General features: G+C 34.7%; 3 protein-coding genes across 3 annotated transcripts; 1 reads left to right on the plus strand and 2 right to left on the minus strand.

Annotated features, from left to right (window-relative positions):
* Positions 1-8393: 8393 nt before the first annotated feature.
* On the plus strand, positions 8394-13338 carry LOC131652731 (uncharacterized). The gene is made up of 8 exons (XM_058922677.1): positions 8394-8742; positions 8837-8932; positions 10189-10299; positions 10386-10695; positions 10993-11083; positions 11307-11640; positions 12147-12295; positions 12517-13338. The coding sequence occupies exons 1-8, from the start codon at positions 8497-8499 to the stop codon at positions 13016-13018; spliced, it is 1839 nt and encodes a 612-aa protein (XP_058778660.1). The 5' UTR covers positions 8394-8496; the 3' UTR covers positions 13019-13338.
* A 914-nt stretch (positions 13339-14252) lies between these two features.
* On the minus strand, positions 14253-16078 carry LOC131647242 (uncharacterized). The gene is given in 5 exon segments (XM_058917151.1): positions 14253-14654; positions 14800-14868; positions 15061-15333; positions 15430-15546; positions 15737-16078. Coding segments are annotated over 5 exon segments (888 nt in total). The 5' UTR covers positions 15935-16078; the 3' UTR covers positions 14253-14423.
* A 4030-nt stretch (positions 16079-20108) lies between these two features.
* LOC131647243 (putative F-box/FBD/LRR-repeat protein At5g22670) lies at positions 20109-21807 on the minus strand. Its single transcript, XM_058917152.1, has 2 exons — positions 20970-21807; positions 20109-20874 (listed from the first exon to the last, which is right to left on the minus strand). Exons 1-2 carry the CDS (start codon positions 21684-21686, stop codon positions 20422-20424), a joined length of 1170 nt encoding a protein of 389 aa, XP_058773135.1. The 5' UTR covers positions 21687-21807; the 3' UTR covers positions 20109-20421.
* Between the last annotated feature and the right edge of the window lie 50282 nt (positions 21808-72089).

The following is a 72089-nucleotide window of genomic DNA, read 5'->3' on the forward strand; positions in this document are numbered from 1 at the left end:
AGGTGGCAAACATGGTATGGCTGATCTTCATGCAACTGAGAAAGATGCTTTTGATATTGATAAACCACCAGATTTAAGCTTTAATGGTTGCACCTCCGTACCTCTTGATATTGAGGTTGCTTCTACTGGTAATTATGACAAGATTACCGTAGAGGATAACATTACAACTGGGGCAGTGGGTAGTGATGGAGAAGACGAGATCATCAAGGAAACCCCTTGCTAATCTGTGTGATGTTGTTCTCTTTTTGATTTGGTTTTATGATGATCACAAATTTTAAAATTATGAGTTGGAATTGTAGAGGTGCTGCAGGAAAGGCCTTTTATAGATATTGTAAACAATATGTGGATAACCATAATCCTAGTGTGCTAGTGATCATGGAAACAAGATGTGATCCGCTTAAGTTAAAGAAGGTGATGCAGAAGTTGAGTTTTGATAAGATGGAATATTCAGAGAACTTGGGGTTTGCTGGTGGTATTATTATAGCTTGGAAGTCTAGTGTCATTAACATCCAGGTATGTGCAATGAGTAATCAGTTCATACATACTAAAGTTCAGATGGAGAATATAGAGGAGTGGTGGTTAACTGCTGTGTATGCTAGTCCCAATGATAACAGCAAGAAAGTTTTATGGGAGGAGTTGAAGTCTCTATCGAGCTCCATGCTTGGTGGGTGGATGGTTGTTGGGGATTTCAATGATATAGATGCTATCCATGATAAGAAGGGTGGGTTACCCGCTTCTACTCAAAGATGCCAAAGGATGAGGAGCAGAATGGATGATTGTAATCTTAATAACATGGAGGCTCGTGGTCCAAAATTTACGTGGAGAGGCCCGGTTTACCATGGTGGACAAAGAATCTATGAAAAGCTTGATAGAGCCCTGAGCAATGATGACTGGAAATTCCAATTCCCCGACGCTTTTGTACAGGTTTTGGTGCGTGTTGATTTCTCGGATCACCATCCCATTCTTGTTAATTTGCAAGATACTCCTCCTCGTGTCCAAAAGCGAAATTTTCGTTTTGAAAATGCGTGGCTCATGCACGAATCTTATCAAACTATGCTTTATGAGGTTTGGCAAAAGGATCAACCTTTGACTCAGAATCTTTGTAATGTGGTTAAAGGTATTGAGCACTGGAAATTTGAGACTTTTGACCAAATTAAGCGAATGAAGAAGCGCCTTATGAGACGCCTTGAAGGAGTTCAAATTAAACTCCAGGTCAAGGATAATTATGGTGGTATGAGGAGGCTGGAGAAACATTTACAGCGAGAATTAAATGAGATCCTGAGTAAAGAAGAATTGATGTGGTTCCAGCGGTCTAGAACAATGTGGTTGGCTGACGGTGATCGGAATACAAAATTTTATCACATGAAGACCTTAAATAGAAGAAGAAGGAATAAGATAGTGACTCTCAAAGATGAGAACAACAACTGGATCACTGACCCGGAGGATCTAAAAGCCCATGTCACTATGTTCTATAAGAATCTTTTCTCTTGCCCTCAAAGTTGGTGCAGCTGGAGGCAAACTCAAATCACTTTCCCAAAGCTTAGTGAAGAAATTCTAAATTCCTTGAATAATAATATTAGTGATGATGAAGTGAAGCAAGCTCTTTTCTCGATGAAGGCTTGGAAAGCTCCGGGGCCTGATGGATTTCCTCCGGGATTTTTTCAAAAAGCTTGGAAGACGGTTGGCTCCGATTTGATCAACTTTGTCCGTGATGTGTGGAAGAACCCTAGTAGGATGTCTGAATTTAATAAGACAGACATCTGTCTCATTCCGAAAGTTGAGCATCCCAGCTCAGTGAAGCAGTTTCGGCCCATATCGCTTTGTAACACTTTATATAAGGTTATTAGCAAGGTGGTTGTTGCTAGATTGAAGCCTCTTGTAGCTCAGCTTGTTTCTCCTCTCCAAACGGGCTTTGTCCCAGGTAGATCTATTCATGAGAACATCATCATTGCTAAGGAAGTTATGCATTCCATGCACAAAAAGAAAGGAAGGAAAGGATACTTTGCCATTAAAATTGACCTATCTAAAGCTTATGATAAGCTGAATTGGGAGTTTATTTGGCGTATTCTTGAGGAAATTGAGTTGCCCAAAGAGATAGTTAATGTCATTATGCATGGGGTATCAAGTGTGGAAACTAATGTTAACTGGAACAGGAATAAGAATGAGTATTTTCGTCCCCATCGAGGTATAAGACAAGGAGATCCTATATCTCCTTATCTTTTTGTCCTTTGCATGGATAAGTTAACTCATCTTATAGAGCAGGCTATTCAAATGAAGCAATGGAAACCGTTTCGGATTGGTAATGATGGAACTCTTATTTCGCATCTCATGTTTGCTGATGATTTGCTTATCTTTGGAGAAGCAAATGAGGCTCAAATGATTTGTGTTAAGCATACCCTTGATCAATTTTGTAGCATGTCTGGTCAGGAGATTAGCAAAGAGAAGTCGAGTATTTTGTTTTCTGAAAACGTGTCGCGGAGCATGAGGAATAAGCTGGTCTATCTTTCTGGCTTCCCTGAAACTCACAGTTTTGGAAAATATCTAGGCATACCCCTTAAAGGAACAGCCAATAACAAACATGATTTTCAGTATTTAGTGGATCAAGTGGCTAATAAACTCTCGGGTTGGAAGGCTAGGAATCTGTCTCTTGCTGGTCGAATAACTCTAACCAAGAGTGTCATTGAGGCCGTCCCTGTCTACCCAATGATGACTAATTCTCTCCCGAAATCGTGTATTAAGGATATTGAGAAATTACAAAGAGGTTTTGTTTGGGGAGATACTGAAGATAAGCGAAAATTTCATGCTGTTGGTTGGGAGAAGATCACTAGAGCCAAAAGTATAGGAGGTTTGGGAATTCGAGATCTTAATATTATGAACACTGCTTGTATTCTGAAGCTTGGTAGTAAGATCTTAAATGGTGAAGATGAATTGTGGTGCAAGGTAATGAGGAGCAAGTATTTACAAGGTAATAGCAGTGACAATATACATGCCAAGAATTCTGACTCCCCTCTGTGGAAGGAAATAGTTAGAACTTCTTCACATTTATATGATATGGGCATTTGGAGGATAGGGGATGGTGATAGGATCAATCCTTGGAAGCAGTGTTGGATTGACAAAGGCCTGATCATAGCTGATGCAGGGACTGCTATACCCGATAATTTGGCTCAGCATACTATTAAGGATCTCGTTGACAATTCGGGAGAGTGGAACTGGAGTGTGTTAGCCTGGCTTCCGTTTAATATTCAGCAGAAGATTGCAGCAATTCTCCCGCCTAGGGCTGCTAGTGGCTGTGATGAGTTTATTGTTGCTACGGATGAAGATGGCACGTTCAGCATTAGTTCTATGTACAGGGCCTTGGATGATGGGGGGTATGTGTCGACTGATGATATGTGGAAGGGTGTTTGGAAACTTAGTGTTCCTGAAAGAGTCAAAACTTTTGTTTGGATTCTGTGTCATGACCGTTTGTTAACCAATCATCGGATCCATGCTGCTGGCTTTGGGCAAGATGGGTGCCATTTGTGTGGAGGTGTTAGCGATACGGCTTTACATGCGATGCGTGACTGCAGTATCGTGAAGAGCTTTTGGGAGAGCATAATCCCTGTTTTTCTAACCTTTGATTTTTTCCATGCAGGTTGGCAAGAGTGGATCAAGCTTAACATTTTCAGTAACATTGTAGATCACCCTGATTGGTGCAATGTTTGGGCTATTTGTTGTCACACTCTTTGGACTTGGAGAAACAAAGAAATGCATGATAGTTCATATGCGCGTCCGGCGATGGCTAGAGAAGTGATAGAAGATAAGCTATTACAATACAAGCAGGCCATGATCTTAAGGAATAAAACCATGGGGAGAACTTATGAGCATCACCTTGTTCATTGGGATACTCCGTTAAATCCTTTTGTGAAGCTCAATGTTGATGGAGCCCATGATAGGGACGGAAGCTCTGGGTGTGGTGGTATTATTCGAAACAACCGTGGAGAGTGGATAGGCGGCTTTGCAAAAAAGATTGGCCTTTGTAGTGTTCGAAAGGCTGAGGTGTGGGGCATCTATGTTGGAACCAAAATGGCTTTAGAGCTTGGTGTGCAAAATTTAATTATTGAGTGTGATTCCAGCAAGGCCATTGAGTGTGTCCAAAAGGGCATGAATGGCAGCAAGGGTGGAGATAGGTTGATAGCTAACATTAGCAATATGTTACAGCTTTTTCATAAAGTGGTGATTCGGCATATATATCGTGAGGCTAATTCTTGTGCGAATCTTCTTGCGCAAGAGGGGAAGAAGTTGCAAGAAGAGAGTACTTTTTATAGTGATGCTCCTCCTTGGTTGTTACATCTCATGGATGAAGATATCAATGGTGTTTCTAGATCTAGAAGTGTTCCTTTGTAGTTTTCTTGTTTGCTGGGCTTAGGCCCTCCTTTGTACCAAAAAAAAAAAATGGGGTTTTTTGATTAAATATCCTAACCATAACGTGTATTTTTTTAATTAATGAATAAAAATTAATAATCAAGTAAATACCTTTAAACAAAAAAAAACAATTAATATATAATTAAAACAAAATATATTATCATTACTTATTATTATGTTTTTTAGAAAAAGGAATTAGAGAGAAAAAAATGAAAATAAATTTTATATACAAATAAAATATAAGTAAAATAAAAAAAAAATAAGTATAATAAGAAAATTGGAAAGCTCAGCTTTTATTCAGTATGATGTAGCCTGGGGGTGCATGGTAGGCGTGCGATTCTGATGTGCGTGAGATCTGATAGGGCACGCATATGATGGTCAGAGATTGGGGAACACCGTAGGCGCGCCTTAATTGCATGCATAGGATCTACATATGTGAGAAATCAGAGAAATTCAACAAAATAGTGTGGGGAACAAGGATCGAACCCCCGCCCTATTACACCAACGCGCCTTCTCTTCACCAACACCCCCGCCCTATTACACCAACGCGCCTTCTCTTCACCAACGAGCCAATGATCATTTGTTGTTAATGCTTTCTGCGTTAAACAAGATAAAATAAAAAAAACAGTTGCTGGAAAATTCAAAAACGCGCGCCATCCATGGGTTGTCTTCTTCGTGAAGACCTCTGCTTCTCGCTACGAATCAGATGTGATTTGGTAAGTTATTCAAGGCTGATTCCTGCAAACACAAACCCCACGAAAAACAAACAATACAACGCAAATAACAACCTGTTTCAATTGTAAATCGCGTTATGAACATGATAGAACCATCAATTTGGGCTAATTCGGCCTCTAACTAAAATCCCCAACTTGGAGCTTTGTGAACCCTAACAATGGCAACACGCAAAAACTGCATCCAAACTTTATCAAACTATCCAGAAATCACATAGACACTCATGTAAACATGAATACATAATCAAAATACGATGAACATGCCCAAATTTCCGGAATCGAAACCAAAAATAAAATTGCAAACCGTGACTGAAGGGGCCGAGTTTCTGCGTGTTGTGTTGATCTGTGAGGATTGGTTTACGATTAGAAAGCTTTGAGGAACGTGTTATGATGCTTTGTTTGCCTTGAATCGACCTCTATCTTGGAAACCGATTTTGACTTGTTCTTGAGTTTTTTGAAGTTTGTATAGATTCCTCTTGACTGCAATCCTCGTTCTTTGTATTTGGAGAAGCTGCATACTTATAATAGAATGATTTAGGGTAATAATCTTGAAAGAAATCATATTGAATCACCTATTCTCATGATAAATCTTTGATTGGAAAATTTGTATGGAAACTTCTAATTTTGCATCAAATCTCAATCTTTTTCAACCAAACCATGTGAGAACGAATTTTGCTTACAAATATGGCCCTTAGATGATTATAATTGATTGAGAATCAAAGGCAAATCAAATCTTTTGAATTTTCTTTCAATTATTTGATTTAAATTTCATTTTAAATGAATAAAAATTCAAATAAAAAATGAAATAAAATCAAATGGGCGTGGGAATGGATTTGGAGATTATTAGTAACCCTAGAAACAAGTTTGGATCAAAAAGATTGGGCCTATTTGCAATGAAATCCATTTTTAGCCATTTTTGTTTCACATTTTTCGCCCAAAATTGTCCAACTTTGACAAGGCATATCTCCCTCAATTTTTAAGATATGGAGGATTTCTAGGACTTTTTGGAAACCTCAAGATGTCTTCTACAAGCCACTTTGGAAACTTTTTTCCGTTTGAAGAAATTATCTTGATGATATGGCTCCTAACAAAAATTTGCTTTTTGCGAGCTTCTAGAAGGACCTGTAATGTTTTGAGTCATATCTCTTAAATGAAGCATTTTTAGACTTGGCATGTGAGAGACAAAGTTGTATAGAATTCAATTTCCTTCAAATTGAGATTTGGATGGGAAATTTCTGATGTTCCATGTGAGAGTTATGGCTGGTCAAAGTTCAGTTGACTTTCTCCTATACAAACCCTAATTTAGAAACTTTTGAATTGTTGATTTTTTATCTTTCCCTAATGAACCATGATCAATTATTGATCAAATGGTGAATGATACTTCAATATGAGGATGTTGACAAAAAATTAGTAGTTTTGACTGTACTTTGACCACAGCTGACTTTTAGGTCAAACCAGTCGACTGTTGATTTTCTGAGCAATTGAGTGATCAATCTTTTGAACTGAGACTTGAAATTTGTCATTTGAAACATCATAAACCATGTGAAATTTATTGGAGCCTTTGATTCAATCATTTTCTTCAGGAAACCACAAGCCCTAGTTCCTTGATCCTTTGTTTAGGAGGGATGTTTGTGATCTTTTAAACTTTGATATGAATTTGAATTAAGAGAAATGGGATGGGCAAATTTTGGGGTATGACACACCTCAAGGGAGGTTCATAGAGCTGAGCCAAAGTCATGATTATTCCTGCATCCACTTCCTTGTTTAGAAGACTAAAGAGATTCCCATAATTTTTTTCAATTTTTTATTGTTGATGGGAGGTAAACGAGAGCTCAATGCTTTCAGACTTTCCAATTTGGAAAACATGAACTTGAACAAACATGCATTCCTTTTATCTGACCCCATACTTTCTTAAATGCCCACAATATATTGATAAGTCTCTAGATTCTCTGAAAACAAAATGCACATGCTAAAAAATTTAGTTATGAGAATGCAATGCAATGGTATGCATGGTTTGGATTTATTGATACAACACATTATGAATAGTCTTAGTACGAGTTCTCATGGTAGGAGGATTTTTAGATATGTTTATTTGTGACCAATAGTCCTCTCTCATGTAGGCTATAGGGTTTTTAGAAGGTTCCTAGAGTCACAAATCCAATTTGAAAATAGGGGCACCATAACAGATACTCATTAGACAACAACATCCTCAAGAGGATCAACTCTAGGCGAGGTCTTTATGCCAACCAAATGCGACATATATAAACATACCCTTACTGATTTTTTTCAATACTTATTGTAAGAGTACAAGGAATTAACATGTCACCCCCAAGTAGGGCGTTTTTTACCAAATTATCCCTGTAAAATAACAGAGTATTTGAAATTTTTGGTAATGTATCGGAAATTTCATATATATACCGAAAATTTTGTTGGATTTACCAATTTACCACGCCTGATGCTACATACCGAAAATTTTAAATTTTTGATACCAGATATTTCAAATATCCGGTATGTATCATCTGTTAAAATTAATATCGGAAATGTTAAACTTTCGGTACCGGAAAAATACCGGATATTTTAAATTCCGGTGCGACTTCAGTTTATAAAATTACTGAAAATTTCAAATTTCCGGTAATACTGATACTTACTCTTTTTTGCTTTTTTTAAAACTTGAATTTTGTAAAAATACCAGAATTTTTAAAATATTTGATAAATCGCTCCAAAAACTTAGCAATTTCCGATAAATGGATATTAGATATTTGGTAAACCGCACCAAAACTTAGCAATTTCCGATAAATGGATATTAGATATTTGTAAAATACAAAAAATTTCCAGTATTGACACAAAATGAGTACCAGAAATTTGCTATCAAGTACCAGAATTTTTATTTTTTTTTATGATTTTAGCAACAGTATTCTTTTTAAAAAAAATAATTCTTTTAGAATAAATAGTATCAGAGGTATTTTATGAATAACACAATGGGAGGTGACATGTATAAAACTAACCCACGTTTTTTACAAATTATTATACTAACCATTTTTTAATACTTATACATTTTGAATGAATTTTATAATATGAAATAGAGAGTATTAAAATACAACACTTCATAAATTTGAAGATTAACTTATATCGAGCTATTTGAGCAAATTCATGATCTGCCATATAAAATTGTTTCATAAAAAACTCTACCAAAATGTTGGTAAAAAAAAATTGAATAAAATATAATAGCTTGATGGAAAAGTAATTTTCGGGTCAAATCGGAGCTCCGAAAAGATAACCCATTTCGTGTTCCGAACCCTACCAAAACCCTCAACTTTCTCTGAGAATAAACCTTCTTCTTTTTCTTCAACAAAGCTTAACTTCAATGGCGAAATCACATGCCGCCGGTTTATTCTCGGCACTAACTGCCGCCACAGCCACCGCCGCAATCGGCTCATCTCAAACTTCTTTCTCGGACGGTGTTACTCCTTCTTCTTCAAATGCTTCCGAACCATCTCCCAAAGTTCAAAACAATCATCCGAGGACTACATCTTCTGGTTTCGATCCTGAACCTCTTCTGAGAGGTGTTAAAGCTCTCAAGGAAATAGCTGCTTCACCGAGTCCCAAAAAGGTGCCATTTTTTTCTATGGTTCTAAATTTTATTCTGTTCGGTTATTGTTTTGCATTTGTTTAGGTTTTTATTTTGTTTATTTTTTTTGTTGAAGATATTTGAAATATTGAAGAAACAAGAGGAGACTAAGCAAGCTGAATTTAGGGCTAAGGTTGCTGAGTTTCATCAATTGAAAGCACAACAAGAGACTGTGAGTTTAGTTTATGTATTATGTTAGTTCTACTCTATTTGTCATACACATTCTGCTTGGGATTGTTATTTGAGTTTTCTTTCGGACAATAATGAAGTTTGTTTTAGAGAAGATAGAATTTCAGAACACAGTTTGCTTGGGAATGTACATATTTAATCATGTTTTTATTTTTGTTGACAATAATGAAGTTTGTTTTAGAGATAATGGAACGTAAGAGACAATAATGTAGTTTGTTGATAATAATGAAGCTTGAAGGTTTGCATGGGTGCCCTGTGTGTTGGGCACTCTAACACTTGTACTAGATACCGAACACAGACACTTACACTGTTAGTAAATTTAGAAAATTGAAGTTATTAAATAGTACCACATGAATAGGTGTCATGTCTATCCCTAACATGTGCAAACACGCCTTCAATATGGAGTGTCAGTGCTATGTTGTGTACAAAACTCAGATTCCATTGTTGGAAAATATAAAAAATACTTTTCTTTAGTATTTCTGGCTCGGCATGTTGAAGACAGGGCTAAGATTGATTCGATGATTTTTTTGGATTTTCGGTATTAGATGGATGGATTGAAGGTGAAAGACTTTCAATAGTTCATCAACTTGTTTTGTGATTTTTTGTCGTTGTAAAATAAAACAAAAATGTTCAAATTTTTAATGAATCAATGATGTCTCTCGGTACTTTTTGTTTTTGGCTTTATACCACCGGTTTAATCCGGTTCGGGGGCGAGTTCTGGCATCAAGTGGTTCCATCCCCCTCCCGATCGCAGTTGCGGGGGATCGAACCGTGGTTCTCCCTACCAAGTCCAGCGCCAATCACCACTGGACCAACTAACGATTGGTACTTTTATGAGACTCATTATCATGGGGGAAAATGTTATATATTAATACTTAGCAAGTTCTCACTTATTTTATCCTATTGACTTACATATTTGATATTTATGTTACATGTCTTGTAATTTGGACATTACCGGGTGTTTCTGAGTCGTGTTTGTGCATGTACTTCATAGGAGATAAAAGTTTTCTGTCTGCATTATCTATCAATTTTTTTATTATTTTAAGTTGAAATCGTCTGATAGTTTAATAAATCACATACATTGCCATGTAAGTTCTAGCTTCCTGATGAAATCAGTTCATTTTTTGCAAGTATGGCCTTAGACTATTGATTAGGTGTGAAAGTGAAACCTTCTTTGCTCCTGATCTGTATGCATCTTGTGTTTTGTATTTTTGGCTTATCAATTGGTTTTCCTGACAGGAAAAACAAAGGATTATATATGATGAAGAGAAAAAGCTTGCCCAGCACCAGGCACAAACTAAATCCCAGATGGCTAAGTATGAGGATGAGTTGGCAAGGAAGAGGATGCAGGTATTACATTAGACCATTTGAAAATTGGATTCTTTGTTTTTGTCATTTTAATGAGTCTTTTCTCATTCTTGCATTGTTATTGTCAGGCAGAAAACGAGCAACATAGAGTAAGGAACCAAGAGCTTGTAAAAATGCAAGAAGACTCATCAATTAGACTGGAGCAAGCTCGACGCGCAACAGAAGAACAGATTCAAGCACAGCGAAGGCAAACTGAAAAGGAGAAAGCTGAGATTGAACGTGAAACAATCAGAATAAGTGAAATGGCAGGAGCAGAAGCAAGAGCGCACGAAGCAAAGCTATCTGAAGAGGTTAACAGACGAATACTAATTGAACGTGGTGATGCTGAGCGAGAAAAATGGATTTCTATCATAAATACCACCTTTGACCATGTTGGAGGTACATTTTCTACCGGATGCAACTATGTCATATGCAATAAGTATTTGTTGGAATAAAGCATTGTGTATGTATGCTCTTCATTTTAAAATGAAATTTCACATGTTTTTTTTGAGGTAATGGTATTTTATCAATTTTATTTTCCTCATGTTGTTTAATCATTAGTCGGCTTAACTGTAGTTTGTGGGGTGTATTATTGATTACTTAAATGGATGATAAACTCCATCAGTTTTTGCTTGGCTGGGTTAGAGGAATGTCACACCAATCCCCAAATTTGAAAACTCTGGCTGTCTTTTGCAGGGGGCATTAGAACCATTCTAACAGATCGAAATAAGTTGGTCGTAGCAGTTGGTGGCGTGACTGCTCTGGCAGCAGGGGTCTACACAACAAGGTATAAATTGTCCAGAAAGTTTGGAACGAGCTCCTAAAAATAAAGGAGGGTAAAAAGTAACCGGATGTTATTTTTTGCTTGGCCTAGCCCATTTTTAGAGATGATACAATACACCTTAATTTTTTAACCTCTATTTATCAGGCTATTTCTTATCTCATGGTGAAATTGTACTTTGTAATTTGCATGCTATGCAGAATTTACATTCAGATTGGACTTAATGCAGGGAAGGTGCACGTGTTATTTGGGGGTATGTTGATAGAATATTGGGACAACCATCATTAATACGAGAGTCCTCCAGAGGGAAATACCCCTGGTCTGGCGCGTTTTCTCGAGCCAAAAGCACCCTTTCTCGAAGGGCTGATCCAGATTCCGCTTCAAAAAATGGAAAGGGTTTTGGCGATGTAATTTTGCATCCTTCTCTTAATAAAAGAATTGAGCAACTGGCATATGCAACTGCAAACACAAAAGCACATCAGGCACCATTCAGAAACATGCTTTTTTATGGCCCTCCAGGAACAGGAAAGACAATGGCTGCTAGAGAGTTGGCTCAAAAATCGGTATGATCTTGTACTTGTCTATTTATCTTCTTGTTCTGATTTAATGATTTTCAATTGTTTCACACTACCTACTTTTTTTTTGGTTATGTGTCAAATAAGTAGGCAATTGGCTGTGTGCATTGTTCAAAATTTTGTTTCTCCTATTTCATGGTGAAGTTTATATGTTATGCTTTGCTATATTAGATTAAGTGGAATTCATCAACTTATGAGCAAAAACGTGTCCTCATTTTCAGATTTTTTCCTATTTTCATTTGTCTTGAATTCTCCACAAATTTATTCTCAACTTGTCTTTCTTAACTCAATTTTAGGTTCTTGTTTCTGTGTTATTTAGTAGTTACTAGCTACAAGTGGATATTCAGTACCATGCTTCTGGTTATTGATGTTTTATGAAATATTAAAACATATCCTGTGAACATTTGACCTAATGTGCTCATCTTTTTAGTAACTCACGTTCTTTCCTTTTATTTTTTTTAATTTGTCTAATTTTTGTTTTCAATTTAATTCAGGGATTGGACTATGCATTGATGACTGGGGGAGATGTTGCTCCACTGGGATCCCAGGCTGTAACAAAGATACACCAGTTGTTTGATTGGGCCAAGAAGTCAAATAGGGGTTTACTGCTTTTCATTGATGAAGCTGATGCATTTCTATGCGAGTAAGCAATGCTTCTTCCATTCCATGATTTTTCATATGTTATCTTAGCTTGAGACAACATAAGAGTATTATAATCTGGTAGATGCCATTATGCATATTATTCTGTCTGGAGTATATTTTGTACTTAATGAAAAACAGTTTTGAAGAAGTAGCCAAAATTGCAATGTTAACGAATACTAACATTCTTTGAGAATTATGTGAATGACTTACTGAAGTTTGCAGGCGGAATAAGACGTATATGAGTGAAGCGCAAAGAAGTGCACTAAATGCCCTTCTCTTTCGTACTGGTGACCAGTCTAAAGACATAGTCCTTGCCCTTGCAACAAACCGTCCTGGTGACCTTGATTCAGCTGTGGCAGACCGTATTGACGAGGTCCTAGAATTTCCCTTGCCTGGAGAAGAGGAGCGTTTTAAACTTCTCAAGCTCTACCTAGACAAGTACATAGCTCAAGCTGGATCAAGAAAATCTGGTTTACTGTCTTTCAAAGCAAACCCGCAAAAGATTGAGATTAAAGGATTGACCGATGATATCATAAAGGAAGCCGCAGCTAAAACCGATGGATTTTCCGGAAGGGAAATAGCGAAACTGATGGCAAGTGTCCAAGCTGCCGTGTATGGAAGCGATAACTGTGTTCTTGACGCAAGCTTGTTCCGTGAAGTTGTAGATTACAAAGTTGCTGAACATCAACAGAGAATAAAGTTGGCAGCTTCTGATAAAAACTAGTTAGTGCATGAATGAGGATATATGTTCATAGAGAGAGGTTCTATCGGCAATCTTCTAATGTAGGGCTGGTCTATTCTGCGCATGCATTTTATTCACCGTTGTCCCTAATTGATGGGAAGATTTTGGAATTAAGGGAAGATTTTGGAATTAAATTATAGTGAAATCTTATTTTAGGCTGATAATCACTATTTAATATTGATTCATGATTATATGTAACAAATGATTCAGGTTTTGCTAGCTATCAAGTTTAACATTCTTTTTCTCCCTTGACCACTGGTCATGATTCATGAACTAATAAACGTGATCGAGGAGAGTTTCAATATTTTGGTGTAAGTTTTTATTCTAGTCAATGATCTTATATGATTTTCCAGGTTGTATCAGTGCTACTGTTTTGAGTGTGCAAGCTCTTGAATAAAAATGAAGATTTCAATTTAGTGGAGCATTGTTCAATCACTATTGTGTAATTGAGCCTATATTAAAATTTGTTAAGTAGAATAAAAAAAATTGTGAAAACTTAATTAAAAAGTTATTCACTGTATTTCCAATTTTTTCAATAATGATTAATCATTGTTTGATGGCGATGGACTAAAAAAAACCATTAATTAAGAGTGAACACAAAAGCTGGACGTGTCTATTCTCTTTTTGGACCAATACATTTTTCATTTGATGTATTGATCTAAGGAAAAATAGAGGAAGTTGAGAATAAGAATAGAGAGTCATATCGGTTTCCATCTCATTAAGAGAAGGTTTGTGTTTGTGGTTGAAGCGTATTTGGTTGGAAGGAAAGAGAGAATCTGGCATAGAATTGAATTTGGCAAGTTGCTAATTCTATTCACAGTTGGAATCGAACGACCAAAGAACATGATCTGTAATGGTGAAAGCAGAGAAGGGTATAGATTTTGCGGCAATTTATAAGGTTTTTTTGTTGTAATTAGGGTTTGAATCAGAACTAGTTTTAACAATCGCCGTTAGAATTTATCGATATAACAATAAAGAATTAAGAAGAGGCAGCAACACTAAAACATTGTGATTTTGCTTATAGAATGAAAAAGAATTTAGAAGAGGAAGGTAAAGATAATTTAGATTAGTCCCAATAATAATTAACAAATTTTCTACAACTTTGTCATCTATCACAATTGCTAACCTTATGAAATAAACAAAGTGTCAAGGTAAATAAATTAAAAGAATTATGCATTCATAAGAAATTAAATTCTTCTTATATCACTGAATACCATTCTCTCTATTTTCTTTTTCATAAATAAAACAAGTTATCAGAAGGTTCATTTGCCAACCAATAATAATCAATGGCGAGAATCAGGTCGAAAAATTGCATTCGCAGCAGTAAAGTAATCTCATTAACTAATCGAAACCTCTGAAACTGTTTCAGGTTCAAACCACCTGTTTCCTAGATTGCTCCATTCAAAATATTATTCACTTGGTGTTCAACCGTTCTGGCCAATTCAACGGTGGTTCCAACGTAAGTATGCGGTGTTAACTTTAAGAGATAGGTCTTTGCATTTTGTGGAATATCTAAGCCTTCAATGAAGTCTCTTAAGCATTCTTTGGTAATTGCTTTCCCTCTAGTCAGCTCTTTTAACTTCTCATAAGGCTCGGGAACACTGTATCTTCGCATAACCTATAGAAAAAGCAAGCTATATCAGTTCGCAACCACAATAAGCACTGCAATGTTGTATCAAGTTACAAATATATTTTAGGCATTCGATGTAAAATAAAAAAATATTAAACCAGATAATCGCTTAAAAACAAAAGCATATACATACCGTTTGTATTGGTTCAGCAAGTACCTCCCAGCACTGGTTCAAATCTTCGCTCAAGCGAGATTCGTTGACCTAAGTTGTGGATTATAATATTTACAAGGAAGTTCAATGAATGCGGTTTTTTCTTTAGATTAACTATAAAAACGTGAGAAACTTGCACTTTGCAAATAGGTGGTGACTGCAACTTTTCAGATACACAGAATACTATCTACATATAATGAATCTAACAGAAAAGTAACACAAATTCTGTGTTGGATTGCATACCTGAAGCTTCCCAATTCCTTGAAGTGTGCTTCTATATGCAAGAAGAGAATAACCAAAATTGACACCCATGTTCCTTAAGACAGTTGAATCAGTCAAATCTCTCTACAAAACAAAAAAACACTAACTTGCCTGCCAACGTGAAATCGGTAACTTCATGCTTAGATGAGAAAAACCTCCATTAGCCACGCCTAAATTGCCTTCGCTGTTCTCAAAATCAATGGGATTCACTTTGTGAGGCATAGTTGATGACCCAATCTCCCCGGCCTTAGTTGTCTGCAAAACAAGTTTTGAAAATGAAAACCGATTGATGTTTTTTTTTTTTTAAAAGTCACCGTTCTTTGGCCATAGATAATGTATTAGAAAACTCACCTGCTTAAAGTAGCCCAAAGACATATAGCCCCATTCATCTCTATCAAAGTCGATTAATATATTGTTGAATTGGATGAATGAATGAAAAATCTTGGCCATGTAGTCATGAGTTTCAATCTACCAGTCAAGATGGGTAATATAATCAAATGATTATGATCTCCTAGTGCTAACGTCAAATATATATGTACAACAAAGCGGCAATGGATGAAAAATTCTAAAACAATGCATGTACAGATTTATGTTACTGCTAACAGCCTCAAGATTTAGTTTGGGCTAAACTGGAATAGAACAAGAATTGATAACAAACCTGGGCAACATAAGGATTAAAACGTAATCCAAGAGACAGTACAAACTGTTGTGCAATGTGAGGCCAATTAACATCGGAGTATGCAGAAAGATGAGCATTGTAGTTTCCAACAGCACCGGCAAATTTCCCCATAATCTCAACTTGAGACAGTTCCTTCCTTTCTCTGCTTAGCCTCACAGCAAATATCGCCATTTCCATCCCTAAAGTTGTCGGTGAAGCTGGCTGAAGGATATCACAGAAAAACTATTAAGTTCAAAAATATACAAGCAATAACAAACTAAGTCCTTGCTGGTTGCTCTGAGTCGGCATTATATGCAATATCGCAATATCACAGTCCACAACAATGCACTGAAATCAGGTTACCTGTCCATGAGTGCAAGAAAGCATAGAGATATGAGCATTGTGTTTGGCCATTGTACACAAAGCTTTGATTATTTTATCCATGGCAGGAAACATAACAGAATTGATTGCTTCTTTCAACATCAAGGCATGAGAAAGGTTATTTATATCTTCCGACCTGCATGCAAAGTGAAAAATTCAAGCACCTGTTAAAAAAAATTAGTTTAAAATTACACAATCCAATAAGAAAATAAAATAAAATAAAGTGAATCACAATTCACAACCATAGCAATTTCAGCATTTGAGTGGCACTTGTGTTTCAAGAAATACTCTACAGCTTTAACATCGTGATTTGTGATCTTCTCAAATTTTTTAATCTCGTTAACATCATCTTCGCCAAAGTCGTCAATCAAACCTTGTACGTAAAACTTAGCATCTTCACTAAAAGGAGGTACTTCAGTGATTTCACTAATCTCTGAAAGCTTCATCAGCCATTTTATCTAAACAAACATAAGTTATAAGATTCTTTTAACCAAAAAAATAGAAAACAAAAATGGATCTACCTCAACAATGACTCTATAGTAACTGAGTCCATATTCACTCATGATAGGAGCTAAGTCTTTAACTTTTTCTTTATAACGACCGTCCAAATATTACTTTTGCCACCCAACAATTAAGTCAGTTACTCCATGCTCCTACCAAATGGGTTTATAATCATCCAACTTCCACCAAAGCCAATTTCTCAATAAAGCCAAATTGAAGTTGTCACAATGTTTCACACCTAGGCTACCTTCCTCTTTACTTCTGCAAATCTTTGTCCAGCTTAACCAACAAATTTTCTTCTTGCCAAACACCCCTCCCCACAAAAATTCTCTTTGCAACTTGATAATTTCTTTTAAAACAACTTTGGGTACCTTATAAAATGAAAAAGAATAGATGGGGATACTAGTGAGAACTGAATTCAGCATCACAATCCTACCTCCCAAGGACAAAAAACCTCCTTTCCAAGATGCAAGTCTTTTCTTTAGTTTATCCACTATTGGAGCCAAGCATCCTTTCACAAGATAAGAAAGAGGCAGCGGCAACCAAAAAATCATTTCTAAGATTAACTCCATAGATCTTAGTTTTGGATAAATTTACACATAAACCTGAAACCAGCTCAAAACCTTTAAAGATACCCTTAATGTTCCAAAGATTTTCCAGCGAACCATTACAAAGCAATATGGTATCATCAGCAAACTGAATATCATCATTAACCTTAAACCCTTGAAACTCTCCCATACTAAAAGCTTTATTAATCATCCTTGGAAGACCTTCAACAAGAATGAACAGGAAAGGGGAGAGAGTATCCCCTTGCCTCATTCCTTTTCTAACATGGAAATCAGAAATGGGGCACCCATTGACCAAAACAGACATAGTACTGGTGAAGATCATGGCTTCCATCCACTGCATCCACTTAGGCTCGAAATTCATCTTTTTCAGAATAAATCTAAGGTAATCCCATGATATGCAATCATAAGCTTTTTTGAAGTCCACCTTGATCACCAAACACTCTTTCTTGAATCTATTGGCATAATCAAGAACTTCATTCACAACAAGAACTCCATCTTGAATATGTCCTGAGCGAGGAAAGCTCATTGACTAGGAGAAACCAAAGTGTTCACCACCTTCTTAATTCTAGAAGCCAGCAATTTTGCAAGAATCTTGTATAGACTTCCAACCAAGCAAATAGGCATGTATTCATCAATGTACTGGAGATTGTCAGATTTTGGGATCAAGACTAAGAAGGCAACTGCAATACCTTTGGGAAGTCTGGCGTTGGAATGAAATTTGTTGACAAAGGCTAGATGTCCATTCTAAGGATTTCCCAGCACTCTTTGAAAAATTTGAGAGTAAACTCGTCTGGACTCGGACTCTTCTCCTTAGCGCAAGCCCAAATCGCCTCCTTAACATCGACTTCACTAAAAGCCCCTTCAAGAGATAACCGAGCTTCACTAGATAAACTTTGGAAAGTTATGCCATCCAGTAAAGGTCTCCTGCCATTCGGTTCCAAGAAAAGATCTTCAAAATAGCCTTTAACCACTTTTCTAATATCCTCTACTTTATCAATTCTCCCTACATTAGAAAGGAAACCAGCAATTCTGTTCCTACGAAATCTATGCTTCAGAACTCTATGAAAAAATCTCGAATTAGAGTCTCCTTCTTTGATCCATTGTTGCCTTGATTTTTGACGAATTATGCTTTCTCTAAAAGACAAAGACTGCCAAAGCCTAGATGAAGCAGCCTCCCTGTCAACCGCCAAGAGTTCATCATCATCCACATCAATTCCTTTTTTGGGATCTTCAATATCAATCTCCACCACTTTTCAATTCCTTAAATGCAGCCTTCAAACATGCTCAATTTCACCAACGCAGCGCTACTTATATTGAAATGGATCAATCAACAACTTCTAGTCATCTAACACACTTGGACAAAGTGGTCAAGAGTGGACCAACCATAAAATTAAAAGTGTCGTTACATTGAAATGGTCTGAAGAAAAACGCATATTATAAAACACGTGAAACATGCAGCGATAGATAAGTTCAATATCCCCATTACAAGACTAATTTCAAGCATTGTGTTGGTATTTGGGGTCTACAGCAAACAACTTCATTAATAGATACATCTCATTGTTCCATCCAATACAGTTTGGATATGTTGTATAAAAAACCAGCACCCCACCCATTTCCCTCACATCTATTGCTTCTGCTCATTCCTGAGACAGCAAAGGAGAAATGAAATATTGATGAAATTCAATAGCGATGAAAATGATGATGAATGAGAAAGGGACTTACAGAGCTTGAATCCATTAAAGAAGGACATCATCAGAAGGAATGCCAACAAGATTGGCTCAATCGTTGAGAAGAGCCAGTGACTTGAACACAATTGTACTGCGATGTAGAACTCATAGACCCTTGGTTTAACCAACATAAGTCATAGTAGCATAGTACTGCTGTATTGAATTTGTATGGAATGTAAGTAGCAGCTGAAAAACATAGTGCATAACAATGATGACTTTATGAAGGAAAAGTTTCCTTAAAAAATCACTAATGTTGCTTGCAGTTATATATATCAATAATAGATGTTCCCTCCATAAAAAATTTATTCACCGAAAAATGAACGACTTTGTAGCAGTTGAAGTGTTAACTTTTAATTCTAATGGAAAAAACTACAGTAAATCACTAATGAATTTGAACACTCCCCGTGCTAAAAGCCAATGCATATAAGTGATTCAAGAGTTCAGAATCAAAAAGACATAGCATACAATATCTATGAAAATCCAAATAAATTGTTTCAACCAATCCTTTTAGCATATTAGTGCACAACAAGATTTTAAAAACACTGACCAAGAAATAAAATTCTGACATAAAGAACCGATGATGCATAATACAAGTTAGCACTCAACAACACAAAGCCATCCACGCCTATAACAGTCATCAAGAAGCAAAACATTCAGGCCGAATCAAAGTAAGGGATACATCACACAACCATCCACACATAACATAAAATCAATTTACACCATTATCCCTTATCGATTTCATTCTACCAGACAATAAAATCCAATTTGTTGTGACAAAGAAACACTATTAATCGGCATCAACATTTCATGTTTGCATAGACAAGTCTATAAATTAGACTTTAAATCTTATTCGCCAATGTTATAGTATACAAACTAATAAAAAAGTGTATGCACATGCTTCCTACCTTCTTAAAGGTTCCAAATCATATCAGTCATTATAGTCATTGACTATACCTACCCTCCCTCCTCACCAAATTATTCTCACTTACAACAACCTAAGACTCAAAATTGAGTAACAGTCATCCGACAATACTTCACCGATCTTTCACATTACAATCTAACAAAAAACACTTAAAAGACTTCACAAACCACCAATTTCAAAACCATATCAATTTTTGTAATCTAACAGCTTATGTTATACTTCATCTTACATAAACACCAAAAAACTGTTAATGGCTTACCTAAAAAATAAAATTTAATAGGTACATTAAATGTTCATACACCAAAACACACCTATAACCAAGCAAAAAATCAAACATTTTCAAGTTTCAAGCAATCAACTAACAATCAAAATACATCATAGTTATAGATTTCGCCAGTATTCATAGAATCAACAACCGGACTACACCATACAATAAATTAAATAAAAAGTAGAACTTTGATTACATGGACTGGTTTCTCTCTCTTTACACTAAGAATTAAGTATATGATATTACTCCCGAAATTTTTTTTCAAGAAAAACCAATACACATTCTTCCAAAAGAAAACCACGACATAACTGTCATCATCAACCAAATAAAAGTCTACATGTTGCAGAGCTTCTTGTGCATGAAGATAACTTCATAAACATTGGGTTCTTTTCAAGGCAGGTACTCTTGACTCTCACGGTCTCTAGTACTTTTGAATGTTGCATAATATATTTTACAAATTCGAACTCACAGCTGTTGATGTCTTCTGAGTCTGTGGAACATTGAATGCTAAGTGTTTTAAGCTGTGAGGAAAGACATTCTGGAGCAATGATGGAATCGACTGGAACCTTCAAACATTCAGAACAAATATACGTTGCACCCAAACTATTCATAAATATCAACCGAATTTTAAAATGTTGAAGATTGGGAAAATGTGGGAGTATTTCTATCAACGACCTGCACTCTCTCTTCAGTAAGTTATGATAAAACGTAAGTTCCATGTGAGTCAAATTGTGAAACATGGGAAGTGGTTTCCAAGTCATCTCCCATATCTGCGTGAGTTGCACACAATAGAACATTAAACATGTATACTTTATATTCAATATCAATGCAAACAGTGTAATATTGAGGAGCAAAATATTCATACCTGTTCTATATGCAAAATTCTCGCCTTACAAATCAAAGTCATCGGAATATCCTTATTCCAACAAATCCTTACTTTAACCAAATTAGGTAAAGCATTCAAGTTTTCCATAAGATCAATTGATTTCGGGGTGATACGTGATTTTGCATTCAAATCTTCTAGAATAGGGCATCCATATAGAAACTTGACAAAATAATTAGGAGATTTGAAATCAACACTCTTCAAATGAAGAGTTTTAAGACAAGGAAAATCCACTCGACCAAAATCCCACATTTTTACATTTTCCAATTTAAGAACTCGAAGCGTCTTACAATCGAGAATGCCGAGTGGTAATTTGATACAATGCGGTTTATTAGACATGTTGAAGTCAAGATTCTTGACTCCTCGTTGCATCACAAACTTAAAAATTCTATTGAATTCCCTCTGCTTGAAGTGAGAAGAGCGGCCTAATGTCAAGGTAAACGATTGGATTGACGTCTTTTTGTCTCGTAAAGAGAACATGATTGAGTAAACGAACTCGCGAAATGTGTGAAAGTCGTTGAATGATTGGTAATCGAAATTAAGAGTAAGGACGGAGAGCCATAGGGGTTTCCATCTCTTTGAGAGAACCGTTGTGGTTGCGGCGAATTTGGTTGGAAGGAAAGAGAGAATGTGGCAGAGAATTGAGTCCGGCAAGTCGCTGATTCTATCGAGGGTTGGAATTGAACGGCCAGAAGACATGATCGCTAATGGTGAATGGAGCAAGAAAGCAAGAGGAGAGGATTATTATAGCTGCAAGAATATATAGTGTAAGATCACGAAATCTAATTAGGGTTTTTGGGCTGTAACTTATTTCGTTAGCCGGTGGCGTTGGAATTGATCTACGCGGCGGGACGAACTCGCTTTTTATATAAGGGAAGCAGCAGGAGTACTGGTTTACCAAAAGAACGAGGGAAATTGTTGTTTTTTTTTTTTGTATTTTTTAATTATAATTTTTATTTATTTGTGACATGCTAATTAATAATTTTTTTCATATAACATATTTTCTCTGTCTCAAAATAAGTATTTTTGTTTTAAAAATTGTTTATAAATGGCAAAATATTTTTTTGTCATATTGGTCGCAAAGATGACAAAAAGACTAAAATGAGACCTTTTGAAGAGTTAAGAGGTCAATATGACATTTTTTAAAATTAAGAGACCAAAATAAACTCGGAGTTTAACATAACAGACCAAAAATGATATTTTGTCTTTATAATAATAGTTTTTTTTGTTTTTCCAATGCAACAATGGTTAACTTTTTACAAACATTACCTCTTATCTACATTATTGACTTCATCGTTACTTTTTTTTAATCTGTATGTAAGAACCTTAAACAAAAAAACAATTGTAGATATAACAAGGAGGATATTAAGAGTGTCGACTCTGCTGAAAATTCGGAAAGTTCGAAAGATATAACAATTGTAGATATGGTTAAGAATCATGGACGTGATAATAAAAGAATGGCATCAGATAGATATGAAATCAAAGTGCTTCTACAAAAAATTACTGCCCATCTAGGTATAAAGTAGGTAATGCTGGTTTCTGATATGCTTTGTTTTTTTTAATTTGAATTTTGAACTTGAATTTACAAATTCAATACAAAAGGCTAAAACCCCTTGTAGCACTCTTAAACTGTCACATAGCTACCCAATGTATATCTGATTTGGATTTGGAAAAAGTCTGTTCAACACTTGTTATTAGCATCCCTTGTTATTTTATGGTTTTTTTACTAGCATTCCCATCACTTCTGTCGTACCGACCGCTATTCTCCCTTGATCAAATGAGTAGAAATTTGTACAATTAAGCAAACTTTAAGCATAGTACATGTCAACAGCTATGCTGCCTTGTGTAGTCATAGACTCACAGCCGGTTAACTGAGTAATCAAGAGTTTTGTTAACAGTTACTAATGAGATAGATATTTCTCAAAATTCTTGTTTATTGAAACATCCTCCCTCCGTTTTTTATTATATGTTGTTTTGAAAAAAATATTTGTATTTAATATAAGTTGTTTTTGTAATTTAATGTAGAATTAATTTTTTTTTCTTTTCTAAAATGCCCCAAAACTCTCTCTTTTTCTACCATTTTCATATTTCAATTAACAGTGTATTCCAATGCATTTAACGTGGTATTCCAATACATTAGTCCATTAAAATTGTGAAATTTTCAAAAGACGAGAAAGATGAAACTCGAGGAAACAGTGCAAAAAAGAATGGAGGAAGTTACGCAAGGTTTATCTTTCAAAATTTTATTAAAATTAAAAAAAAAAATTGTCTTTCTATCATGTTATAAGTATCTTGGAATTGAAATGATTATTTTGATTTAAAGATATTTTTCCAATAAGTTAAAATCTTTATTTACTATAGTTACATTTTTTTTTTAGCATTTTTACTTATAAAGCAATTTTATAGAGAATGGACGTGAGCAATTTTATAAGGAATGAACATAACAATTTATTTTTTTGTTTAAGAACACTCAATTAACAATTAGAAAAAAATAGAAAATCTATATGCAATTAGAAAAAATAAAAACTCAAACAAAAATCGCAAAATAACTATAACAAAAATCACACTATAAGTAAGACATATAAACCAATTAAATTTTAGAGATTTTTTTTATGGGTCATGAATTAACAAATGGGTCACGAAGAAACAAACAAATAAGCATAAAAGCGTGAAAATATTGTTACCTACCAATGGGGTCATGAGTATCTTCTTCCAAACACACCTAAGATATTTGCATATTTGGAATGTTGTTAAGATCAATATTATCTACAATATTGAGATTTAAATCGGGTAGATTAGGCATTATATTTGCATTTTGTTGTTGAACATATTCTTCATAGTGGTGAAATACGTTGAAATATTTAGAGGGAAATTTGAAGAAAAAAAATGGAATGAAAAGTCCTAGGAAATTGGTTTAAATAGTTAATAAAATATTGGAGGGAAAAAATTAAGCGTATCCTAATTTTTTTAAGGGAGGGAAAAATGGTGGATTTTAGTTTCAGAGGAGAAAAATAACCGATGATGAGTAAAAAAATAATATAGTGACTTTATTCAATTGAAAGAAAATAATAATATGAATTTAATTTTTTATATTTTAAAATAAGAAGTTTTTTATTAATGGTGATAAATTAAAAAGAAAAGTATATTATTGGTCGATTAAGTAACTGTCATTTAAATATTTCATTATCAATGATTAATTTAGTATAAAAAAATTAGCAAAATTTTTAGTATAAAAAAATTGTAAAATAACTATAACAAAAATCACACTATAAGTAAGACATATAAACCAATTAAATTTTAGAGATTTTTTTTATGGGTCATGAATTAACAAATGAGTCATGAAGAAACAAACAAATAAGCATAAAAGCGTGAAAATATTGTTACCTACCAATGGGGTCATGAGTATCTTTTTCCAAACACACCTGGGATATTTGCATATTTGGAATGTTGTTAAGATCAATATTATCTACAATATTGAGATTTAAATCGGGTAGATTAGGCACTATATTTGCATTTTGTTGTTGAACATATTCTTCATCTTTCATTGGAATAATATTGAGATCAGAGTGATTTAAAGCCATTTTAATATTATAATATGTGGTGGAGTTAGTCTAAATTTATAGGAAAAAGATTAACCAAAAAAAATTAGAAGAAAATATGTGGTGAAGTACGTTGAAATATTTAGAGGGAAATTTGAAGAAAAAAAATGGAAAAATAGTTAATAAAATATTGGAGGGAAAAAATTAAGCGTATCCTAATTTATTTTTTTTTGAGGGAGGGAAAAATGGTGGATTTTAGTTTCAGAGGAGAAAAATAACCGATGATGAGTAAAAAAAATAGTATAATGACTTTATTTAATTGAAAGAAAATAATAATATGAATTTAATTTTTTATATTTTAAAATAAGAAGTTTTTTATTAATGGTGATAAATTAAAAAAAAAAAGTATATTTTTGGTCGATTAAGTAACTGTCATTTAAATATTTCATTATCAATGATTAATTTAGTATAAAAAAATTAGCAAAATTTTTAGTATAAAAAAATTAGCAAAATTTTTTTCACGAAAATAATAAAGTGAATTTTATTTTTTCATTTTAAAATAAGAATTTTTTTAAAGGGCAATATTGGAACATCCTATAATATATTAACGAAATTAGCAAAACTTTAAGATTTACTTAGTACGTGTAAAAAGGCTAAAGCTACTTATAATAAAAAACGGAGGGAGTAACACTTAACATACATAGAAGCCATTGTGGCATATATATATTTAGGAGTCTCCACTCCCCATTTAGCATAAATAAAAGATGTACATTAATAGACAGTCTGTTTAACTCACAAATTAATCAGGAGCTAGCCAAAACAAACTTAACTCACAAATTAATCGTAGCTAGCTAAAACAAACCAAATTCATAGATATGGCCATGTACCTGTATACACATACAACAACAAAAATTTCACCAGCATGTCCACACACACATAAACTTAGCATGTACACTCACCCCATAACGACTTTCCAAAAACCATTCCTCAATAATTCATAACAGAATTGTACCTTTGCATACGGGGACCAAGCCAATCCCAAGCTAATGCGCAAATCGATTGGCACGGATCGGTTTCCTTTGCATACGGGGACCAAGCCAATCCCGAGCTATTGCGCAAATCGATTGGCACAAATCGGTTTCGTATCAAACACCAAAAGTATAAAAGAATCCAACATCACTAACAACTCATATTTCCTAGCTGCTTTACCAACATCCAGTTAACCATTTTCTAATTAACCAATTCAACTTAACAAACAATAAAAACTAAACATTCATATCAAACAATAAAAAGTTAACCATTTTCTAATTAACCAATTCAAGTTAACAAACAATAAAAAACTAAATATTCATATAAAACAATATAAAATTAAACATTCATATCAGGTTAATTGTCACTGTCATCAACAGAAAGTTCCAAACCAATAGCCTCATCAATATGAAACAGACCTGCACACTCCATTTCACTTTAGCATAAATAAATAGAAATGTATTACCTCTTCAAGTTCTTACTATTCTCAAATTCATCTATGATGTTTTTGCATAAATAAATAGAATAATATAATGATGCATCGGAAACCAATTTGAATTACACATGTAAATATTGTTTAATTAATTTATATTAATACTTTATACTTTTGTTGGATATGTATCTATCACTTCAATAAAAGAATCTCCAACCTTACTTTGAACAAACTACAACACAGTTCGAACATGAGAATTTGCAACCATCAATGGATGCATAGTTAGTTAGAATAAGATAACCATATAAAATAACTCAAATTCAAACTCATAATATTAAAATTACTAAGGCATAGATGAAGTACTAAACACACTAACCTCCACTTAAACATACTAGAGGTTCAGATTTAGCTGTTTAGAGTTTCGGTTCAACACCGACCCTTGCTCCAACCCAGCCTAAATCTCGACATTCTCACCTCTCAGCATAAAATTTAGCTTCGCCGCTGTCTAAGCCGGAGCGAACCTACTCCACTGCATAATGTTAAGAAAAAGAAACATAAGAAAAGAGCAGAACATGTGTATAATCATTTGATGGTTTCAAGAAAACACAACACCGAAGCGAACCTACTCCGCTATATGTAGTTTACTCCGCTATATGTGGTTTTGTTCATATGGTCTAGTGATTTTGTCTAGTATCCAACAGCTGCAACACTATAGTTTAGTGATTTTGCTGAGCCGGTACTTTTCAACATTCAATATGATGAGGTTGAAGTATTCAAGCTTCCGATTTTGTGGATAGTACAAACTCTTTGTTGGATACCTTGGTCCCTCAATCCACAACCACCTCCAGTGCCGACACATGCATAATGGATAATATATTCATTCTCTAGTTCTCGGCTATCACGTTTCTGTAATGAGCAATAATATGGGAAAGATGGATTCACCCTCTCACAAAGCTTGTCCACCTCTGATCTGACAGCGATAAAATGCGGTAAAATGCGGAAAGGTAAAGAACACAACGATATATACTGGTTCCCCTCACAATCCGAGAGTACTCCAGTCCCCTTTCAAACACGAAAGAGATTTCACTATAGTTAGAATGATTGTACAAGCCTATGCTTACTATCTAACCTATAGGGTGATCAAAGGTTCTTAACACCTTTAAGATCAAGCAACACTAATGTGAATAAAGAACAATCCTCTTCAAACACAACACTTACTTCCAACAATCCTAGATAGTAAGGATAACTAATCTTTTTGAATTTATACAAGAGTTTATGATGAAAGATAGAGAGCACTATCAATCTTGGATTGATCTTCTTCTTCAAGTAAAATAATTCTCAATAAGTATATAAGTGTTCACAAATGAATGTATAAAACTTGTAAAGATTTCTCAATGAAAATGTGTATGATAAGTTTCACAAAAATTCTGGTTTATATGAACACTTGAAGATTTTGAAAGATGGAGAAATTTAATGCTTATGAATTGTTAATGAAGAAGGTGAATAATGAATATGAAAGGTGTAGAATATATAGTGTGTTAAACACCCTTTTGAAAGGTTATTTTTCCATGAAACAATGCAATGGTTATGTTCAAAGAATACATTTTTGTTTGGGAGAAAATATGCAAGAAAAAACACACTGGTTCAGTAGGAACCGGTTCCTGCCTGGGACAACCCGGTTCCTGCTGAACGTTACAGCAGAATATTTGATTTTTTTTACATGGGAACCGGTTCCCAGATAGGGACAACCCGGTTCCTAGTAGTAAACCACAGAACTGAAGAAATGGTGCAAGCTGGAACCCGGTTCCCAGCTAGGGAGGAACCGGTTCCTGGAACCTTTACTTAGGATTTTGACATTGAAAAAAGGTTTCAAAGGTAATTAACGTATGAAACTTTGTAGTAAGTTATGAAATGCATGTGGGATATATTTGTGAACATTTATATATCAAAATGAGAATTATTTATACCTTTGACGCTTTGACTTGATTTAAATCTTCACAATTTCTTCAAGACTTGAAATCGTGTGAATTTGCTTAAGACTTGATATTCTTTTTGCACATCCTTTATGAAAGTTAATATCCACATTGTCTTCATCAAAACCAAGTATGATTGAGAAGCTTGCAATTACATTCTCCCCCTTTTTGATGATGACAACCAAGTCTTGGAATGTTTTTGAAAAGTTGTTTTGTGCTTGAAATTTGTTGAATAATGCAAGGCTCCCCCTATGTTAGTGACTCCCCCTAAATCCATGATTTCTCTTGAGTTATGGAGTCATTTTTATGCTTTTAGTTATGCCCTGCATTTTCTTTGAAACAAAACAACAACCAAACATGCATATTCTTCTCCCCCTTTGTTATTATCAAAAAGGATGGGGAAAAAGAAAAATAGATATAAAACTTAAACATAACACAAATGGAATAACATAAACATAACACACATATATTAAATGATACGAGAATTACGGAACGATACGTAGTTTTAACGATTACAACACATAACACGAATACTTAGTCTTAAACATCACAAAGCATAAATAGCACATTGTCTAGAAAACATAAACATAGAAAGAACAATAAAGAAACATAACATAGAAATGAAACAAATAATTAGTCACTTTCATTCATTTGCTCTTCATCATCTCCACTCCCATTCCCATCATCTTGGTCATCTTCCTCTTCACTTGCTTCTTCTTCTTCATAATGAGACAAGATGCGTCTTTGAGTGCGTTGAATCTCACAGATTTGCCTCCTCATAAGACTATGTTCATAGTTGTTTTCCCGTTTGTTGCTATCAATGGAGGTTTGAATGGAGCAAAGTTTGTTGAACATCATCTCCATGGTATAGCCACCTTCGAGAGGTTGAGGAACATGGGGAACGGTTGGTTCAAAATCAACTTTGTAGAAGAATCTTCCTTCTCTATCCGTTACAATTCCGGTATTCTTGAGCGCGGTTGTGGAGGATATAGCACATTCTTGTTCATCCATGGTTTTCTTAGGTTCCCTTTGGAGAAGGACACCGACATTCCTAACAATGTGAGAGATAGCCCTTGCATACGGTAAACCACCCTTAAGAGAAGCCATGAGTTGCATGTGGCGCATGATGGAAAGAGCCCAATTTACCTCAATGCCACGAGTCAAAGCAACCAAAACCATCAATTCAAATTCATTAACACGAGAATGGTTAGAGTTTTTCGGAAATAAAAATATCCAATGATAAGATGTAACATCCTATCACTAATCGATAAGCTTGAACCAAACATGTTGTATTTTGTAGCAAGTTGTTGTCGAACCGTATCACGTTGAGTTGGTCGACACATGTTAACAAAAACATCAATCTTACTATAAGGTTGCCAATCCTCTGGAATGTTACCTTGAATGAGCACTAAACCCTCATATGGAATTCCTAGCAATTTTCCAAATTCTTCAACATCTAAACATATATCTTTTCTAGATACTTCAGAAGTTAACAAAAAATCCCCCAATTCATCTGTAACAATCTTAAGATTATGATAAAACTCCCTACCCAAATCCGGATAATATTCATCTAAACTTGATTTTTATGAAATAGAAAGCATATATAACACATATAAACATCAAGACATACTATATAAATATAAATAAAGCACTTTTTGACACACAAGAATTGTTAGAAATGTGTACCTTTGATTTATGGTAATGAAGAAAATAATTAAATATCACATTCATCTAAAATTCCAAGCTCTCATCAAATTTTGTAAAACGATTCTTTTGGAAGAGGCTTGGTGAAGATATCTGCAAGTTGGTTATGAGTATCCACAAATGTGACTTCGACATCTCCTTGAAGGACATGGTCTCGGAGAAAATGATGTCGAATGTCTATGTGTTTGATTCGTGAATGCATGACCGGATTTTTAGTGATATTAATTGCACTTGTGTTGTCGCATCAAAGAGGAATGCATCCGAGATCAAGTCCGTAGTCACGAAGTTGTTGCTTAAGCCAAAGAATTTGTGCACAACAACTATCCGCTGCTATGTATTCTGCTTCGGCCGTGCTAAGAGCAACACATGCTTGCTTTTTACAAGCCCATGATACTAATGCATTTCCAAGAATGTGACAAGTACCACTTGTGCTTTTACGATCAGTTTTACAACCTGCATAATCCGCGTCAAAATAACCAATTAAATTGCAAACACTACTTTTAGGATACCATAGGCAAACGTTTGTTGTTCCTTTGAGATAGTTCATGATCCTTTTAACCGCCATAAGATGTGATTCCTTTGGATTTGCTTGAAAGCGAGCACAAAGACAAACACTGAACATTATATCAGGACGGCTTGCCGTCAAATACAATAAAGAACCAATCATACCTCGATACTTAGTGATATCAATTGTAGTACCAGATTCATCTTGATCAACATATGTACCGGAGCCCATTGGAGTATTCATTGCTTTACAGTTATCCATATCAAACTTCTTCAATAATTCTTTACAATATTTGGATTGATTGATAAAGATTCCATCCTTGAGTTGCTTAATTTGTAATCCAAGAAAGTAGTTCATCTTTCCCATCATAGACATCTTGAATTCTCCTTGCATCATCAATGAGAATTCCTCACACATTTCTTTGTTAGTCGATCCAAAAATGATATCATCAACATAGACTTGAACCAATAAAGTGTTACTTTTGATTTTCTTAATGAACAAATTTTTATCAACCTTACCCTTTTCGAAACCCTTTTCACACAAAAAATTGCTAAGTCTATCATACCATGCTCTCGGTGCTTGCTTTAAGCCATAAAGAGCCTTTCTCAACTTAAAGACATGTGAAGCATTCTTGAAGTCTTCAAATCCCGGGGGTTGTTTGACATAGACTTCTTCATTGATGTAGCCATTCAAGAATGCGCTCTTGACGTCCATTTGATAAAGCTGAAAATTTAATGAACATGCATAAGCAAGTAAGAGACGAATAGCTTCTAACCTTGCAACCGGAGCAAATGTTTCTTCAAAGTCGATTCCTTCTTCTTGATTGTAACCTTGGGCCACCAATCTTGCTTTGTTTCGAACAATTATACCATTCTCATCAAGTTTTTTTCTTAAACACCCATCGGGTACCTATGATGTGTTTATTACTTGGTCTAGGAACAAGTTCCCAAACTTGATTTCTCTCGAATTGATTTAATTCTTCTTGCATTGCATTTATCCATTGATCGTCTCCTAAGGCTTCATCAACTTTGGAAGGTTCAATTTGAGAAACAAAAGCCATGTGTAAGCAAGCATCTTTGAGATTTAATCTTGTTTAAACTCCTTGGCTAATATCACCAATAACTTTTTCAATAGGATGATCTCTATGAGTTCTCCATTCTTTTGGTAGATCATTGGTGTTTGATTCTTGTTGTACACTTTCTTGTTGAATTTCCGGTGCCTTTACAATTGTATCATTTGAAATTTCTTCCGGGGGTAAATCTAAAGGATCATCATCATCACAAACAACTATTTCCTCCTTAGAGGTGTTAGTCTCATCAAAAGATACATGCATAGATTCTTCAATAGTTAAAGTTCTTTTATTGTAAATTCTATATGCTTTACTAGAAAGAGAATAGCCAAGAAATATACCTTCGTCGGATTTCTCATCAAACTTACCAAGATTGTCTTTGTCATTGTTGAGAACAAAGCACTTGCATCCAAAAATGTGAAAGTGAGCAATGTTTGGCTTTCTTCTTTGAAGAGTTCATATGGAGTCTTCTTTAAGATAGGTCTAATGATTACCCGATTTCCAACATAACATGCCGTGCTAACCGCATCCGCCCAAAAACATTTAGGAAGATTTGCATCACTAAGCATTGTTCTTGCAAGTTCCACTAGAAACCTATTCTTCCTTTCAACTACTCCATTTTGTTGCGGAGTTCTTGGTGCTGAAAAATTATGAGAGATACCATGTTCTTCACAAAATTCTTCAAATGATGCATTTTGAAATTCTCCACCATGATCACTTCTTATGGATACAATCTTTAATGAATTTTCATTTTGGATTTGTTTTGCATACTTCTTAAAGGCTTTAAAAGCATCACTTTTCTGCACAAGAAACAAAGTCCAAGAATATCTAGAATAATCATCAACAATAACTAAAGCGTATACATTACCTCCGAAGCTTCTTGTCCTTGATGGACCAAATAAATCCATATGCAATAATTGAAGTGGTCTTGTTGTAGTCACCACATTCTTTGGTTTGAAAGATGATTTGGTTTGCTTTCCCTTTTGACATGCATCACACAATTTATCTTTGACAAACTTTATCTTAGGTAAGCCAATAACAAGATCATGTTTGGTTAACTTATTTAAATGATCCATATGAATATGGGCTGCTATTTTATGCCATAACCATGATTCATTATTGTTGTTTACCAAAAGAAATTTTACTTTCAAAGATAAATCATTTAAAGAAATCATAAAATGTTATTAATTCTTGTACCTTTGAGTTTTACCTCATTGGTGACTTCATCAATGATCAAGCATTCCTCTTTAGTAAATTTGATCTTGAAGCCTTTGTCACAAAGTTGGCTAATGCTAAATTTGAGGACTACTTTTGAGACTATTTCTACTGATATCATTACCAAAGTCTTGAGAGACGTTTCAGGTTTCAATCATGAGTTGTTCTTTCAGAGGTGTTTATTTAAAAACGGGTAAACTTGAAATTCTTAGCGAGGAGATGAGAAGGAAGACAAAATCTTAATTTAAGGCACTTGTATGTGTAAATAAGGGGAGAAGTAAAAAAAAATCGAATGGTGGTACAAAGAATAACAGAAACATCAAGGGCACTTGTCTTTGAGTGTGAATCTATTGATTATGCTACTTTGTGGTTGTGTTTGGTGTTGTCGTTTAATCTAAATGTGATTTTTGATTTTTTTTTTATCGATTGTATGAATGTATATTTTGATGCTTGATGATAATTATGTGAATATGCATAACTGTTGTTGTGGTAGTTTCTAAGGGGGAACTACGTTGTTGTATGATGTTTAAGTTTAGAAGGGGGAACATAAACATGTTCGATTTTATTGCATCAGTTACATGGAATACATCATTTGTGTCGTTGTTGTGAAAGAGGCGAGTTACGAATCTTGAAGGGTGAATAAGTAACTTGTCCCGAACCTAGAAGGGTGGGATAAGGGTCTAGAATGGTGAGATTGGTTCGTATGAAGAACCTTTTGTTGAGATGATACCACTTACATGCATATGAGTCGAGTTAATGTCGTAAGTCATTGCATACATTTAATGATTAATATGTAATTGTGATGTATATGATGTTGAGATAAGTGTGAGAATGGGTTTTTGTGATTGATGTGAAGTATGTGTAGATGTTTGTATTCTATTTTGCTTATATACCATTTTATTTAGAGTTAAGTATGTTTTTGGTCCCTATAAATATCTCAAATTTCATTTTTAGCTCCTATTAAAAAAATGACATATTTTGGTCCCTACTAAATTTGTATGCATGTAATTTTAGTCCATACTATTTTTTAAAATTTTGAAAACTGTTTAATTACTCTTAAATTTTTAATTTTTTTTTCATATGTGTTTAGAATACTATAAAATATTTATTTACCAAATTATAGAATTTTTTTAACTGAGAAGAATTAAATATGAATTTTTTAAAATTCAAAAGATAATGATAAAAATAATGCAATTCTCGACTTAGAAATTAAATTGTGAGTTCCTTGTTTTTTTCGAGGAACTTTTTATAATGTTCTAAACATGTCTGTAAAATAATTATTCAAAAATACACACCGATTTAATAGTAGGAACTAAAACTACGTGCATAATAATTTTGAGAGGACCAAAACATGTTATTTTTTTAATAGGGACTAAAAATAAAATTTGATAATTTTATAGGGACCAAAAACATATTAAATTCTTTTATTTATTGAAGTGGATTCTCACCTACTTGATTTGATGTTATCCACCATGGATATCTTGCAGATTATCAAGATTAGAATCGTTGTTGTGAGTGGAAGATAACTATTGAAGCTTATTGCCTTTTGAGTTCGTTATTGTCTTAGTGGTTATGCTCTGATTATATAACATCGGGGTTGGGAACATTTATTTTTCGTTTATTGAGATTAATGTTAAGACTTTGAGAAGTCTACCGATTATGTTTTGAAGTTGAGAGCAAACATGTCTTTAAATTTGTTTTTTCTGAAATATTCTGCTGCTATATGGTTAAATGTTAAGTTATTTTGAATTTGATATCACTTTAATTGTTGTATAATTCTTCTTATATACATATCGGGGTTAGGGTGTTACAAAATCTCATTTTGATTCAATTGAATCTCCTTTGTTATAAATCCATATCTTCTTCAATCAAATTACAATTCTCCATTTCCCTTCCCCTTCTGTCAAATTTTAAACTCTTCCCCTTCACATCCTTCATCAGACCAGTCAACAACGGCGACTTCTAAAGCTATTTGTTCTTCCGTCCAACAACAAGCCGGCATGATCGCTGAGGCTGGCAGAAATCCTCAACTTCCTCCTCAAGGGACGAACGATAAAGTCTTGATAACTTCTCCATCTGTTCCCTTGCCACAAGATCCTATCCCATTTAGGGCAAGTCAAGAAGCATTTTCAACCTCCTTCATTTCTCGGATATGCACCACAATTTTACCAGGGCGAGCCATCATTCAAACCTCCACCACTTCCTAGAGTACCTAGATGAGAAATGCTTCATGAGCTTCAATTGTTGCAGGCTAACCCTGGCTTACAAGGATCAATTGGCCAGTTGAACATTTTTTACCACATGGTACAACAACAGAACTATCGTGCCATAGCAAAAAGATTATTTTGGTTTGAAGAAAGCGTACATCATGCCAATCTGAAGAACTAAATTGTATAAGAGGCAACTTTTCAAAAGAACCAAATGATCATTCATGAAATGAGAAGAGATCAAGATGAGATCCAAAAGTAGTCAGGTCGATAATCCAAACTCCTTCCTCTGATCATGAAGGGGAAAGGGGTAGCCACATTCCTCCTAAAGTTTGTCGTCTTCAGAGGAGGGAAAGATATGAAGAAGATACCCTCGTCCAAGCAAAAAAAAATCTCTTATCCGCTCCCATCATGGATAGCAGGATTCCAAAATCACTTGAGAAACGATTGAAGCTCCAAATTTACGAGACTAACGATTTCAATGAATACGTTGAACAAACAGATGATTTCCCGTAATTCTACCACACTCGTTGAGTTGTGTAGTGGGAGTATAGACTCTTGGACAGACCATTGTGAAGCTTTCACCATCCACTTCAACGCCTAGGAAGAGGTAACTATCAACTATGGACGTGCTCAACGGAATCACGCAAGATATAAAAGAAACCATACACGAATACATTGATCGCTTCACCAAAGTGTTTATGGTCATTGGAGGCTAAGATGAAAGCCTAAAGTGTTGGATCTATGAAGGATCCTAAGGTTAGAATGTGCATTCTGAGAAAAAATAGGGCACAAAGAGGCCCATAATCTAAAAGATTTGTTGAGTAGAGCATAACCCTACATAGACTATGAAAAAATGCTTGGTCGTCGTGGTCAGTCAGGGACCGAGTAATTAATGATGGACCCAACGCTGATAAAAAAAAGATGACACACGATCTAAATAGGAAAATGAGTGTGGTCCCTACTCTAAGTTTGATGCTTATACTTCTTTGAACACTCAAGAGAGAGAATCTATAAAGAATGCACAAATACAAAGTTCAAAGAAGCTAGAGAGTCCGCTCGGAATGATGAATCATAATACTGTTGTTTTTACAAGAGGCACAACCATAACATAAATGCTTGTATCTAGCTAAAGGATTCGATTGAAGAGATGATTGAGAAAGGGTGATTGGCCTAATACACCAAGGATGGTAAGAGGGGCCGAGAAGCCTCTCCAAAAAAATAGTTCCCTAAGAAAACTGTTAAAGTTGTTGAAGGTGATAAAAATATACAAGAAGGGGGTTTAATTGTACATCTGATAATTATTGCCTTTTTAAAGCAGCAGCTTATGAATCTGACCAAGTTCAGATTCTAAGCTCGAGTCTGCAGCAAAAAAATAATTTAAAGAGCAGAAGCAATAAATAAATCTCACACAAAAATTATCTTGGTTCCTCTATAACGAGAATAGTCCGACCCCCTTGTCACATAGGAAATTTTCACTATAAAAAGAACACGATTACAATTTTCTTAGAGACACCACTCAAAGACTTCCTACTCAATCTCACCAGAAAGAGACTTCCTGTTCAATCACACTTGAAAGAGACCTTGAAGGATAGAAAAACACTTAGAAAGGGGGGGTTTGAATAAGTGTAGTCTAAAAACTTGAACGATAAAAACAATATGCACAGTTATTTTTATCCTGGTTCGTTGTTAACTAAACTACTCCAGTCCACCCCCACGGAGTGATTTACCTCACCTGAGGATTTAATACACTAATCGCAACAGATTACAATGGTTTTCCACTTAGTCCGCGACTAAGTCTTCTAGAGTATCCTGATCACAACCTGATCACTCCAGGAACAAATGCTTAGACACAAGCTAAGACTTTCTTAGAGTATCCTGACCACCACGTGATCACTCTAATTACAACTGCTTAGACACAAGCTAAGACTTCCTAGAGTATCCTGATCAACACTTGATCACTCTAGTTACTTACAAATTAATGTAATCAATTCTAAGAGTATTACAATTGCTTCTAAAAAGCTATAATCACAACAGTGATATTTCTCTTAACGTTTAAGCTTAATCTCACTAATATATTACAACAGCAATGTAGTGAGCTTTGATGAAGATGAAGTTTCTGAGCTTTGAGTTGAACAGCGTTTCAGCAAGTTAATATTCACAGAATTTGGTTCAGAGTTGTTAACCTTGCTTCTCATCAGAACTTCATATTTATAGGCGTTTGAGAAGATGACCGTTGAGCGCATTTAATGCTTTGCTTGTTCCGTACAGCTTTGCATTTAATGTTTCATGCTTTTGTCAACTACCTCGAGCCTTGTTCACGCTGTGTCTACTGACGTTGCCTTTAATAGCTTCCAACGTTCCTTTTGTCAGTCAGCGTAGCCTGCCACCTGTACTTTCTTCTGATCTGATGTTTGTGAATATAATATTTGAATATCATCAGAGTCAAACAGCTTGGTGCATAGCATCTTCTTGTCTTCTGACCTTGAAGTGCTTCTGAGCGTGATACCATGAGAACTTCAGTGCTTCTGCTTTTGATCTCAAGTTCTTCTGATGCTTCCATAAACCCATGTTCTGATTCTGCCTTGACCATCTTCTGATGTCTTGCCAGACCATGTTCTGATGTTGCATGCTGAACCTTCTGAGACAAAGCTTCTGAGCGCTGATTTGTGCATACTCTTTATATATTTCCTGAAAGGGAAATTGCAATGTATTAGAGTACCACATTATCTCGCACAAAATTCATATCCTTGTTATCATCAAAACTAAGAATATTGATCAGAACAAATCTTGTTCTAACAATCTCCCCCTTTTTGATGATGACAAAAACATCTATAAATGATATGAATTTGCGATCAGAAAGAGCAGACGGCTAAAGACAAATTACACAGCTATAGCATAAGCATGTGAATATGTCTCCCCCTGAGATTAACAATCTCCCCCTGAGATGAATAATCTCCCCTGAAATAAATACTCGAAGAACTTTAATAATAAAAGACTTCCCTGATTATTTCGGTAGAGACGATCACATAAGCTTCTTGCTTCTGATAATTCATAGCTTCTGACTTCTGCTTCCATTGGACAGCTTCAGAACTTGAATTTCTTTAGATCCCTAGAACACTCACAGCTTCTGATTCCTGCTTCCATTTAGGACAGCTTCAGAACTTGAATTTCTTTGATCTTCAGAACATTCACAGCTTCTGATTCCTGCTTCCATTTAGGACAGCTTCAGAACTTGAATTTCTTTGATCTTCAGAACATTCACAGCTTCTGATTCATGCTTCCATTTAGGACCGCTTCAGAACTTGAGTTTTCTGGATCTTTTAGAGCATTCACAGCTTCTGATTTCTGCTTCCCTCAGATAGCTTCAGAGCTTTGAATTTCTTCTTACATCTCTTCATGCTAGATTGTATCAGAACATTGTTGAATGTACCAGAGCATCATCAGAGCATCTCTACATCCTGAAATGTTACAGAACAAAACTAAACGACAAAAGTCAGCATGAATGAGTTAGAACATAAGATGTGTATCAGAACACAAAATATGTATCAGAGCCATATAAGCCTTATAGAATATGTCAGATTCAATAGACAATGTATCAGAGCAAATAGACAATGATTTGGATCATATTCTATTATCAGAATTTCTGATCATTCTTCCTTCTTGCTTCTGATTCTGAAGCTTCCTAGCACTCAGCTTGCTTCAAGAATCCAAGAGCTATTTCTGATCATTCTTCCTTCTTGCTTCTGATTCTGAAGCTTCCTAGCACTCAGCTTTCTTCAAGAATCCAAGAGCTATTTCTGATCATTCTTCCTTCTTGCTTCTGATTCTGAAGCTTCATAGCACTCAGCTTGCTTCAAGAATCCAAGAGCTATTTCTGATCATTCTTCCTTCTTGATTCTGATTCTGAAGCTTCATAACACTTAGCTTGCTTCAAGAATCCAAGAGCTTGATTTTCTAAAGAGTTGCTTCATCATCTCGTTGCTCATCTCGTTGCTTCTTGAATCTTCGATTCCTGCAACAACACACCTTAAAAACATATGAAGCTTGCAGCTTCTGTTAGTAAATGTGGGGTTTTTTTACTCGGTAACTGATAATATTAATCAGATCATTTATCATATATTTTCTCCCCCTTTTTGTCATAACATCAAAAAGCATAAAAGATTCAGATGTAAAGCAAGAGACAAAAGGAAAGAAAAACATAAACAACTTTTCATTGATTTCAATAAGAAGGATTACAAAAGAGGAATGCAGGAAAACAGATGCAACAAGGAAAAGAAAAAAAAACTACAAGGACACAAAGCCTAAGACTCTATCCTACGCAAAGACTGCGCAAACAACTCAAGAACCCTCTGGTCTTCAGTTTGTTCAGCCATGGAAGCTTGAAAACTCTTCATGCCTGTCCAGACTAGAACCTCCACTGTAGGAGAGATCCAAGAGACCAAAGAGGAAGTGAGGGACAGTTCATAGATAGGGAGCTAATGTTGCAAACGGGCTCCAGTGACTCAAGAAGATCTTCTTCCTTTGGATAAATGTTGATAACAGCATTGAGGAAGAGATCTGTCTTGAAAGAGACTTGGAGAGCCATCCCAAGATATGCTTCACATCCTGTAACTGATTAACCCTTCCATCCGTTCTCATTGAGTTGAAAGGATTCATGATGAACGCTAGGTTGAAGATGAATGAACTAGGGTTTATGCCAAAGAAAAACTTTGTTGGACAAGAGAGAAAAAGAAAGAGAAAGAGAGCCAAGACTTATTGAAAAAATGCAACGAAATGAAGGAATAAATAGAGGGAAAAAGAAGAGGGAAACGTTCGAGGAATATAAAAAAGAAAAGAAGGACAATAAAAGAAATGATGAATGGCATTTAATGTTATTTGACGTGAGGAGAGATAATAATGACAAAAGACGAGATTTGCACAGTTACCTAAGTAGACGTCCCCTCAACTGCACGCACGCTTGTCCAGAAATAGTGAACACGTGTTTACCATCTGGATAGCCAGTTACAGCTGTTTTGCTTTTAGAGAGATTCTGAATCAACTTAGACAATGAAACGTTAGTAATAACTGAATCACAATTTCTAATTGATTTCAATCAGAACTTCTCATAAAAAAATAATCCAATTTCATTTCAGAAGATACTCATACATAAGATCTTCTCATCTTCTCATTCTGGGCATAAATCCATACTGATATTCTTCATAATGAACTTAAACCTATCTTCAGCAAGGGGTTTTGTAAAGATATCAGCCCATTGATGGTCTGTATCCACAAAGTTTAAAGATATAACACCCTTCTGAACATAGTCCCTTATGAAATGATGTTTAATCTCAATATGTTTAGCTTTTGAATGTAAAATAGGATTCTTAGATAAACATATAGCAGAAGTATTATCACAGAAAATAGGAATGTTACTCTCATATATCTGATAATCTTCCAGCTGACTTCTCATCCAGAGCATTTGTGTGCTACAACCAGCAGCAGCAACATATTCTGCTTCTGTTGTTGAGAGGGCAATAGTAGCTTGCTTCTTGCTGTACCATGAGATCAGATGACTTCCAAGAAATTGACAACTTCCAGAAGTGCTCTTTCTTTCTATTCTATCTCCAGCATAGTCAGCATCACAGAATCCTACTAAGTTGTAATCTTTAGATCTTCTGTAAACTAAACCAACATTAGTAGTACCTTTCAGATACCTCAGAATTCTCTTAACCGCTGTTAAATGAGATTCTCTTGGATCTAATTGGAATCGAGCACACAAACAAACACTAAAGAGAATGTCAGGTCTAGAAGCAGTTAGATATAGAAGAGATCCAATCATACCTATGTACAACTTCTGATCTACCTTCTTACTTACCTCATCCTTACTCAATACACATGTTGGATGCATAGGAGTTTTGGCTTCTTTGCTTTCAGAAAGATTAAACTTCTTCAGAAGTTCTTTCACATACTTCATTTGATGAACATAGGTTCCATCGGAAGTTTGGTTGATTTGAATCCCAAGGAAATACTTGAGTTCTCCCATCATGCTCATTTCAAATTCAGCCTGCATAGACTCAGCAAACTCCTTTCCAAGTGTAGCATTAGATGTTCCAAAGATAATATCATCAACATATATTTGACAAATTAAAATATCCTTTTTAAATGTTTTACAAAAGAGAGTAGTGTCCACTTTTCCTCTAGTGAAATCATTTTCCAGAAGGAAAGAACTCAAACGTTCATACCAAGCTCTAGGAGCTTGTTTCAATCCGTATAATGACTTCTTTAATTTAAAAACATGATTTGGAGACATGGAGTCTTCAAAACCAGGAGGTTGATGGACATAAACTTCTTCATCTATGTAACCATTTAAGAAGGCACTCTTAACATCCATCTGATAAAGAGTGATGTTGTGTTGAGTGGCAAAAGAAATTAATAGACGAATAGATTCTAACCTGGCCACTGGTGCAAAGGTTTCTGTGTAGTCAATTCCTTCTTGCTGACTATAACCTTGAGCAACCAGTCTGGCTTTGTTTCTTACCACTTCTCCTTTCTCACTTAGCTTGTTTCTGAAAACCCACTTAGTACCGATGATGTTAAATCCTTTTGGTCTAGGAACCAAGTCCCATACATCATTCCTTGTAAACTGGTTTAGTTCTTCTTGCATAGCAATTATCCAGTCTGGATCTTCTAGAGCTTGATCAATAAAAGTTGGCTCGATCAAAGAAACAAGACCTAATTGACATTCTGCATTGTTCTTAAGGAATGCCCTTGTTCTGATGGGATCATCTTTCTTTCCAAGGATCACATCTTCTGAATGAGCTGAGGCAAGTCTAGGTGATCTTCTGATAGTTGGTTCTTCAGAAATCCTGAGATTCTCTAAGGATGCAGCAACTTGATCTTCTGATCCATTGCTTCTGAGACTGCCAGCTTCTGCAGCTTTGCTTCTTGGTTCTACTGCTTCTGATATATCAATGTCAAAATCTGCAAAATTCTCAAACTGCTTTGGTTTTTCAAGACCAAGCTTATCATCAAACCTGATATTGATTGATTCTTCTACAATCAATGTTTTAGTATTGTATACTCTGTAGCCTTTAGAGCGTTCAGAATATCCAAGAAGGAAACATTTTTGTGCTTTGGAATCAAACTTACCAAGATGATCTTTAGTATTCAGAATAAAACATACACATCCAAAAGGATGGAAATATGAAATGTTGGGCTTTCTGTTCTTCCACAATTCATAAGGAGTCTTATTTAGAATAGGTCTGATAGAGATTCTATTCTGAATATAACACGCAGTGTTTATTGCTTCTGCCCAGAAATGCTTAGCCATATTGGTTTCATTGATCATGGTTCTGGCCATTTCTTGTAGAGTCCTATTCTTTCGCTCTACAACTCCATTTTGCTGTGGAGTTCTAGGACAAGAGAAATCATGGGCAATACCATTTTCTTTGAAGAACTCCTCAAAGAATTTGTTCTCAAATTCACCACCATGATCACTTCTGACCTTTATGATCTTGCACTCTTTCTCAGATTGAATCTGAGTGCAGAATTCAAAGAACACTGAATGAGACTCATCCTTGTGTTTCAAGAACTTTACCCATGTCCAGCGGCTATAATCATCAACGATGACTAATCCATATTTCTTCCCTCTGACAGATGCTGTTTTGACTGGGCCAAACAGATCAATGTGCAAGAGTTCTAACGGCCTTGAGGTAGAAACAACATTCTTAGACTTGAATGCAGGTCTGGAGAACTTGCCCTTCTGACATGCTTCACAAAGAGCATCTGATTTGTATTTCAGATTTGGGAGTCCTCTGACCAGATTTAGTTTGTTAATCTGAGAAATCTTTCTCAAACTAGCATGTCCTAATCTTCTGTGCCAGACCCATTGCTCTTCAGAAACAGACATAAGACAAGTCACCTTCTGCTTCTCAAGATCAGAAAGATCAATCTTATAAATGTTGTTCTTCCTCTTGCCTGTAAATAGGATTGAGACATCCTTCTGACTTACAACCTTGCAAGACTTTTGATTGAAGATTATATCATAACCATTGTCACTTAATTGACTTATGGACAATAAGTTATGCGTTAATCCTTCTACAAGAAGTACATTAGTTATGGAAGGAGAGTTACCAAGACTTATGGTTCCAGAGCCAATGATTTTGCCCTTCTGATCTCCTCCAAACTTGACTTCTCCACCTGGTTTAAGCACCAGGTCTTGGAATGTAGACCTTCTTCCCGTCATGTGTCGCGAGCACCCAGAGTCCAGGTACCATGACATTTTGCTTTCTGTCCTCTTTGCCGCCAAGGATATCTGCAACAGAAATTATCTTCTCCTTAGGTACCCACAATTTCTTGGGTTCTTTCTTGTTAGTTCTCCTCAAGTTCTGATTGAACTTGGGTTTAGCAAAATATTTAACAGGAGGAACAGCATGATATTCCTTATTCTGAGTTCCATGATATTTCTTAGGTTGTGTCACATGCTTCTTGGTGTGTGTTATGTGAAAACTTTGTGTATGTGATGTGTGCTTAATATCATGGGAGTGGCCAAATTTAAATTGATTATACAGAGGCTTGTATGATATTTTCATATCATCCACAGATTCAAGCTTGTATGGGATTTCACCCTCATAACCAATGCCAACTCTCTTGTTCCCAGACACAGCATATATCATAGAAGCTAGCTGACTTCTGCCAATACTTCTAGATAAGAACTTCCTGAAACTTAAATCATATTCTTTCAGAATATGATTCAGACTGGGAGTGGATTTTTCTGAATCAGAAGGAGATCCAACATTATTGGATAATTTTAAAACTTTTTCTTTTAATTCAGAATTTTTCAACTCAAGCTTCTTAGTTTCAAATTCAAATTGCTTTTTCAGCTTTTTGTATTTGATACTAAGATGAGCTTTTAATTCAAGAAGCTCTGTTAGAATGGAAACTAACTCTTCTCTAGATAGTTCAGAAAATACCTCTTCAGAATCTGATTCTGATGTAGATTCTGATCCATCATCTTCTGTCGCCATCAGCGCAAAGTTTGCCTGCTCTCCTTCAGAGTCTGATCCTGATTCTGATTCAGAATCATCCCATGTTGCCATAAGGCCTTTCTTCTTATGAAACTTCTTCTTGGGATTCTCCTTCTGAAGTTTTGGACACTCATTCTTGTAATGTCCAGGCTCATTGCACTCATAGCAGACAACCTTCTTCTTGTCAGATCTTCTGTCACCAGAAGATTCTCCTCGTTCAAATTTCTTTGAACTTCTGAAGCTTCTGAACTTCCTTTGCTTGCTCTTCCAGAGTTGGTTTACTCTTCTGGAGATCATGGACAGTTCATCTTCTTCTTCAGATTCTGATTCTTCAGGATCTTCTTCTCTAGCCTGAAAAGCGTTAGTGCATTTTTTAATATTAGATTTTAATAATTATTTGCTTAATTTAGTCATTTGTGATGTTTATTGAAATTTTTGCGTTTTGGGACGATTTAGTCGGTATTAGTTAGGGATAGCGGATCAATATTTAATCGAAAATTTTAATATTTTTAGTATTAGAAATATTAATGAGTTAATATTTAGCATTTTGGAAATTTTCTGAGTAATTAAGATTTGACCGGAAATATGAGACATTGAGTTATTAGAGGATTTTATCAGTATTTATTTTACTATTTATTTTGACTTTATTTGGTGTGTTAATTAATTAATTGATTGTTAGATAGTATAATAATTGATTATATTAATTAATTTGGTGTGATAATTATTTATTTAATTAATTGGTGTGTTAATTGATATATATTAATTAACTTGGTGTGTATATTTGTGTCAATTTAATTATTGTGTTATTTAATTTAATAATTAAAATAGAAATATTAAATAGTATATATTTTATTGGGCTTAATTATTGATCTTAGGAGTAAATAGGGGGTGTTATTTTTAGGCCCATTAGGTATAGTAGTAAGGGTTAGAGAGTGAGAGTAATATAATTTTCCTTCATTTTCCTCGGATAGAAAGAGGCAGAGAAAGAAAAGAAGAAAAGGAGAAAAGAGAAAAGGGGGAAGAGCAAAAGAGGAGCTAGGGTTTGGAGGAGAAATTGAAGAGGTAAGGGGGAGAATCCCTATTATTATGGGTTAGTATAATTGGGTCAATGGGTGGAAACATGTTTAGGTGTAAATCCCTAATTTTTATGGTTTTGAACTTGTTAGGTTTTGATGAGTAATCTTTGATTTGTGATGACTAATTGGGTTTGAAATTGACATATGACATGATTCCTGTAGCGTGAATTGATCACCCATATATTGAGAATAATAACCAGTGTTATATACTGAGAGTAACAATTAGCACACTATAAAGATATATACTGTGATAGGTGTAAGTTATATCATATATATGTCTAACAAGTTGGATTTACTGTAGCGCACATGAATTAGTTTTGAGAAATCATGTGTTGGTTTAATAATATATATATATATATATCATCCTTTACAATAGCAGTTAGAAAATAAATTGAAATACAATAGAAACATTCCCGTTTGACCGAATAACCGAATTAAGCGGTATAATTAGTTGTCCGGAATTTAATAAAAATTTACGTGGTAGCTAAGTTTAATTAGTAGACTAACGTGGTGGCGTTATTTTGTTGAAAATGTGATATTTACAAACCGACCGAAATAGTGTAGATTTGAATATATTTTATATTTAATATTGGCTTTGGAATAGAAAAATAAGTGAATAAAAATTAACATAGGGTGATTATTGATTGATTGATTAAATTAATTTCAATAAATCTATTTAATTTGAATATATTTGGACTTGGATAAATTATTCGGTTTATCGGTAAATTGCGGTATTTTATGAAATGAACCGAATTTGTATATTGGTTGAATATGTATGTTGAGAAATATATATTGCTATGCCAATGATGATGTTTCGGTAATGATTCTCTTTGAGTCATTGGTTAGTATTAATTCTAATAAGTAATTGCTTGGTGTTGAAAGTGTATATTCTTATATTTTGGCAAATATGAATTAACATGAGATAGTATGATTTACTAGTGTTAATTGGATTTTGTGAATCGTAATTGATTATTTGCTTTTATATGTGAATGATATGTATGTGTTGTGAATGTTGTGTACAATTGGTGGATAATTCATCGAGTTGGATTATTGTGATATGCTAAATATTAAGATGGTAGAAATGATCTTAATTGCGTATGTTTGTTAACATTGTACATACATTCATATCATGGTGTGCCTTGAAACAAAGGTGGTTTGCTTTGAAACAAAAGCGAGGCTTAGATTCTAGAGTGAATCGGAAGCGGTAAACTATATGTTTACGTTTCGTGGGCTTTGGTCTTGTCCGGATCGGAAGCGTGGCTTGGATTCTAGATATTGAATCGGAAAGCGGTGAAACATTGGGTTCACATTACGGTACCGCATGCATAGTGTCACATATTTTGCATTGAGTCACATTGAGGTTATGTAATGTTTGAATATATGCATTTATGTGATTGTTATGTGTACATGAGATGTGATAATTGGATTTGGTGATGTTTGGACACATGACTTGGTAAAATATATGATCATGTGATAATTATAATTATGCGTATTATTTGGGAATATAGTATTGGAATTTAATATTATACTCCTTGAGTTTTGATGTATGCTTGTAACATGTGAAATAAATGTTGGTTAGTATTATTTACATGGTTATATAAGTGTGATGAATTCCTATAACTGTTGATTGAATCATTGTATCTTATTATACTTTCTTCATAATGATTTGTATTCTCACCCTTCTGTTTTAATGTTGCCCTCGTTTGGCGACATGCAGGTTCTGGAGTTTAGTAGCTCGTGCGTGATCTAGTCGGAGATTCTTCCGTGTTTGTTGGAGATTAGGTAGTGAGTCGATGCTCTGGTCATGTAACACTGGGTAGATTAGTCGTGTTGAACTCATGTTTCTATTTGGTTATGTATTATGTTTATGACTTGAGAACTTGTTATTTGGCTACTTGTTGTTTGAGAGGCTTTCAAGCCAAATATTCTGAATTATGTTTTAATTTATGTTGATATGATTATTGAGACTTGATCATGGTATGGGACATGGATCATTTTATGAAACACATGAGTATTTAGTAGTTTCCGTTGTGAATGCATATTCTGGATAAAATATGATTAATTAAGAAGTGTTATTTGAAATGACCAGGTGTATCATATATTGTAACTAAATGCTGTCGGTTTTTAAAGGCTTTTAGTTTTTGAAAACATTGATGTGACGCCCTTTTGTTATATGCATGCTTATTCTCTGATTATATGCTTATTTATTTTGGGGTATAAAAAGGGTGTTACATTAGTGGTATCAGAGCATGGTCGACCAGTTGGTCAATAGTTGTTAATGTTGTCTAATCCTGTTTTATTTGTTTTGTGTATGTGACACGATCGATACTGTTTTGTCTGTTTTGTTGTTGGATGTCTTAGGACAATGGCTGCAGGAAGGAATGCTAACATTAATGTTGAGGCAGTGATGAAGTGGACTGGTGCGATTGAACAAGCGCCACAAGAGAGTGCCGGTTATGGAGGAAAGGATGAGTTCCGTGCTTTTGAAGATTTTCGAAGGTGCAATCCTCCGATCTTCGAAGAAAAGTATGGACCGGACAAAGCACATGCATGGATGAGAGAAATGGAGAAGATCTTTCATGTCATGAGTTGTACTGATGTACAGAAGGTACAATTTGGTACTCACATGCTGACGGAAGGAGCTGAGGATTGGTGGAGTAATATTATGCGGAGATTTGATGACGAAGGTATTGAAGTTACTTGGAATCTTTTCCGCGATGCATTTTCGGAAAACTATTTTCCAGAAGATGTACGTGAAAAGAAAGAAGTGAAGTTTCTAAAGTTGAAACGAGAAGGAGGACAGTTCTGTGGGAAACCGTAAGATAACAAGAGGAAACAATCTGTTTTTGGCAAGAAGCTAAGTGGGGGAGGGACTCCTACTCCACTTAAGTGTTTTAGATGTGGTGTTGAAGGTCATCATGTTGTTGATTGTGGTAGGAATTATGTGACATGTTTCAGGTGTAACAAGATTGGTCACAAAGAACACAAGTGTAGAATTGGTTCGAGTGTGACTTGCTACAACTGTGGAGAGCAAGGGCACATTAGTACCAAATGTGACAAGCCAAAGAAGGAGCGAGCAGAAGGGAAAGTGATTGCGTTGTCTGGTGCTGAGACCATTGCTAAGGATGAGCTAATATGAGGTACGTGCTTTATTATTGATAATGATGTGATGCATTCTTTCATTTCTTTGGATTATGCTACGAGTTTGGATCTTGCTTTATTTGTATACGTAGAAGTATGGTTATTGATACACTTGCTATGGGTTTTGTCCTACTTCTTTGTGTGTTGAATTATCCGTTGAGCATCTTTGGTAGAGATTTTGGAATTGATTTAGTACAAGTTCTGAAGGGACGATATTGTAGTTTAGTAATGGAGGTTTATGTTTCATTGTGATTGTCGACTGTCTATTGACAAATTGAGGACTTGATCACCCTTAATCTATTGTTGATAGGAGACGAGATCGTATTGGACGAGATAGACTTGTCTTACTAATTTGGTAGTGTGTAAGACGACTAGGAAGAAGTTGAAGGGTCAAGTTGAGGAGTTATATGAGAAGAGGTTCAATTGTCTGAGTGTATAGTCATAAAGTCGCGCCTGTTTTGTCGAGTAAGAAGAAAATAAGGTTCTATAAGGTAATGTTTGAGGATGTTTTGATTCTAAGAGTGACGAGGAACATGCTGAAAATTAAGGATTGTGTTATCGATGTTGAAAGAGAAGAGGTTATATGCGAAGTTTTCTGAATGTGAGCTTTGGTTAAAGGAAGAGAGTTTCTTTAGGTTTGTAATTTTGAGCTGAAGTGTATTGATGCAAAATCGACAAGTGGTGGCTTGTGCTTCAATGTATCTGAGAATTCGTGAGAGGAATTATTCGATTTATGAATGGATGTCATCCGCTGTTGGGTTGTTTTGAAACTTAAGAGGCATTATTGTTTGGATCGAGATTTGAGGTGTGTAGTGACTACAAGAGTTGAATATGAAGTAAACAAGATGAGTAGACTTTTGAAGGATTATGATTTTGGTTGAATTACCATCCCGACAAAGCGAATGTTGTAACCGATGCGTTGAGTAGGAAATCATTGCATATGTCTATGTCAATGATTCGAGAATTAAAAATGTTGGAACTATTTAGAGACTTGAGTTTGGTTTGTGAGACGAAGTCTTCGTGTGTTAAGTTTGGTATGTTGAAGCTTACTTGTGGTATTCTTAACGAGGTTAGAGAGGGTCAAAAATTGGATTTAGAATTAGTTGACAAGATGACATTGATGAAGCGGGGAAAAAGGTAATAACTTTCGGATTGATGAGAATAGTGTCATGAGGAGTCATGATCGAGTTTGTATTCCTGATGTTTCAGATTTGCGAAAGAGAATTTTGGATGAAGGGCATCGTAATGGTTTGAGTATACATCATGATGCTACTAAAGTGTATCAAGATTTAAGGAAAATGTTTAATGGTAAAGTATGAAAAGGGATATAGCGAAATTATGTATTTGAGTTTGACTTGTCAGAAATCGTTTAGTTAGTGTAACCGTTATTCTATTCGAGTGGAAGTGAGATAGTATCTCTATGGATTTTGTTTTGGGTTGCTGAGAATATCGAGTAATTGTGAAGTGATTTGGGTCATTCTGGATAGGTCGATGAGATGCACTTATTTTATTTCAGTGAGGATGAATTATCGGATGGGGAGACTTGTTAAGTTTGACATCGAGAGAACGATGTGTTTGCATGGTATTCCAAATTTGAGTATTGGAGTGGCATCCTTGGAAGCTTGTATGGTTGAAGATGTGGAACGTTTTGTATTGGTGTGAATTGGGAGAGACTAAGTGTGGTTTCGGTGTCGAGATGGTTGTGTCGATTGAATTTTCGAGGACGAAAATATTCTAAGTGAGGGAGAGTTGTAACATCCCGATTTTTATTAATTATATTAGTAATTATATTATTTGGTGTTTTTAATAATTATTTGCTTAATTTAGTCATTTGTGATGTTTATTGAAATTTTTGCGTTTTGGGACGATTTAGTCGGTATTAGTTAGGGATAGCGGATCAATATTTAATCGAAAATTTTAATATTTTTAGTATTAGAAATATTAATGAGTTAATATTTAGCATTTTGGAAATTTTCTGAGTAATTAAGATTTGACCGGAAATATGAGACATTGAGTTATTAGAGTATTTTTTCAGTATTTATTTTACTATTTATTTTGACTTTATTTGGTGTGTTAATTAATTAATTGATTGTTAGATAGTATAATAATTGATTATATTAATTAATTTGGTGTGATAATTATTTATTTAATTAATTGGTGTGTTAATTGATATATATTAATTAACTTGGTGTGTATATTTGTGTCAATTTAATTATTGGTGTTATTTAATTTAATAATTAAAATAGAAATATTAAATAGTATATATTTTATTGGGCTTAATTATTGATCTTAGGAGTAAATAGGGGGTGTTATTTTTAGGCCCATTAGGTATAGTAGTAAGGGTTAGAGAGTGAGAGTAATATAATTTTCCTTCATTTTCCTCGGATAGAAAGAGGCAGAGAAAGAAAAGAAGAAAAGGAGAAAAGAGAAAAGGGGGAAGAGCAAAAGAGGAGCTAGGGTTTGGAGGAGAAATTGAAGAGGTAAGGGGGAGAATCCCTATTATTATGGGTTAGTATAATTGGGTCAATGGGTGGAAACATGTTTAGGTGTAAATCCCTAATTTTTATGGTTTTGAACTTGTTAGGTTTTGATGAGTAATCTTTGATTTGTGATGACTAATTGGGTTTGAAATTGACATATGACATGATTCCTGTAGCGTGAATTGATCACCCATATATTGAGAATAATAACTAGTGTTATATACTGAGAGTAACAATTAGCACACTATAAAGATATATACTGTGATAGGTGTAAGTTATATCATATATATGTCTAACAAGTTGGATTTACTGTAGCGCACATGAATTAGTTTTGAGAAATCATGTGTTGGTTTAATAATAATAATAATATATATATATATATATATATATATATATATATATATATATATATATATATATATATATATATATATATATATATATATCATCCTTTACAATAGCAGTTAGAAAATAAATTGAAATACAATAGAAACATTCCCGTTTGACCGAATAACCGAATTAAGCGGTATAATTAATTGTCCGGAATTTAATAAAAATTTACGTGGTAGCTAAGTTTAATTAGTAGACTAACGTGGTGGCGTTATTTTGTTGAAAATGTGATATTTACAAACCGACCGAAATAGTGTAGATTTGAATATATTTTATATTTAATATTGGCTTTGGAATAGAAAAATAAGTGAATAAAAATTAACATAGGGTGATTATTGATTGATTGATTAAATTAATTTCAATAAATCTATTTAATTTGAATATATTTGGACTTGGATAAATTATTCGGTTTATCGGTAAATTGCGGTATTTTATGAAATGAACCGAATTTGTATATTGGTTGAATATGTATGTTGAGAAATATATATTGCTATGCCAATGATGATGTTTCGGTAATGATTCTCTTTGAGTCATTGGTTAGTATTAATTCTAATAAGTAATTGCTTGGTGTTGAAAGTGTATATTCTTATATTTTGGCAAATATGAATTAACATGAGATAGTATGATTTACTAGTGTTAATTGGATTTTGTGAATCGTAATTGATTATTTGCTTTTATATGTGAATGATATGTATGTGTTGTGAATGTTGTGTACAATTGGTGGATAATTCATCGAGTTGGATTATTGTGATATGCTAAATATTAAGATGGTAGAAATGATCTTAATTGCGTATGTTTGTTAACATTGTACATACATTCATATCATGGTGTGCCTTGAAACAAAGGTGGTTTGCTTTGAAACAAAAGCGAGGCTTAGATTCTAGAGTGAATCGGAAGCGGTAAACTATATGTTTACGTTTCGTGGGCTTTGGTCTTGTCCGGATCGGAAGCGTGGCTTGGATTCTAGATATTGAATCGGAAAGCGGTGAAACATTGGGTTCACATTACGGTACCGCATGCATAGTGTCACATATTTTGCATTGAGTCACATTGAGGTTATGTAATGTTTGAATATATGCATTTATGTGATTGTTATGTGTACATGAGATGTGATAATTGGATTTGGTGATGTTTGGACACATGACTTGGTAAAATATATGATCATGTGATAATTATAATTATGCGTATTATTTGGGAATATAGTATTGGAATTTAATATTATACTCCTTGAGTTTTGATGTATGCTTGTAACATGTGAAATAAATGTTGGTTAGTATTATTTACATGGTTATATAAGTGTGATGAATTCCTATAACTGTTGATTGAATCATTGTATCTTATTATACTTTCTTCATAATGATTTGTATTCTCACCCTTCTGTTTTAATGTTGCCCTCGTTTGGCGACATGCAGGTTCTGGAGTTTAGTAGCTCGTGCGTGATCTAGTCGGAGATTCTTCCGTGTTTGTTGGAGATTAGGTAGTGAGTCGATGCTCTGGTCATGTAACACTGGGTAGATTAGTCGTGTTGAACTCATGTTTCTATTTGGTTATGTATTATGTTTATGACTTGAGAACTTGTTATTTGGCTACTTGTTGTTTGAGAGGCTTTCAAGCCAAATATTCTGAATTATGTTTTAATTTATGTTGATATGATTATTGAGACTTGATCATGGTATGGGACATGGATCATTTTATGAAACACATGAGTATTTAGTAGTTTCCGTTGTGAATGCATATTCTGGATAAAATATGATTAATTAAGAAGTGTTATTTGAAATGACCAGGTGTATCATATATTGTAACTAAATGCTGTCGGTTTTTAAAGGCTTTTAGTTTTTGAAAACATTGATGTGACGCCCTTTTGTTATATGCATGCTTATTCTCTGATTATATGCTTATTTATTTTGGGGTATAAAAAGGGTGTTACACGTCCAGCTCAATTTCATGGCTTCTCAAGGCACTAATAAGCTCTTCCAAAGAAACTTCATTCAGATTCTTGGAAATCTTGAATGCAGTCACCATTGGGCCCCATCTTCTGGGCAAACTTCTGATGATCTTCTTTACATGATCAGCCTTGGTGTAGCCTTTGTCGAGAACTCTCAATCCAGCAGTCAGAGTTTGAAATCTTGAAAACATCTTTTCAATGTCTTCATCATCCTCCATCTTGAAGGCTTCATACTTCTGGATTAGTGCAAGAGCTTTGGTCTCCTTGACTTGAGCATTTCCTTCATGAGTCATCTTTAAGGACTCATATATGTCATGGGCCGTTTCCCTGTTAGATATCTTCTCATACTCAGCATGAGAGATAGCATTCAGCAAAACAGTCCTGCATTTGTGATGATTCTTGAAATCTTTCTTTTGATCATCATTCATTTCGCTTCTCGTGAGCCTTACACCAGTAGCTTTAACAGGATGTTTGTAACCATCCAACAGAAGATCCCATAGATCGGCATCTAGACCTAGAAAGTAACTTTCCAGTTTATCTTTCCAGTATTCAAAGTTTTCACCATCAAATACTGGTGGTCTAGTATAACCATTGTTACCATTGTATTGCTCAGCAGAGCCAGATGTAGATGCAGCTGAATTTGTTGGAATTTCACCAGCCATCTTTTACTGAAGCGTTTTTCTCTTCCTGAATCTTTTCTAAACACGGTTAAGTGCTTGCACCTTAGAACCGGCGCTCTGATGCCAATTGAAGGATAGAAAAACACTTAGAAAGGGGGGGGGTTGAATAAGTGTAGTCTAAAAACTTGAACGATAAAAACAATATGCACAATTATTTTTATCCTGGTTCGTTGTTAACTAAACTACTCCAGTCCACCCCCACGGAGTGATTTACCTCACCTGAGGATTTAATCCACTAATCGCAACAGATTACAATGGTTTTCCACTTAGTCCGCGACTAAGTCTTCTAGAGTATCCTGATCATAACCTGATCACTCCAGGAACAAATGCTTAGACACAAGCTAAGACTTTCTTAGAGTATCCTGACCACCACGTGATCACTCTAATTACAACTGCTTAGACACAAGCTAAGACTTCCTAGAGTATCCTGATCAACACTTGATCACTCTAGTTACTTACAAATTAATGTAATCAATTCTAAGAGTATTACAATTGCTTCTGAAAAGCTATAATCACAACAGTGATATTTCTCTTAACGTTTAAGCTTAATCTCACTAATATATTACAACAGCAATGTAGTGAGCTTTGATGAAGATGAAGTTTCTGAGCTTTGAGTTGAACAGCGTTTCAGCAAGTTAATATTCACAGAATTTGGTTCAGAGTTGTTAACCTTGCTTCTCATCAGAACTTCATATTTATAGGCGTTTGAGAAGATGACCGTTGAGCGCATTTAATGCTTTGCGTGTTCCGTACAGCTTTGCATTTAATGTTTCACGCTTTTGTCAACTACCTCGAGCCTTGTTCACGCTGTGTCTACTGACGTTGCCTTTAATAGCTTCCAACGTTCCTTTTGTCAGTCAGCGTAGCCTGCCACCTGTACTTTCTTCTGATCTGATGTTTGTGAATATAATATTTGAATATCATCAGAGTCAAACAGCTTGGTGCATAGCATCTTCTTGTCTTCTGACCTTGAAGTGCTTCTGAGCGTGATACCATGAGAACTTCAGTGCTTCTGCTTCTGATCTCAAGTTCTTCTGATGCTTCCATAGACCCATGTTCTGATTCTGCCTTGACCATCTTCTGATGTCTTGCCAGACCATGTTCTGATGTTGCATGCTGAACCTTCTGAGACAAAGCTTCTGAGCGCTGATTTGTGCATACTCTTTATATATTTTCTGAAAGGGAAATTACAATGTATTAGAGTACCACATTATCTCACACAAAATTCATATCCTTGTTATCATCAAAACTAAGAATATTGATCAGAACAAATCCTGTTCTAACAGACCTCCTTGCCTAAACCAACTGTTAAGGACTTCCCTACTCAATTTAGAAAGAGTTTTACTTGCCTAAACCAATTGTTCCAGACTTCCTTTCTCAATCACACTACAAGGAGAATTCCTTGCTCAATCACTCGGTCTGAAACTTTCTTGCTTAAACACAATAAGCTAGAGACTTTTCCAAATCCTAAACATAGGACTACAGTAATATGTACGTGATATACAATCAGAGGTAAAAATAATACAACACACGTAAAAACCTGTAATTGCAAGCTTTTCAATCATACTTGGTTTTGATGAAGACAATGTGGATATCAACTTTCATAAAGTATGTGCAAAAAGAATATCAAGTCTTAAGAAAATTCACACCATTTCAAGTCTTGAAGAATTGTGAAGATTTAAATCAAGCTAAAGCGTCAAAGGTATAAATAATTCTCACTTTGATATATAAATGTTCACAAATATATTCTACATGCATTTCATAACATACTACAAAGTTTCATACCTTAGTTATCTTTGAAACCTTTTTCAAAAGCAAAAATATATGGAAAGGTTCCAAGAACCGGTTCCTCCCTAGCTGGGAACCGGGTTCCAGTCTGCAGCAAAATTCAGGTTCTGTGGTTTACTACTAGGAACCGGGTTGTCCCTTGCTGGGAACCGGTTCCCACGTATAAAAATTCAAATTTTCTGCTGTAAAGTTCAGCAAGAACCGGGTTGTCCCAGGCAGGAACTGATTCCTACTGAACCAGTGTGTTTTTTCTTGCATATTTTCACCCAAACGAAAATGTATTCTTTGAACATAACCATTGCATTGTTTCATGGAAAAATAACCTTTCCAAAGGGTGTTTAACACACTATATATTCTACACCTTTCATATTCATTATTCACCTTCTTCATTAACAATTCATAAGCATTAAATTTCTCCATCTTTCAAAATCTTCAAGTGTTCATATAAACCAGAATTTTTGTGAAACTTATCATACACATTTTCATTGAGAAATTTTTACAAGTTTCATACATTCATTTGTGAACACTTATATACTTATTGAGAATTGTTTTACTTGAAGAAGAAGATCAATCCAAGATTGATAGTGCTCTCCATCTTTCATCATAAACTCTTGTATAAATTCAAAAGATTATTTATCCTTACTATCCAGGATTGTTGGAAGTAAGTGTTGTGTTTGAAGAGGATTGTTCTTCATTCACATTAGTGTTGCTTGATCTTAAAGGTGTTAAGAACCTTTGATCACCCTATAGGTTAGATAGTAAGCATAGGCTTGTACAATAATTCTAACTATAGTGAAATCTCTTTCGTGTTTGAAAGGGGACTAGAGTACTCTCGGATTGTAAGGGGAACCAGTATATATCGTTGCGTTCTTTACCTTTCCGCTTTTTATCGCTTTCATCACTATTACCAAGAAAAAGAAAAGAACCATTAAACAACCTTCAAACACTTAGCCAAAAATTATTAGAAGTATTCTCATTAAACCGATTATTTTTTGAAAACCTAATTCACCCCCCCCTTAGGCATATCTGATACTTACATTTGTGAGGGGAAAGGTAAACCTAATTCACTGGAGTACTCTCGGATTGTGAGGGGAACCAGTATATATCGTTGTGTTCTTTACCTTTCCGCTTTTTATCGCTTTCATCACTATTACCAAGAAAAAGAAAAGAACCATTAAACAACCTTCAAACACTTAACTAAAAATTATTAGAAGTATTCTCATTAAACCGATTATTTTTTGAAAACCTAATTCACCCCCCCTTAGGCGTATCTGATACTTACATTTGGCATCAGAGCAAGTTATAGGTAACTTGTTCCTAAAGATCCAGAATGGCTTCCGCAAATCCGGTTTTCAAAGATGGTGGTAGTAACAACAAGCCTCCATTGTTTTGTGGTGAATACTTTGACTTTTGGAAAATCCGAATGAAGGCTCATTTAGAAGCACAAGGAGAAGAAGTGTGGGAGGCTGTCCTAGAAGGCCCTCATGTTCCTGTAACTGTCGTCGATGGTGTTGGATCAAATAAACCTAAATTGTCATGGGATGATAACGATAGAAAGAAGGTTCTTGCTAACAAGAAGGCTATCAATATTCTTCAAAGTGCTCTTAGTATGGATGAATTTTTCCGAGTATCGACATGTACATCGGCAAAGGAAATATGGGATACTCTTGTAGAAACTCATGAAGGTACCATTGAAGTTAAAAGATCAAGATTGAATACTTTAAGTCAAGAGTACGAAATGTTTAGAATGAAGCCTGGAAAACTATTCTTGAATTGCAAAAACGATTCGTACATTTGATAAATCACTTGAAGGCACTTGGTAAGACTCTCACTACCGAAGAACTTAATCTTAAAGTGCTCAAATCTTTAACAAGGGAGTGGCAACCAAAAGTGACGACGATATCCGAAAAGAAAAATTTGTCAAAATTGACTTCCGCAACATTATTTGGAAAGCTTCAAGAATATGAGACGGAACTTGGAAGATTGGAAAAGCATGAGAACTTAGAGAAGAAATCCAAAGGCATTGCATTAAAGGTAGATTCAAAAGAAAGTCAAATGAAAGATGCATCGGATGAAGATGAAAACTTCTTGCTTCTTGTAAAAAGGTTAGGCTAATTTTTTGGTCATAAAAATAATATTGATAATGCTAACTATGTCAAAAGAAAGAAATTCTCAAAGCATAAGGATAAAGAAGCGTCCACTTCAACACAAGAAGTTACATGCTATGAATGTGGGAAACAAGGACACATAAAGCCGGAATGTCCAAAACTTTCTAAGAAAAATGGATTCAAAGGCAAAAAGGAGTTCAAAAACAAAAAGGCCTATATAGCATGGGAAGATAATGAAGTAAGTTCTTCATCAGACTCCGATAGTGACGAAAGTGCAAATCTAGCACTAATGACATCACACCACTCAGATGATGAAGAAGGCGAGGTTAGTTATGATGATTCTCTTTTTGATAATGGTGCACAAGGTGCAATAGATGAATTACTAAAAGAGTGCAAAATTCTCTATAAAACTATTTCATCTCAAAAGAAAATAATATCATCTTTAGAAGAGAAGTTTAAAATAATTGAAGAAGAACATAAAGATGAAAAAGAAAAAATGATTAGTGTTCAAAAAGATAATGTTGCATGCAAGAATTGTGAATCACTTTCCTTCCAAGTTGTCCAATTAAAAAATGTTTTAGAAAGATATGAAAAGGGACAAATTGGATTGGAAAATGTTCTTAGCACACAAATATACTCCAATGATAAAAGTGGACTTGGATTTTCAAAATTTGATCAACCAAGTTCCAACAAGACTATCTTTGTCAAGGCTAGTAACCAACCAATTCAAGAGAAAGTTAACAAGTCTAAAGTAATGCAACATTATCCTAAAAGGAAGAACTTTGTTAAGAAGAAATCTTATCCTCCTAGATATAGAAGTAACTTTGAATCTACTTGTTTTTATTGTGGTATTATTGGTCACACACCCAATGCTTGTTATGTAAGAAACTTTAGTGTACCTAGTGGACATTATGTATGGGTTAAGAAAGGAACTAACTATGATGGACCCAAAGCCACTTGGGTACCTAACAAAACTTAATTTTTTTTGTTGGCATGCTTGAAGACCACTTCAAACCTATGGTATCTAGATAGTGGTTGTTCAAAGCATATGACGGGAGACCTAAACCAATTTTCAGATCTAAGGCTAAAGGCCAAGGGTTTTGTCACTTATGGAGATAACAATAAGGGAAGGATCCTTGGCAAAGGCAAAGTTGGTGCACCACCTTTCACATCCATTGGAGATGTTCTTTATGTTGAAGGACTAAAGCATAATCTTCTTAGCATTAGCCAACTTTGTGACAAAGGCTTCAAGATCAAATTTACGAAAGAGGAATGCTTGATCATTGATGAAGTCACCAATGAGGTAAAACTCAAAGGTACAAGAATTAATAACATTTTTATGATTTCTTTAAATGATTTATCTTTGAAAGTAAAATGTCTTTTGGTAAACAATAATAATGAATCATGGTTATGGCATAAAAGAGCAGCCCATATTCATATGGATCATTTAAATAAGTTAATCAAACATGATCTTGTCATTGGCTTACCTAAGATAAAGTTTGTCAAAGATAAATTATGTGATGCATGTCAAAAGGGAAAGCAAACCAAATCATCTTTCAAACCAAAGAATGTGGTGTCTACAACAAGACCACTACAACTGTTGCATATGGATCTATTTGGTCCATCAAGGACAAGAAGCTTCGGAGGTAATGTATACGCTTTAGTTATTGTTGATGATTTTTCTAGATATTCTTGGACTTTGTTTCTTATGCATAAAAGTGATGCTTTTAAAGCCTTTAAGAAGTATGCAAAAAAAATCCAAAATGAAAAATCACTAAAGATTGTATCCATAAGAAGTGATCATGGTGGAGAATTTCAAAATGCATCATTTGAAGTATTTTGTGAAGAACATGGCATCTCTCATAATTTTTCAGCACCAAGAACTCCACAACAAAATGGAGTAGTCGAAAGAAAGAATAGGTTTCTAGTGGAGCTTGCAAGAACAATGCTTAGTGATGCAAATCTTCCTAAATACTTTTAGGCGGATGCGGATAGTACGGCATGTTATGTTGGAAATTGAGTAATCATTAGACCTATCTTAAATAAGACTCCATATGAACTCTTAAAAGGAAAAAAGCCAAACATTGCTCACTTTCACATTTTTGGATGCAAGTGCTTTGTTCTCAACAATGACAAAGACAATCTTGGTAAGTTCGATGAGAAATCCGACGAAGGTATATTTCTTGGTTATTTTCTTTCTAGTAAAGCATATAGAATTTATAATAAAAGAACTTTAACTATTGAAGAATCCATGCATGTATCTTTTGATGAGACTAACACCTCTAAGGAGGAAATAGTTGTTTGTGATGATGATGATCCTTTAGATTTACCCCCGGAAGAACTTTCAAATGATACAATTGTGAAGGCACCGGAAGTTCAACAAGAAAGTGTACAACAAGAATCAAACACCAATGATCTATCAAAAGAATGGAGAACTCATAGAGATCATCCTATTGATAAAGTTATTGGTGATATTAGCCAAGGAGTTTTAACAAGATTAAATCTCAAAGATGCTTGCTTACACATGGCTTTTGTTTCTCAAATTGAACCTTCTAAAGTTGATGAAGCCTTAGGAGACGATCAATGGATAAATGCAATGCAAGAAGAATTAAATCAATTCGAGAGAAATCAAGTTTGGGAACTTGTTCCTAGACCAAGTAATAAACACATCATAGGTACCTGATGGGTGTTTAAGAACAAGCTTGATGAAAATGGTATAATTGTTCGAAACAAAGCAAGATTGGTGGCCCAAGGTTACAATCAAGAAGAAGGAATCGACTTTGAAGAAACATTTGCTCCGGTTGCAAGGTTAGAAGCTATTCGCCTTTTACTTTCTTATGCATGTTCATTAAATTTTCAGCTTTATCAAATGGACGTCAAAACCGCATTCTTGAATGGCTACATCAATGAAGAAGTCTATGTCAAACAACCCCTGGGATTTGAAGACTTCAAATATCCTTCACATGTCTTTAAGTTGAGAAAGGCTCTTTATGGCTTAAAGCAAGCACCAAGAGCATGGTATGATAGACTTAGCAATTTTTTGTGTGAAAAGGGTTTCGAAAAGGGTAATGTTGATAAAACTTTGTTCATTAAGAAAATCAAAAGTAACACTTTATTGGTTCAAGTCTATGTTGATGATATCATTTTTGGGTCGATTAACAAAGAAATGTGTGAGGAATTCTCATTGATGATGCAAGGAGAATTCGAGATGTCTATGATGGGAAAGATGAACTACTTTCTTGGATTACAAATTAAGCAACTCAAAGATGGAATCTTTATCAATCAATCCAAATATTGTAAATAATTGTTGAAGAAGTTTGATATGGATAATTGTAAAGCAATGAATACTCCAATGGGCTCCGGTACATATGTTGATCAAGATGAATCCGGTACTCCAATTGATATTAGTAAGTATCGAGGTATGATTGGTTCTTTATTGTATTTGACGGCAAGCCGTCCTGATATAATGTTCAGTGTTTGTCTTTGTGCTCGCTTTCAAGCAAATCCAAAGGAATCACATCTTATGGCGGTTAAAAGGATCATGAAGTATCTCAAAGGAACAACCAACATTGGCCTATGGTATCCTAAAGGTAGTGTTTGCAATTTAATTGGTTATTCTGACGCGGATTATGCAGGTTGTAAAACTGATCGTAAAATCACAAGTGGTACTTGTCACATTCTTGGAAATGCATTAGTATCATGGGCTTGTAAAAAGCAAGCATGTGTTGCTATTAGCACGGCCGAAGCGGAATACATAGCAGCGGGTAGTTGTTATGCACAAATCCTTTGGCTTAAGCAACAACTTCGTGACTACGGACTTGATCTCGGATGCATTCGTCTTTGATGCGACAACACAAGTGCAATTAATATCACAAAAAAATCTGGTCATGCATTCAAGAACCAAACACATAGACATTCAACATCATTTTCTCCGAGACCATGCCCTTCAAGGAGATGTTGAAGTAACGTTTGTGGATACTCATAACCAACTTGCAGATATCTTCACCAAGCCTCTTCCAAAAGAATCGTTTTACAAAATTCGACGAGAGCTTGGAATTTTAAATGAAGGTGATATTTAATTGTTTTCTTCATTACCATAAATCAAAGGTACACATTTCTAAGAATTCATGAGTGTCAAAAAGTGCTTTATTTATGTTTGTGTATTATGTCTTGATGTTTATATGTGTTATATATGCTTTCTCTTTCATAAAAATCAAGTTTTTGGACTTTTTCTGTCCAGGAATCGGTTCCCATGTAGGGAGGAACCGGTTCCCCATAGTAAAATCCAGAGGCATATTTTTTCTGCGTCTCAGGAACCGGGTTCCATGTAGGGAGGAACCGGTTCCTGCGTCCTTTTCAGCATTTTTTTCTTCTTTTTTGTTGCCACGTATTTTTTTTTAATTTATGATTACTTTAGTTTTTTTATTTTTATTTTAATTAAATATACTTTATATCTCTTAAACCACACATTTATCTTCATTCTTCACATTCATTCATCTTCATCTTCTCCAAAAACCCTTCCACCTCCATTGTCAAACCCCATTAAAAGCTCCACTATCTCATTTTTACCAACAAATTTTTATTACCCACTACCTCAAACCTCCATATAAACCTCCATTCCTTCACTTATCTCACTCAAATCTTCCTCATCTCTCCAAATCCGAAAATCCCAAACCTAAACCCTAGCTCTCAAAATCCTCCTTCAACCACGGCACCAAGAGCTACAAGGAATGCAAAAGGGAAGAACAAAGTTGGTGAAACTAGTGAAGAACCTCAAGAGCTTCCTCCAACGGTCAAGAGTCGGAGAATCACTTTCAACATCCGTAATAGGAATCTCCTTCCGGCAAAGTACGGTAAACTCCATGATTTTCCAACTCATAGCTTCAATTTACCTGCTAGGCTAGCTAATGCCGGTGTCGCTAATTTTGTGAGTGACCATGGTGAATATTATCCGGATCTGGTTAGGGAGTTTTATCATAACCTTAAGATTGTTACAGATGAATTTGGTGATTTTATTTTAACTTCTGAAGTATCTAGAAAAGATATTTGTTTAGATGTTGAAGAATTTGGAAAATTGTTAGGAGTTCCATATAAGGGTTTAGTGCTCATTCAAGGTAATATTCCGGAGGATTGGCAATTGTATAGTAAGGTTGACGTTTTTGTTAATATGTGTCGACCAACTCAACGTGATACGGTTCGACAACAACTTGCTACAAAATACAACATGTTTGGTTCAAGCTTATCGGTTAGTGATAGGATGCTCCATCTTATCATTGGATATGTTTTATTTCCGAAAAACTCTAACCATTCTCGTGTTAATGAATTTGAATGAATGATTTTGGTTGCTTTGACTCGTGGTATTGAGGTAAATTGGGCTCTCTCCATAATGCGTCACATGCAACTCATGGCTTCTCTTAAGGGTGGTTTACCATATGCTAGAGCTATCTCTCACATTGTTAGGCATGCCGGTGTCCTTCTTCAAAGGGAACCTAAGAAAACCATGGATGAACAAGAATGTGCAATATCCTCCACAACCGCGCTCAAAAATACCAGAATTGTAACGGATGGAGAAGGAAGATTCTTCTACAAAGTAGATTTTGAGCCAACCGTTCCCCGTGTTCCTCAACCTCCCGAAGGTGGCTATACCATGGAGATGATGTTCAACAAACTTTGCTCCATTCAAACCTCCATTGACAATAATCAACGGAAAAACAACTATGAACATGGTCTTATGTGGAAGCAAATCCGTGAGATTCAACGAACTCAAAGACGCATCTTGGCTCACTATGAAGAAGAAGAAGAAGAAGCAAGTGAAGAGGAAGATGACCAAGATGATGGGAATGAAAGTGGAGATGATGAAGAGCACATGAATGAAAGTGACTAAATAATTTTTTTTCATTTCTATGCTTTGTTTTTATTGTTCCTTATATGTCTATGTTTCTCTAGACAATGTGTTCTTTATGCTTTGTGATGTTTAAGACTAAGTATTTGTTTTATGTGTTGTAATCATTAAAACTCCGTATCATTTCGTACTCATTGTTGTGTTTAATCTATATTTATTGTGATAATGTGTATGTGTTATGTTTTAAGTTTCATATCTATTTTTCTTTTTCCCCATCCTTTTTGATAATAACAAAGGGGGAGAAGAATATGCATGTTTTGTTGTTGTTTTGTTTCAAAAGAAAATGCAGGCCATATCTAAAAGCATCAAATGCAACCCACTCCATTTACCAAAGAGATATCATGGATTTAGGGGGAGTCACTAACATAGGGGGAGCCTTGCATTGTTCAACAAATTTCAAGCACAAAACAACTTTTTCAAAGACTTTTCAAGACTTGGTTGTCATCATCAAAAAGGGGGAGAGTGTAATTGCAAGCTTCTCAATCATACTTGGTTTTGATGAAGACAATGTGGATATCAACTTTCATAAAGGATGTGCAAAAAGAATATCAAGTCTTAAGAAAATTCACACCATTTCAAGTCTTGAAGAATTGTGAAGATTTAAATCAAGCTAAAGCGTCAAAGGTATAAATAATTCTCACTTTGATATATAAATGTTCACAAATATATTCTACATGCATTTCATAACATACTACAAAGTTTCATACCTTAGTTATCTTTGAAACCTTTTTCAAAAGCAAAAATATATGGAAAGGTTCCAAGAACCGGTTCCTCCCTAGCTGGGAACCGGGTTCCAGTCTGCAGCAAAATTCAGGTTCTGTGGTTTACTACTAGGAACCGGGTTGTCCCTTGCTGGGAACCGGTTCCCACGTATAAAAATTCAAATTTTCTGCTGTAAAGTTCAGCAAGAACCGGGTTGTCCCAGGCAGGAACTGATTCCTACTGAACCAGTGTGTTTTTTCTTGCATATTTTCACCCAAACGAAAATGTATTCTTTGAACATAACCATTGCATTGTTTCATGGAAAAATAACCTTTCCAAAGGGTGTTTAACACACTATATATTCTACACCTTTCATATTCATTATTCACCTTCTTCATTAACAATTCATAAGCATTAAATTTCTCCATCTTTCAAAATCTTCAAGTGTTCATATAAACCAGAATTTTTGTGAAACTTATCATACACATTTTCATTGAGAAATTTTTACAAGTTTCATACATTCATTTGTGAACACTTATATACTTATTGAGAATTGTTTTACTTGAAGAAGAAGATCAATCCAAGATTGATAGTGCTCTCCATCTTTCATCATAAACTCTTGTATAAATTCAAAAGATTATTTATCCTTACTATCCAGGATTGTTGGAAGTAAGTGTTGTGTTTGAAGAGGATTGTTCTTCATTCACATTAGTGTTGCTTGATCTTAAAGGTGTTAAGAACCTTTGATCACCCTATAGGTTAGATAGTAAGCATAGGCTTGTACAATAATTCTAACTATAGTGAAATCTCTTTCGTGTTTGAAAGGGGACTAGAGTACTCTCGGATTGTAAGGGGAACCAGTATATATCGTTGCGTTCTTTACCTTTCCGCTTTTTATCGCTTTCATCAATATTACCAAGAAAAAGAAAAGAACCATTAAACAACCTTCAAACACTTAACCACAAATTATTAGAAGTATTCTCATTAAACCGATTATTTTTTGAAAACCTAATTCACCCCCCCCCCTCTCTTAGGCATATCTGATACTTACAAAACCTTGGTTCTTGAGATTTCTAAGATGTACATTGTAAGAAACTCTCAAGACGATGCGCAGCCACAACAACTATGTATAGAAGCTAAAAGTGTGAAATAATTTTTGTTCTTGTTCTTTTTGTATCTTCTTGTTGTATTATATATATCTTGTTGCTTCTTTTAAATCTTCTACTCATTTTATAGAGAGAACAAAAAAGACGTTGGAAGCCTGCCAGCACATGTATCTTTGCTGAAGAAGTAGTTTCCAAGAGAGAGAGAGAGACGTTGGAGTTGGTACGATGAAGATCTTCATCATCTGAATAATTGCTTTATCGATTTGTTCTTTCTCAAGTAAGGAGTTAATAGGCATGCTGGAGTAGACTGGAGATATCATGTAAAGCTACCTTGAGCCTTGGGCTAAAACTCTACTTGACTTTCTCCATAATTTTAGCATTTTGATAAGATGGAGCTGCTTTTGCATAGAGTACGGACAAGTGAACACTTGTACTATGTTTCCAGTAAGGCGCTGGAAGCTCCATTTTGAATATCAGAGGATGATTCAACTTTGGCGCTGAGATTCTATATGAAAATCAGATTATGCTTCAATAGAATCTAAATTTCTTCTTCTTTATAATCAAAACTTGGTCAGAACCTAGTTAAATACCAACTTAATGATCATGCGCACTTAAGAAAATATTAGCAAACTCTATTGTTCATTAAGTTCTTTGTTATCATCAAATACCAAGAAGTATGAACAAATTTTATTCCAAAATATCCCATTTTTTATGATGACAAACATAAGTATTTTAAAAACAATGGTTGATTGGTTTAAACAACTTGACAACATCAGAGTCCGAGGTTTGTAATCTTCCCTTGAGTTTAACAGTCCATAGGTTAAGGTTTATAAGCTTCCCCTAAGTTCTATCCAAGTTTTTAAACTTTTTTTAATACCTTGACAACTTCAGAGCATGAGATTTGTAAGCTCTCTCTGAGTCTGATAGTTCATAGTTTGAATGTTTGTAAGCTTCCCTAAGTTCTATCCAAGTTATTACACTTTTATGTTGATAAAGACATTAACTTGAAAACTTCAGAGCATGAGGTTTGTAAGCTCTCTCCGAGTATGTAGTTCATAGGTTGAGTTTTTGTAATCTCTCCCTAGGTTCTATTCAAGTTTATTTAACATCATTACATAATTAACCAATAATTAATCATCATCTCTTAAGTTAATTAAAGAATTCAGGATCTTAAACACATGATAAAAGTTTTTATCATGAAATGCTCCCATATTTATCCATTGCACTGGGTTCAGGATCTCAAAAACATTATAAATGTTTTTATTATTCTCTTTAAAATAATCTCATATTTCTCCCCTTTTGTCATAAAAAAAGCAAAATTAAAATAAAAAATACGAAGCAGTAAATAAATGGAAAACATATATATTGAACAGTGAGCCATTATCATTTCAACTGCCAAGAAACTGAAGAGACTAATGGAATAAATAATTAATTCCCTTGGTGGCAATTCAAAGTCTTGTCATCTACTTATGAAATGGAAACTGAGAGAATGTAATAAAGATTAGGTAGCATGTGTTAACTGCTATTTGTGTTTAAACTTCCAAGAATTAAGGACTTTAACACGCAATCATGATTAAACTCACAATGTAGCTATTATAAAACCATGCCTATTCAGCTTCAATCAACACAAATCATTTTTATTCTTCTTTCAAATCAACAATGAGTTCCTCTAAAGGCTCCACAACTTCAGTCACTATGAAGACTACTACTGTTGAGGAAACAAAAATAGTGATACATCGTATTGAGCATAAACAAGAGGTGATTAAGTCTCTTAAAGAAAGCCCAACTCACGAGGTTTTCAAGCCCAAGGAGGTACCAGAGGCATCAAAGATGAAGAAGTCTAAGAAGAGGAAGACCTCCATTGACTAAGCAGATAAGGATAATGATTATTTTGATTCAGATGATGATGATTTGGAGAATTACAGTTGGGGAAACTTCTTGAAGGCCAAACATTTCAAATACTCTTTATAATGTATTGTATGTGAAATATTTTTGCATGTACTTCCTTTTTATATTAATGAAAGTTTTCATCTTTTAGAGTTGGTAACACATTTTACTGAATTATATCAAAATCCTCATAGTCATTCAATAAATATATGGGAAAATAAAAATTATGAGTAAATATGATAAACAATCAATTTTAACCCATAGTATCAAATCACATTATGTCTAATCAGCACATCCTCTTAGTACGGTCAAACTGGTTTCTTACAAATAGAACACATATGCAGGAACCAAGGGATATTGGTAAAAAAAAACGGCCACACTAAGTTGTTTCCAAGACTAGACACAAAAAATAAGGAAAATGTTATGTTTAAACATGCTTATGAAACAAGCTCTTCAGAATATTAAAAAAACACAAAGAAACTCTTTTAAAAAATGAGTAAGGTAAACCAAGAATACGAGAAGGAAAATCAACAATTCTTCATCCGAAGTATAAATATAAAGAGAACAAGGAATATGCTGATGATGAAATTGTTCAGAGCCTCATCACACGTGAGAGTGTCAACGCAGTTGATAAAACTACTCAAGACACTCAATGACAAGACGTGGAAGATGATGACATGATGTCTTACTTCAGGTTTGATGACTAGGAGAAAGACCAATCACAAAAGGAATTTCAACAGAATCAACCATAAGATAAATGGAATAGAGTTATCTTCCAATAGGGATGCTTAGACAAGATGTTCCTTAATTGTACTAAACTTAGTTTGAGGCCCAGAAATTGTATTAACTCTAGTCATAATAGATGTAATGCCAAGATGAGTCAAGCAGATTCTTTATTTACCATAAATTAAGTGTTTAATCTCATTCAAAGTATCAAAGTTTAAAACTAAAATGATGTTCAGAGTTATTAGAAACCAAAATAATTTGGAGATAGCGTAATATCAGAGACACTTTTGTGACTTTTGAATTAGTTACCTTTGATCATTTTCAAAGACTAATACTCTTATTCAGAATTAAGCACTAATCCTTGATGAACACCGTGTTTAAATTCTTTTTGATAAAATTAAATCTTTCAGCAATAAGGGGTTTGGTGTATATATATATATATATATATATATATATATATATATATATATATATATATATATATATATATATATATATATATATATATATATATATGCCCATTGGTTGTTAGTATCAATGAACTGAATATCTATAACACCCTTCTGAACATAGTCTCTAATGAAATGGTATTTAATCTCAACGTGCTTAGTTCTTGAGTTTTGAACATGATTTTTGTTAAACAAATAGAAGTCGTATTATCGCAAGAGATAGGTATATTGTTACCATAAATCTAAAAAAATCTTCTAGTTGATATTTCATCCATAGTAGTTGTGCACACTATTTAACAATTGAGATGTATTTTGTTTTTGGTGTAGACAGAGAAATAATTACTTGTTTTTTGCTAGCCCGAAATATTAGGTTTTCATCAATGAACTGACAGTTCCCACTAGTGGATTTCCGCTCAATTCTATCCCCATCATAATCAACAACACAAAATCCAACCAACTTGTAATATATGGGTTTTGTGACACCCCATATTTTCTAATTTTAATTTAATCGGAAATTAAATTATTATTTAGAATCATTTGGTATTTTGTTGAATTATTGGAGAATTATGGATTAAGGGCCATTGGGCCGGATGGTGAGATTAGTAGTATGGGGGTGCTAAGTGAGTAAGCCCATTACTAATTATTTTATGGTTTCATAAAATAAAGAAAATAAGGAAAAAGAGTTAGAACGTGAAAAATGAGAAGTGGAAGAGAAGAGCTGAGGAACGTAAAGAGGAACCAAAGAGGAAGAGGACCAAAGACCAAGAATTTGGCTAAGGTAAGGGGGGACTCTTCCAATTACCATCTCTTATCGTGTTATGAATGATAGGGCATGATTAGGGATATTGTTTGGGTCAATTTGATCATATGTCAGAGTTAGGTTTTGGAATAATTTTAATAGAAGTTGAATAATTGATGAATACCTCTGTGAATTCTATATAGAATTGTATGTTAATTGATGTTTGTGTTGTGGATATTGTATCAATTGTTGTGTTGTTGCGTTCTTCCATGAACACTGAATCTGAGTTATGGGTTTCTAATAATTGGATAGAAAGTTAGGTTTTAATGTGTAAAACTGACATAGGATAATATATTGATGAAATTGGATGAATACCATATGTTAATGTGTGAAAAGATGGTGTTTTAGACTTAAAATCGTAGCCTGTTATGAGTGAAAACGAGTGGAAAACGGACTGGTGCGAAATTGCATATTTTTGGAGGAATACTGGTGAAATGCGTATGAGAATTGGTGATACGCGTATGGGATGAGGCCATACGCGTATGGGTGTGTTCATACTCGTATGGAAATTCTCAGTGTAAAATTAGTTCTGTTGATTCACGTATGGGATGGCTGATACGCGTATGGGTTTGGGCCATACGCGTATGGGAGGTGCCATACTCGTATGGCTTCTGTGTGTAAAAATTCTGTTTTGTGATTTTCTTCGAAAGTTCAATGATGCGTAACTTTTGATCCGTAACTCCGTTTTTAGTGCCGTTTCGAGTATGGTGAACCTTATGAGATAACCTATGAGTTTAAATGATAAAATGAGGTGTAGCTTTCAATTAATTTTGAATTATGAATTTATTGCTTGATGAATGATGTATTGTGTAACACCCCCATTTCTACCCGGCAATTATATATAAAAATCAGAGTTTTCAAAATTTCTCAATAAACAAATGAGGCGTCACATAATTAAAACAAAACCAATCACCTCGTCGCATAAAGCGGATACATAGCACCTTTGAAACATAATAACATATTTTATTAAAACACACCGGAATCACTTTAAGAAGTATTCAATAAAATATCTTCAGTTAACTTATCTTTTTGTTCAACCAAGATAAAACAATTAAACAACAACATCATAAATGACATAAAATCGTTCCCCCCAGAGTGCTACGTATCAGAGCGACAATTGACTCGAGTAACGGCAACTAAATCTTCATACTTGAATACCTGCACGTTACCAATATAAAGGCAACGACGAACAAGAGAAAAGGGTGAGATATCAAATCATATAAGTGGGCGTATGATAAATTGCATGCTAGGATTTAGACATATAAAATCATTACATCGCAAGTACCGATAGTTACCATACACATTATACGTTCACATTTCATTAATCTCACATACTTTTCATCGCACAACAGGTCATAATCATGTAAATAGTATCATCTAATAAATTTCACATATTCAAGTAAGCACAAAATTCAATAGTATAATACTCAAAAGATTCAATACTATTATCCCAAATATATACACAATCCATCATTATCACATATTCACACGTTTAACCAATTATATATCAAAACATCACCAATTTCAATTATCACATCTCATGTACACATGACAATCAAATAAATGCATATATTCAAACATCACTTAACCTCAATGTGACTCAATGCAAGACATGTGACTCTATGCATGTGGTACCCAATGTGGACCCAAAGTTCCACCGCTTCCGATTCATATAGAATCTAGCCACGCTTCAGATCCGGACAAGATCAAAGCCACCAAATGTAAACATATAGTTTACCGCTTTCCAAATTCACTCTAGAATCCAAGCCCCGCTTTTGTTTCAAAGCAAACCACCTTTGTTTCAAGGCACACCATGACATGAATGCATGTACAATGTTGACAAACATATGCAATTAAGATCATCTCTACCATCTTAATATTTAGCATATCACAATAATTCAACTCGATGAATTATCCACCAATTGTACACAACATTCACAACACATACATATCATTCACTTATAAAAGGTCAATTAATCAATTACGATTCACAAAATCCAATTAACACTAGTAACCATACTATCTCATGTTAATTCTCATATCATCAAGAATCATTGTAATTATTAGCACGTTTCGGCAATCGGCACAATTACTCAATTTCACATATAAACAAGTCATAACAATTATCATCATAAACTACAAGTAGACAATTTCACATTTGCGACCAAACCATCACAACATCATAACAATTCGACACGCCAAGTCAATTCAAATTAGTCTATAGTCCTCCATAAATTAGTCTTGAATTAAATCTCTAATCTATTATCAACTAACTGGTATTATTCATAAAGCATCATTAAATTAATCGGGTATAATTCGTGTCGCTACCGGTTATCTAATTTACGGTTAAATCATTAATGTTTCTGTCATATAATAATCTCACTGCTATCCCTACATTCACATGATCATAACTAATTGTCACTATGGCCTTAAAGGTGTCAGCTTCCAATTTTACTGATATTGCCTAAGCCACATACAGCATACATATAATTACTGAGTTACTTAATAGAAAGGGGAATTTGGAATGCACACCAAAAAGCTAGATTGAGACTCCCATGTTACCCATTTAAAAACTCCCTGTCTCCAATTTTACACAGCAAGATAAGTGAATAAACATATAACCTTATACTATCCTCATATCATCACTTAAACTTCATATTATCTTGTAATAATTATCTAAACATATATATATACATTAATTGCCATTTTCATTCATCATCCAGTTAATTTAATAATGCATGTCATAGTTATTTTAAGTAGGCGGACATCTCTGTTATACTACACATACCATTTGCCAATACTACACATAGAATGAAAGAAAAACAAGAGTTATCACGTTTCATCATCATGCTATACATATAATAAAATGAATCAAGTTGCATATATATTCAATTACCATTCCATTCCTATTACTAAAGACATGACTAATAAATTAGTCATTAAAATTAAATAATGCCATTTTAATTTGATAAGAAAATATAATGTAATTATTATTTTGCCCAGCTATGAGGGGGACGGCCATCTCCAAACGTGTGGCTCACATCTCTCTCATGAGTTCCAACACAAAAATTAAACAAAATGGAAACAGGTATAGGATGAGGCGGCTATCTCAAACAATACGGGGTGCGTCTCCAATTCTCACCATCCTCAATTTCATTTACATGCTTTCCAGACTCACGGTTTAATAACGCACAACAACATTAATAACTGCTCCAGAATAATATGTTTTCCTTAATTCAAG

This window comes from Vicia villosa, linkage group LG2, assembly GCF_029867415.1.
Source record: "Vicia villosa cultivar HV-30 ecotype Madison, WI linkage group LG2, Vvil1.0, whole genome shotgun sequence".
Taxonomy (NCBI): Eukaryota; Viridiplantae; Streptophyta; class Magnoliopsida; order Fabales; family Fabaceae; genus Vicia; species Vicia villosa.

What these genes read in the sequence shown, in the direction of transcription:
- LOC131647243 (XM_058917152.1), bottom strand. Translation starts at nt 21,686, where the DNA reads ATGTCTTCTGGCCGTTCAATTCCAACCCTCGATAGAATCAGCGACTTG. An exon ending in GAATTTTGCATATAGAACAG is followed by an intron (nt 20,875 to 20,969) that starts GTATGAATATTT and finishes CAACTCACGCAG; the next exon opens with ATATGGGAGATGACTTGGAA.
- LOC131652731 (XM_058922677.1), top strand. Translation starts at nt 8,497, where the DNA reads ATGGCGAAATCACATGCCGCCGGTTTATTCTCGGCACTAACTGCCGCC. An exon ending in TGGCAAGGAAGAGGATGCAG is followed by an intron (nt 10,300 to 10,385) that starts GTATTACATTAG and finishes TGTTATTGTCAG; the next exon opens with GCAGAAAACGAGCAACATAG. An exon ending in GCAGGGGTCTACACAACAAG is followed by an intron (nt 11,084 to 11,306) that starts GTATAAATTGTC and finishes GACTTAATGCAG; the next exon opens with GGAAGGTGCACGTGTTATTT.